Source organism: Mangifera indica, chromosome 3 (assembly GCF_011075055.1).
Source record: "Mangifera indica cultivar Alphonso chromosome 3, CATAS_Mindica_2.1, whole genome shotgun sequence".
NCBI lineage: Eukaryota > Viridiplantae > Streptophyta > Magnoliopsida > Sapindales > Anacardiaceae > Mangifera > Mangifera indica.
Genome location: NC_058139.1, coordinates 14,909,984 through 14,970,931, shown reverse-complemented (window position 1 = coordinate 14,970,931; position 60,948 = coordinate 14,909,984). Strand labels below are relative to the sequence as shown.

Sequence of the window (60,948 nt, the reverse complement as noted above, 5' to 3'; positions counted from 1 at the left end):
TAATAACTAGGGTTTTCTAAATTTATATGTGTATTATGCGTTAAAATTGAATTCTAACATGAATAAAACACATATAAATATGAGTGCACATGAATCCTAATTTAATTAGGTTTCTAACTTTACATATGCTAAAGTGACATGCATAGGTGGCACACAAGTGTGCCTCTTATGCATTTTCTCCAAGCATTCATGACTTAGACATTAAGTGTCTAGTCGTGCCATGCTTCTAGGAGGCATGGTGCAGCCATGCCATGTCATGCATGGCTAGCATTAACGCCACCAAGTAATGTTTATCATGTACCTCAATTAAAGCATGGTTAAACCAAATCTTTCAACCTATTTGCATCTTTCTCTCTTTCTCTAAACATTAGGATTGTTATTAAACAATCCTCACGTTTGGGTTCATATCAACCCCTATATGCATGTGACCTATAAACTCTCTATCAAACCGACAATGTATGAATTTAAGTTGAATTTAGACATAGACCAATATTGGCCTCTAGCAAAACGTCATGCCTACCTAGACAACAGAGTGTTAGTGGACATCTTTTAAGCTTTTTATAACATCATATTTACGTGCAATTCAATCTTTTCTTCAACCAATATCTTTTGAGGTTAAAACATAGAAATATGCCTATCTCAGTAGCTCCTCAGTATGAACTGATCTACATTAATGACTTACATAGATTATACTACAACTTTATCCCAATGTGGTCACAGATTCAAGTAGTCATTAATGTCATTCAGTATTCTCATGTAGAATTCTTCTCTTGTGTTTAAGAGTGAGAATTTTTTATTGATAAACCATAACCTCCATGTATCTTATGATATGACCATACACTAACTTTATGATACCTCAACTATGATGATACGTTAGAAAGTGTCAAATTATATCGATGCTTATATGAGACAGTTTAATGACTTCAAGTCATAGGATCACATACACTCATAATGTTTAAAAGATTTAATTAATAGACACTGGAGCGACTATCCATATAGATATCCTCTAGTAGGATAAGTTCGATGAATACACTTACAACATGCACTTATATGTCATACTAAGCTATCTACAAATAGCTTTGACACATGAGAATAATCATATAAAAGGACATATATATGAATTAAATAATAATTAATCCTTTATTAATTAATGAATATAAAATTACAATTACAAATGCTAACTTAATTGGCTCTAGGACAATTACCCTAACAATCTCCCACTTGCATTATAATCAATCAGTCAATATATCAATGCAAATCCCATATCAATTATTGTTGTTGGGTAACATCTCAGTGAAACTAAGTGTAAAAAATTTCAAATTGATAGTGAAACTTCAAAGCGGTTTGCTTAGAAAAGTGGACGTAAAAGGCTTGCAAGAAAAAGTTCCAAACCATTCTAAATTAAGACTCTTTAAACTTTACTCTTTTATTTGAACATTTAGTTGTTAATTGATTGTTTGTGTTGTTTGTGTGCATTAACTTTTAAAAACTCATTCACCCATCTCTTGGTTCATTTATCCATTTTACAGTGGTTTTTTAGATTCTCTCGTTACGGTTCTACCATTCTAAAGACATAAATCTACATAAAAGATTATAGATAAAGAAATAATGACATTTTATTAATTCAAAATATTATTCCAATCAGTTACACAATTGTGACAATTGACTTTAGAACAACTACTCTAATGATCTCTTATTTGCACTACATTACATTAGTAATAGGTCTAATGTCATATGAGGCTATACATCTATCATGTTTCTATTGTGGAAAGGTTTAGTCTATAGGTCTGCCAAGTTGTCATATGTGTCTACCCTACTAGTGCACATCTTCACGTTGCATGATCTCTCTAATTAGGTAGAATTGTCTAAATATATGCTTTGATCTTTAGTGAGAGTACAATACTTGAGCTATTGCTCCATTATTATTGCAATAGAGCTCTATAGGGGCAACTATACTAGAAGTCACGAAGTTTAGTGATGAACTTCTTAATCCAAACTGCTTCTTTGATTGCATTGGATAAAATAATATACTTTAACTCTATTGTAGAATATACTACAATATTTTGCTTGTAGCGCTTCTAGCTTACTACACCACCCTTCAAACTAACAATATATCTTAGTTAGGATTTAAAATTTTCTCGATCTATTTGGAAACTAAACTCATTGTATCCTTTCATAGTGAGCTTTTGTTCTTCTCTATAAATTAAGAAAACTTCTTTACTCCTTATATATTTAATGATGTTTTTAACAATCGTTTAGTGTTACTCGCTTGGATCTGATTAATAACTGCTACACACACTTAGGACATATAAGATATCAATCCTAATACATAACATGACATACATGATTGATCCTATAGTTTACGTGTATGAGATCTAACCCATCTTATCTCTCTCTTTTTGTATTCGAGAGCATATCTTTTTAGAGAGATATATGTCATGAGACATAAGGTGAAATCCTTTATTGAATTCTTTTATATTGGAATTTCTTTAATACTTTATACATACTTTGACTTAGTTTAAGTAATCTACATGATTTATCTTAATAAATTTTGATCCTCAAGATATAAATTGCTTTTCATAAGTCTTTTATAGATAAACACTTGAATAAGCAAGTATTATCAATTGTGGATTTGATATATCATTTTTGACAATCAAGATTTTATTGACATACAATATGAAAAATGCAATCATGCTCTCCTTGACCTTCTTATATACACAAAACTCATATTCATATTTAATGAATTCGAATTCTCTTACAACTTAATAAAAACAAATGTTTCAGTTTTTCAAAACTTACTTGAGTCCATAAACAAATCTCTGTAACTTACATATATATATCATCTACAAGGTTCCCAATTGATTGTGCAAATATTACAAAGATTTTGGACGCAAAATCGTTTAAATTGATGAAGGCTTGAAAGAAGAGTAATCGGTTGAACGAAAAATTGAATAAAATGGGCGTGTTCTATCCCTTATATTCAAAAGGATAAATAAAAAATGTGCACACTTGTTAAATAAAAATGTATATTAATAATAATTAAAAAAAAGTGTTTAAAAAGGTGTAGGTGGGTAAAAATTAGATTCCCACTTTAAGTGAATTTTAAAAAGCATAATTTTTTCGTAAAATAAACAAAATATAGATGCTTCTGGTTCCCGCTCAAATTCAAATTCAGAATAAAATCTTTCTGGTCAGATTAGAACAACAAAATCTAACTGATGGATTCACAAGAGCCAGAAAACCCCGAACTCGATGCCCTCTCCGTTGCCGAATCATGTTCACAGGGTCACACATCAGTTCTCTCTCTTCCAACTCAACAAGGCGGCATCATCTGCCTTCTCTGCCTTTCCAACCTCATCACAACTCCACGCTCTCCTACCCTCCATGTCTCCTACGCGCTATCTCAGCTCTCACTCTCACTCCCCCTCTCTCCTTCTCACCGCACCCATGCGCACTTTCTTTGCTCTCCTCTCATACACGCGCTCTCTTCCTTCGATGACCAGCCTATTGCCTGCCAAATTATCAGTGTAATTACTACTCTGTGCGCCTCGAACGGTGCCGATATTTTTGCCGAATTTGTCTCAGGTATCGCCGACAAACTTTCTTCTGGCGCCTTGGCCTGGAGTCGGAGGCAGCTTTATATGGTAATGCCTCTTGTTCTTTTATAATATTCTTCCTCTTGTTTTTAGATTATGTAACTAATTTGTATAATTTGCACTGTCGTTATTATCATCCACTGTTGCTTAGATTGTGCGATTTGGTTTATTATAGTCTGAATTTGCGTTTGGTCACTGAGAAAATTCTATTTGAAAGTATAATGATTCTTATTTTGCCGAATTTTTCCAGCTAGCAAGCAAAGCAACAGTCAATCTTTATCTCAATTCTAGTCATTGCAATTAGACAGCAGAAGCTTTGGTTGCATATTTTGTTGTATAATCCTTAGGATATTAATTAAATCATAAAACTGCTCAACCTTCATCCCAATCAAAGTGGAGACCACCAAAACTAGTTTCTAAAGTACAGTTACTTGTAATTTCTGTTTGGCAGAATATGTATAGATAAGACAAACAGAAGACTTTAGCACTTATGATGAATGGCATTAGAAAAATGAACTTAAGAAGTTTAAAGACAAATGAGAACATTAGTCGGATGTTAATAGTCAAAGTTCAGGCATATCAAGGATGCAATGCTTAGAGTTTGTATGATAATTAAAAGAAAAAAAAAAGCGGCTGCTTATTTGTTTAAAGCAAGGTTTTCATCTTCTAGTAATGTTCTTGAAGACTTAACAAAAAGCGGCTGCTTATTTTGTTTTGTCATCTCTATAAGTGCAGCTTCACTGCTTTGGAGTTCTCTTAAATAGTCAAACAAGTAATTCCTATGTTCTCATTAAAGACAAAGACGCGCTCACCTCCAATCTTGTTGCAGGCCTACATTCCCCATGGTATGCAACCACTTTACCTGGAATAAGATTTACCCTGAATGCACCTACCATATTTTAACAGTAGACTTATTTGTTTCTCCAATTACAGTGAGGAAATCCGTGGGGAGATCCTTTTTGTTTTGTATAAAGTATCTATCCTCCAAGCTAAATCCATCAACAGTGACGGAGCTGATGTACTTTTTCCTCACTGTCCTAAGCTCTTGCATCTTTCATTGGAGGCTTTGATGAAAACCCAAAATGATGATGTTCGCCTCAACTGTTTAGGTCTGTCATATTTCCTAAGGCATATTTTTCTTGGTAGCAAATTCTACTTATGTGGTAATGTTATCTTTAGAACTTCCTAACCGAAGATGTAGTCCCAATATCCAACTATGGTTTTCACATGATTCTTGAGCTCCCATAGGCTCTACTCTATGAGAGGATAGCAATATTTAAGCAAGCTTTAGCAAAGGTCAACAATAACAATTATACTAAAAGTCATAGAAAATTTTAGAATCGTTTGACTGTGTTTAAGGTTACAACAAAAGTCTAGGTAGATGAGAGATAGTTGAACTTCTTCTTGAGATTTTTCTATCAGAAGAGAGGAAGATTAAAAGTTAGATGGTAAGAGTTATTTCTATTTAGTCTGTTCATTTCAATTCTTTACTAGAAGTATGATAACAAATGGTTGCATCAAAGGCAGAAACTATATTAATCACATTTAAACATGATTTAACATTTCAAACTTAAGAAAGACACAACTTTTTCCATATACAAGTTATTTAGGATAAATACTTCATGTGTTGCCTAGGAAATGTTCCTGGGCAATCAAAAAATGTCTAGAGCTCTCAAAAACTTATGCTGAATTCAAGAGACTTTATACTTTAATTTTGATTCAATTCATAAGATTGAGTACTTTCATGGTGACGTAGCATGGATATATACATTATCTAAACACCCATCTCCATAATATCATCACAATGAATAGTTTTCAATTATATTTGCCCAGCACTTTTGACGATCTTGGCTCAGAAAGGTTTTTTCGTACATCCTTATGCAAATGACCTATGCAGCATGAGTTTGGATGAGGCAAATAACTTTATGGAAATAACAGAAGATGGAGAAGATTGTCCTTCCTTAAATGTCTTATTTGCTGAGGCCATCAAAGGCCCATTGCTTTCGTCAGACAACGAGGTTCAAATTAGTTCATTAGATTTGATCTTCCATATTTTGTCCTCAGAAGGCACTCCGGGCAAACTGATCCAAGTTTTGGTGGAACAAAACATTGCAGACTATGTATTTGAAATACTACGATTGTCAGGTGAGGGTACTTTCATAATTGAAAATAGCAAGAGCTACCATAGTTTGACTGTTTGGGTATTTTATTAGTATCTTACTATTTGTGCTGCCTTAAAGTAAAAAAATCATCCCTATTACAATCTAGATTTTGACAAGTTCTATAAATTCCATAATTGTTTAGACAACTTAGTCACATTTGTATTTTATGTTTCAACTTTATGCCTATCTTTACTATTTCACAAAGCTAGAGTTCTTTTGCAGCAAGCTGCAGTTTGGAGCTGATTAAGTTTTACTATTGATGAACAGAATGCAAGGATCCAACAGTCAACTCTTGCCTTCAGGTGCTTAATCTTCTTTCAACTGCTGAGCAAGCTTTTAAACAGAGACTGGTTGTTGGATTCACAGCCCTGATTCCAGTACTGCATCATGTTGCTGAAGTTCCTTTCCACCCTTATCAAAATCAGACACTGAAGCTCATCTGGAGCTGCATTTCTGACTGCCCTGGAATATTATCAATTTCTCTGGCTGAGGAACTACTTCTTTGTTTGACAATAATGCTTAAAAGAAATAATGATGGGGAGATGAGCATGCCAACGGAGACATTTATTATGACCTGCTCAATCTTTGTAGCTATTCTGAAGTCACCATCTTCTAGTAGAATTTCAAACCTAGCAACATCTATTCAAGAAGTGCCAAAATATGCTGTTCTAGCTTGTATAAGTACGTTTGGGAAAGATCCTAGTCAACTATTGCATTCCTTGTACCTACTGAAAGAGTTGTATGCATACAGCTATGAGGAGTTCTCTACCTCGAATTCCAACAACTTAGAGCTAAGAAATTCAATAATCAGTCTGTGTACATCTCATTTATTACCCTGGTTTGTAAAGGCCATCCATGAGATAAATGAGGAAACTGTACTGGGGGTGCTGGAAACCTTTCACTTTATAATGATTAAGGATTGTGATATGCCAGCCACTGAATTTGCAAGGATGCTGGTATCATATTCTTGGTTCAGTTTGTCATATGGATGTCTGGGATTATTTCCTTCGGAAAAGTTAAAGTGGAGAGTACATCTGATGGTCAGTTCCATTGTTGATATACTTTTAGGAAGTGATACTGGGCAATACATTAGAGATGCTGTTTGTTACATTCCATCTGATCCTGCTGATATGTTGTTTCTTCTTGGTCAAAAGAGTGCTGACAATTTAGAGTTGTCTTCTTGTCAGTCAGCAGTTTTACTTATTTTACATGTTTGTTCTTTATACAATGACAGGTAATTGAGCTCCTGAGCTAATTGCATTCCTATTTCTCTTTTATGGTTTAGGTTTATCCTGTCATTTTCTCAATTCATTGAACTCCTTATTCAGGCTTGCAGATGAGACTTCAGTTTTAGCTTCTTTAGAGCAATATATTCTTGTCAATAGAAGAAACTTTGAGTGTGGGGCTGCTGATTTATCAACCATGATGTGGCTGGTGAATCTTTATGGTTTCTTTAGGAATTTTGCCAACAAAAGCTACCAGATCTCCTACAGTCCAGAAGCTGAGAGGATCCTGTTCTATTTAGTGACTGAAAATGAATGGGATTTGCCTGCTGCAGTGATCCACTCATCATCACTGAGGTGGTTGTTCCAGCAAGAGAAACTTAGCAAGCCATTGTCTTACCAAATCCTGAAGCTCTGCAGAAGCCATGGGACTGATGTTGTTGTCCATGGTAGTCAGACTATTAATGAAAAGATGATTGCAGAGTTGGTTGCAGCAGAAGATAACTATGCGGCTGCAATTTTAGTTAGCTTATTGATAGAGCTTGTAGAGCAAGAAGGCCATGAGCATGACATAGTAGTAATAGTAAATTTCATGGAAAAAGCTATCAACGCTTTTCCAGCTACTTCAGATCAATTATGTCTGCATGGCATGGGCAATGCAATCCGTGCACTTTATTACAAATCTAACCATTATTCATTGCAGACATTCATGGCGATTTCCTTTGTAACATTTAACATTTTATGCTCAGTGCACCCTGAAGTACTCTCTGACAATGAAGGTTGGGTTGCAGTGACTATAAAGGTAACTGTCTTAACTCTGTTTTATTTTAGTATGAGCATGATTAAAGGGAACTGATTTGACTTCTCTCACTTTGTAGTTAATTGACTACTTGGTCTGCACAGTGGCTGTGCATGGCTGGACTGATGACAGTTTAATAATTACAGGCATTCTATCTTTAATTCTGCACCATGCCACTAACAATGCACTTGTAGAAGCTTCAAAAACAATTGTTCTAAATACTTCCTTGGTCTCTACCATCAATGGCACCATTGATACCGCTTGTTCAAAGGGACCATCGGTGATTGATCATGATGAGGGAGCAAACACAGGAGAAAGTCTGATATTTGTGCTTTTACTATACTATTCTTATTTAAGAAGGTAAGAACCCTGCATTGATGCACTTTGTATGATTTCAAGCTATAAAAATCTAACTTATGTGTTGCCTTAGTTTACATGCTGCTTTACCAGACCACGTGGAATGGCAAAATTTTGTTGATCCATTGAACTCAAAGGAGTCACTTACTGCAGTCAGGATCAACTACCCTGATTTGTGCAGGCTGATGCATTTTGGGTCCTGTTCGGTCAAGCTTGTCTCTTCATATTGTCTATTAGAATTGTTCAATAGATTATCAGACCAGGAAAGTAGAGAACATGAGGAGCCGAATTGCTCCATAGGTTTCCTAACGTCCATGATGGCTGTGTTGGAAGGCCTTGTATTTTATAGTGACATGAGAGTGGCAATGAACTGTGGACTCTGCCTATCAATGGTGTTAGGGTGGAAAAAGCTGGATTTGCATCACAGCAGAATTATTGCCAAAAATTTTTGGCTCAGACTGATAGTAGAAGAGATGGCATTGTCTTTGGCTGTTCCATGTTTATCATCAAAATCTTTCTTTAATCATCACAAGCCTGCTGTGCATGTAGCTGTTGCATTGCTAAAACTTGATGAGATTCCTTTGTGGTTAAGAACTGTGTTTGATGATTACTGCATCTCTGGCATAATTGGAAACCTAGAGGCTAGTCATGTTAGCAGTGAAATTGTGCTTCTCTTTCGACAATTATTTAATTCCAATTTCTTGAAGGCAGAGCAAATTGCTAGCCTCAATTATGTGCTGCAGGTAACTGTTTATTGTTTCTTATCGTGTGCTTTTGTGACTTCCATTTTAACAATTGAATAAAATCATATTGCATATTTAAAACAGTTTGCTGTTTCTTTGTAATATGATTTTCTTTTTTTTAATCAGCATATAGGACATATTCTCAGTTTCAGTTTCCATTTGATATTGCAGGCTTGCAGAAAATACATTTACAGCAACAGCATTCAAGATAACAGCTGGGATGAGCATGCAGAGAAGAACTTCACCACTCTGGACAATTTGAGACAAGTACGTGAGTACCTCATACACTTAATGTCATCTCAGTTGTCTGTGAAATCACAAAATGGAGATTCCAGATTGTTAGAAGAACTCGAAACCTTCTTTAGGTCACAATGATAGCAAAAGAAAATTGTTTTTCTTTAATCAGAAATGGGTTCTCATAATTTTGCGGCATACTTACCATGAAAGGTTTTGGCTTCATCTATACAAAAATCTGATCTTGTACATGGAGTCTTGAGGTAAAACACGCGGAAAATATATGCATTTGTAAATACTAGTTTTCTATGCCAATGCCAGCATTTAATGTAGTGTGGGGATTATAACGATTTATTGTCTCTCACACAATTTTTTTTTTTTTTGTTAAGGTTTAGGTTATCATAATAAAAAATTTTTACATCAAAGCTAAGCCGGTAATTCACTGTAATACGATGGATTTGGATAAAAAGTTAGAGTTGGTTATGTGTAAGAGTAATGTTATGTACATATAAATTTAGGTATATCATTTATATATTTAATTGTATAATTAAAACAATATATATATACTTTTATTGTATATTGAATATTTAACTATACCTTCAATGACATTTTCATTCCTTGCCTTTGAGGCTCTGTTGTGTTTTATTCCAAAATATGGATCGTATTATTTCGGAATAGATATAATAGATACGTTAATTAAATTGGACCAAATGAAGGTTAGTCCAAAACATAAAACCAAAGCCTAACATGAAAAGATTCGATTTGGCATTGTAATTTGTTGGGTTAGGCCTATGATCCTATTGGGTTGGGCTTAAGTTTTAGTATTAAACCTATGGGTTGATTTGGTTTGGCTCGACATAGTAAACAAATAAAAATTAAAAAAATACATTGGGTTGCTTGTGTTAGAAGCAATTGATGCTTCTACCACAAGTTTCTACCAAAGGTCATCTTCAACGGTTATTGGTTTTAATTATTTGGGAAATTATAATAAAAGGCCAAAATTAAGGAGGTCTAAGCGAAATTACTCAAAACAATCAGGTTAAAGCAAAAATGTTTGACATTTGTGAAATAACTAAATTGCCTATATATATAAACAAGACAAATTTTCATATTTTCTACGGTAGAACTGTCATGGTCACTGTGCAAATTTAAAGAAAAAATCGTGCTCTCTCTATTGTCCCACTGTCATCCCACTATCAAGCAGATTTCTGATGATTTTTTTGCTTTTCGATGATTGAAAATAGGCAAAAAGGTTAGTATATCTTTCGTAATCTTGTTTGAATTAAGTTATTATTCATATTATTGAGATTTGAGTGAGATTTTACGGTTTGAAACTTTAGGTTTCGATTTTGAACAATGTTTAAAATGTTTTGATTCTTGGCTGTTTTCGTTGAATTTGTTGAAGGGTTTTATGTTATAGTCTATGTAGATTTGATTTGTGTTAAAATTGGATGTTGAAATGACGAATTTTTGGCCAAAAAATACGTTCGAAGTAATCGACAGTTCAATCATGGGAATAGTGGATCCCACGATCATGACAAACACTCCCACTGTCAAGAGACATTGACAGTGGGTTAGGAGGTTAAGTGGTTTTTTTAAAACATTGGGGAGCTAGTTGTCATAAATTAGTCCATTACGGGCGTTTCTGAAATTTGTCATGTGACAGTAGGTTGCTGCCGTGAATACCGTGGGTTGGGGGAAAATTTACTTTTTTGAAACTGCAGAGGCGTAATATGTTCGAAAATTATTGAGGGGGCAAGGGATAAATATTGGACCTATTTGTAATAGAAATTTTCTCAGGGGGTAAATTGATATTTTTCACATCTAGGGTTTTTCAACGTGTAATTTTCGAATTTTATATCTGTTTTTTCTGTTTTAAGGTTTTTCAATATGTAGTTTTTGAATTTGAGATTTAGTTTTTTGATTTTTGTGCCTTTTGGACACATTTTACGATGTAATGACCTAATTTCATTCAATATTTCGGTTTTTTCGTTTGTAAGATATATCGACTCGTATTTTTGAATTTTAGTTTTGTTTTTTTGAATTTCACTGTTTTATGATATATCGATTTGTATTTTCTAGATTTTTGAACGATTTTTTCAATTAGTGACATTCTTATATATTTTAATTGATAGAGTTTGAATTTCAATTTTGTTTTTTCAATTGTTCACATTCTAGGGTATATCAATGTATAAAATTTAAATTCATTTCTGTTTTTTTGAATTTCACCATTTTAGGATATATCGACTCGTATTTTCCAGATTTTGGAACGATTTTTTGATTGTTGCTATTTTAGGGTATTTCAACGTTTAGAATTCAAATTTCAGTTTTGTTTTTTTGAATTTTACCGTTTTAGGACATATCGACTTGTATTTTGACGATTTTCGAACGATTTTTCGATTATCAACATTTAAAGGTATTTCAAAGTATAGAATTCGAATTTTAGTTCGTTTTTTTCGATTTTCGTCATTTTAGGATATATCGATTCATATTTTCATATTTCGACTGATTTTTCGATTGTTAACATTCTATGGTATTTCAACGTGTATAATTCGAATTTCATTTTTATTTTTTCGAATTTCATCTTTTTCAAATATATTGACTTGTACTTTCTAGATTTTCGAATAATTTTTTGATTGTTGACATTCTAAGGTATTTTAACGTTTAGAATTTGAATTTCAGTTTCGTTTTTTCAATTTACGCTTTATCAGGATACATCGACTCATATTTTTCATATTTTCAAACAATTTTTTAATTATTGACCTTTTAAGGTATTTCAACATTTAGAATTCGAATTTTAGTTTCGTGTTTTTTGAATTTCACCATTTTAGGATATATCAACTCGTATTTTGAAGATTTTTGAACGATTTTTTGATTATTGACATTTTAAAGTATTTCAAAGTATAAAATTCGAATTTTAGTTATGTTTTTTCGATTCTCATCCTTTTAGGATATATCGATTAATGTTTTAAGATTTTCGATTGATTTTTCGATTATTAATATTTTATGGTATATCAACGTATAGAATTTGAACTTCATTTTTGTTTTTTCAAATTTTATCGTTTTAGGATATATCGACTCGTATTTTTCAGATTTTCGAACGATTTTTCATTTATTGACATTCTAAGGTGTTTTACAACATTGGACGATTGCCCACACATTCTTCAAAGGCCATATTGAGATGACCTGAAAGAGTTGACAGACCACACAATATGAGAAGTTTGAGTTTTTGACCTTTTTCACGAGGATGGTTGAGACAACGTACACCTCGGGTTGTTTTACAAACCATGGGGGATGGTCGATAAAATATAGTATATATGTATTTTCATAACATTTTACGTTGAATTAGTTTATAATCAATTGTATTTTGTCACTGTTTATAGGTTTACATCCCTATAAATTTCGACTGCGCACATTAGGTGGCTGGGGTTATAGATTTTTATGAGTGGTTGATTACGGTGAACAGTTCGGAGAAATCATATTCGGGGAATATGTGGTGTCTGGAGCAATGGATGCGACCATACATGGCATTCATACATATATTATTAGAGACGACGAGCTTTTGGACATCTTTTGGGTAGACTCCACGACGTGATCCTCTCGCGTTATATCGAGCGACGGATGTCCCTTAGCAGAGGGAGGGCTTCGGTGATTGTGGCATTTTTATGTTACGATTTTTTGAGTGTTTGGCGTTGTCATGTAGTGTCAATTTTCCCTGAGAGTCGTCAACCTCCATGCGTCGACGTTTAACATCTCAGTTGTATTTTCACTGTATCAAGTATCTCACGGGTGTATATTTAGTTAGCTCGTTGTTTGTTTATCGTTTTTCATATGTTCTTATGTATATATTTATTGTATGTGCGTATGTGTACGATGTACTTTATCTATCATTATTATGGATATGTATTTGATTTTATTTTATATGTGATTTGAGTGATGTTACTATCAAACATGAGTCGATATATCCTAAAACGGTGCAATTCAAAAAAACAAAAATAAAATTTGAATTCTATATGTTGAAATACCTTAGAATGTTAACAATGGAAAAATCAACTGAAAATCTGAAAATACGAATCAATGTATCATAAAATGGCAAAATTTGAAAAAACGAAAATGAAATTCAAATTTTATAGGTTGAAATGTCATAGAATGTGAATAATAAAAAAATCATTAGAAAATCTAAAAAAAAGACTTGATTTATCCTAAAACTGTGAAAATCGAAAAAACAGAATTGAAATTTGAACTCTATCGGTTGAAATACGTAAGAATGTCACTAATCGAAAAATCATTTGAAAATCTAAAAAATACAAATTGATATATCTTATAAATGAAAAAACTGAAATATTGAGCTGAAATTACGTCATTACATAGTAAAATATGTCAAAAAACATAAAAATAGAAAAAACAAACTTAATTTCGAAAACTACATATTGAAAAACCCTAGGTATGAAAAATATCAATTTACCCTCTAAAAAAATTTCTACTACAAACAAGTCCAATATTTATCCTTTGCCCCTTCAGTAATTTTCTAATCTATTAGCACCCCTGTAATTTCAAAAAAGTAACTTTTACCCCCAACTCAATATTTATTTTCCACGAATAGTTTTTTTCGAATCAAATTTAGTGAGTGAGGGGGTTTATATATATGAGGGGAAGGGTAATGTTGGCATTTTAGAAAAATCTATGGGCATTTTTGCTTAATGGAGGGGTATTTTGGCCATTTTTTATAATTTCCCTAATTTTTTTAATCTTTAATTTATTTATTTTTCTCACTATAAACCAATTTAACTTTTCTACATTTTCAATTTTATTTATAAATCTCTCAATCTCTAAATCTCAATTTTTTCGTTATATTCATAATCTCATTTTCTCTCATTAACTCTCTTTCGAAAACTATTTAATAAATAAATAATAATTTTTTGTGTTTATAATTTTATTTTTATTTCAATTTTATCATTATTATAAAATATTACAAATAAATTCAATGCTAAATGAATTTAATCCATTTGAATATTATTATGTTAGCGTTGATGATATTATTGATGATGCACAAAGTGGAATTGGTGGAGCACTAACAGATGAAAACGATATAGGTACAAGTTTGTATTATTTGATAGAGGAAAAAAAAAAAAAAAAAAAGTTAATAGTGTGGAAACACTTTGATCAAATAGAGAAAACGATAGAAGAAAAATTAATTCGTCGAACAGTATATAAATTTTATAGTTCTTGTTTAACATGTGCAAGTATAAATGGTGTAAGCGAAAATAATACAAATTCCAAGATCATAGAAAAACATACCTGGTTTACTAAAACTAGCAATTGATGATGATTGGTGATTTGAAACACTCTTGACGATATCCACAACACATTTTGCTGATTTGTTTCCACGTTTCTGCAAAAATTCTTCCAGAGAATTGAATAGAAAGAGTTCTGTGTTTCTTTTGTGTTTTAGCGTAAGAGTTCTTCACTCCAAATAGAAGTTACGCCAGTTTTAAATAAAGAGGGAGAGTGGCAGTTATCTTTAATAACTGTTAAGGGCAAAATTGGAATATTGCATATCATAGATTAATATTGTATTTATAACTCTAATGGATCGGATCAATCTATCATGGGTGGACCAGATCCAATATCTCCCATTCACACATGATGGAGTGATTCGAATCACAATACTTTTCCACAGAAATCTTACAGAACAGAGCAATTCATACTGACAAATGTGTTGTGCGACCTTGCAAGCAACCTGCATTTAGGAGCTAATTTACTATGCATCTATTAGGAATAACATAGTCGTTTCAACCCAAAATAAAAAATAAAACGTTAGTCTCACAGTATCCCAGACTTACTCGGTAACACTAACTTCCTTTAATCCCTCATTTATTATTATGTTATATTCCTTTGTATCCATAATCAAGTCCAATCTCCTATATGAGTGACATGACTGGTTGGCCAATGGACACACGTAATATATAAGTCTTCCTCTTCTATTTGAAATTCTCAATTTAAACTTAGTTGTTTTTCTAGTCATGTTCCATAGACTAAATCATTCATGGCCATAGGTTCTAAGCTAAGATAACAACACTAAAAATAAGCATCAAATAACAGCAAAGAGTCAAAGGGTACTATCATGAGGTAATCCTCATAAAGTCTCACATAGTGAAGGAGTAGAGATTCATCATTCCACTACTTTAAACAGTCGTCTTATTTATGCACACATGGTATAAATCATGTGTTACAATACATATCTTTTCAAAATGTCATTACCAATATTGTACAGATCTTAGTTCAGTCGCTGCACTCAGCGTCTAATCTAAGTTCTTAATCATCTCTCTAATCTTGTAAGTATCTTTATCAATTAGGAACTCACATCTGACATTCACAAGTTATTTAGATGTGAAAAATCCAAATCGGTCATTTTCAAATTTATCAAGTCATGACCTCATATTGATTAATCATCAAGGCGACATATCAAATAACTCATTTCTTGAGCAATTCTCATTTTCTAAGTATGCTTTTTTAGCAGCATCAATCTCGAGAAACATGTCAAAGGCGATTGCTCGTGTGAGAGAGTCAATCAAACTTGTTGAGTTTTCAAAAACAATATGTATATCCATAAACACCACAAATTCAAACACATAAAATAAATTCAAATACTTTGATATTCTAACGTTGTGTTACAAGTACAATAAATATTCAACAAGTCATTTATCATATTCTACGCAAGCCAAGAGACTTAACATGTACACAATATACATCTTTTGAGATCGATTTAGTTAGAGGCTCAACAATCAGGTTACGCGTAGAAATATATTGTAACATCATTTCCTTCTTCGAAATGATGTCTCTGACAAAGTTATATCTGGTGTCGATATATTTGGTTCTATTGTGGAATTTGGGATCCTTTGTGAAAGCTATCATAGCTTGATTATCACAATGCATAACTATAGGACCAACTGTTACGTCCAGTACACCCAAATTCTCAAAAAATCTTTTCAACCAAATGACTTCTTGCATAGCAGCAAAACATGCTACAAATTCTGCTTCCATTGTAGATAAGACTATGCACGTTTGTTTCTTACTGCCCCAAGATATGACATTATTTTGGAGTAAGAAAACATAACTTGAAGTTGATTTGCATTGGTCCAAATCACCACCCCAACAACATCTGAATAGCCAATGATACACAAATCCTTTCTTTGGTAGCATAAACAATAATCCACAATGCCTTTCAGATATCTCAATATCCTATTGACAGCCTTCCAGTGTTCCCTTCCTGGATTCGATTGATATCGACTAACCAATCCGACAGCAAAACATATATCAGGGCAAGTACACATCATCGCATAAATGAGACTTCCAACCGTATTTGAATAAGGTACTAGGGACATTTCATTTCTTTCGTTTTGAGTATTTGGATATAAATCTTGGCTCAACGAATCGCCTTTTGACACAGGATTATCTACCGGCTTGTAGTTTCCTATGTTGAATCGTTCTAGAGTCTTTTGGATATAACGCTGTTATGATAGAGCCAAAAGTCTCTTTGAACGATCTCTTTGAACGATCTTTTTGATTTTTATACTTAAAATATAATCTGCTTCACCCATATCTTCATGTCAAAATTTGCGGATAACCAATTTTTAATAATCATCATATATTCTAAATTACTTCAAACTATTAGCACATCATCCATATAAAGAGATAGAATTGTAAATTTGCCATCAGACATTTTCACATAGACGTAGCGATTTTGTTCTAGCATTTTAAAATTATAAGACAATATCGCCATATGAAATTTTAAGTACCATTGTCTTGATGACTGTTTTAGGCCATATATTGATTTTTAGAGCTTGCATACTTTATGCTCTTGGCTTTTTACCACAAAATCTACAGGTTGATCTATATAGATTTCTTCGTCAAACTTTCCATTAAGAAAAGCTGTTTTGACATCCATCTGATGCAATTCTAGATCTAAGTGTGCTATTATAGCTAGGATGACACGGATTGAAGTAAACCTTACAACAGGCGAAAAAATTTCTTTATAATCTATACCTTGTTTGGTATAGCCTTTTGCCACTAGGCGAGCTTTATATTTATCTATTGAACCATCCGCCTTTCGTTTAATTTTGAGAATCCATTTATTCCCAATGGGTTTTTGATCCGACGGTAAGTCCAGTAGACTTTAAACTCGATTAATTTCCATGGATTTTATTTCTTCCTCTAATGCTTCTTGTTACTTTTTCTTATTGAGGGATGATAGAGCTTCTTTGATATTTTTAGGCTTATCGTCTTTTGAAGGAGAAGTTATGAAAACTTCATTTTCAATTTCGAAATGTCTTTTAGGGATTCGAGAATGTTTGCTCTTACGTAATTGAAGATCTTCGCTCCCACTATCCAAAATAGGTTAGAGCATAGCCTCATTGCTCCCACTACTTGTAACATGTAAAGACATCATCTCTTGTGACACAATTAATGGTCGCTGAGACGAACCTTCTCCACATTCCTCTTTCATTTCATACAGATGAAGACTTTTATCATTATCACCATTTTTAGGAAATTCATCTTCTATGAATGTCATATCTCGGGATTCTATTTCAGTTATTCTTCTATTAGAGTCCTCTTTTATAAACACGTGCCCTTTGAAGTGTTCAGAGTATTTTATAAAAATACATTTCTTATCTTTAATTCAAGTTTCCTACTTGTCATGGGTATATGCAATAGATCCCCAAAGACACATCATATTTAATTCAGGTTTCCTACTTGTCCATAATTCATAAGGAGTAGAAGTTGCTGACTTAGTGGGCACATGATTAAGTACATAAGTCGTAGTCAATAAAACATCTCCCTAATACAAAATTAGAAGATTTGCTTGCGTCATCATAGACCTAACCATTTCCAACAGTGTTCGATTCCGTCTTTTCGCTACACCATTTTGTTGTGGAGTTCTAGGAATCGTTAGTTGTCTCATAATTCCTTTTTTACTACATAATTCCTTAAATTCAGTAGATAAATATTCATGACCTCGATCAGTTCTCAAGGCTTTTATTCTTTTGTCTAACTGATTCTCAACCTCATTCATATAATGTCTAAAGCAATCTATTGTTTCTGACTTATAGGAGATCAAATAGACATAACCAAAACGTGAATAATCATCTATGAAAGTGATAAAATAGAATGCTCATTTTCTAGCTCTAACATTCATAGGGTCACAAATATCTGAGTATACAAGTTGCAGAGGAACTTCAGCTCTAACAGCTTTGTCAAAAGGTTTTTTAGTAGTTTTTCCTGTTTGACAATGCTCACAAATAGGAAAATCTAATTTCGCGACAGGTCCTAATAAACCTTCACGGGCCAATCTGTTCATTCTCTCTTGGCCAATGTGCCCTAATCTAGCATGCCATTTATTTGCATCTATATCTAGACTATTAAGAGTTGTAAATAACGAAAAACTAACAATATTATCATTAACACAATATAAGGTGTCCAACGCCATAAAACCTTCAAATAGAAATTCACATTCATAAAACAAATAATTATAATAAAGTTTAACCAAGTTTACAGAGAAAATAAAACAATATCCTAGTTTTAACAGAACCATTACAGAGACCAAATTTCATCGAATTTCTAAAACATATAAAACATCATGTAGGTACAAGGTTTGACCACCGCGTAAAACCAATTTGCATGCACCCATTCCTTTTACTTCAACTTTGGTATTATTACTTATATATATCTACTGTGTTTCCTTCACTATTCTATGAAATTCTACAAAAGCGTCTCTGTCACGAGCTATATGGTTTGTGGCTCTTGAGTCTACAGTTCATATAGGATGAGATTCAGTTAAGAAAATGATACTGAAACATAAATCTCAGAATTTGAGACAAGATAAGGTAATACCTTTTTTGGTTCTGTGCATTCACGGGCAAAATGACCCTTGTTACCACAGTTATAACAGGTCAGTTTTGACTTATCTATTTTCCCAAAGTGTTTGCCTCTTTTGCGCTTGAACCATTTATTCTTGCTCATAGGTCCTTGGACGATCTCCTTCTCTATTTCGGATTTTTGCCATTTTCTTTTATAGCTAGAAGACTTCTTCGAACTAGACTCAATAACATATACATGAGCATTTGGTCCAGTAGCCTCTAGGAGCTCAACTTCCAGTCCAAGATGGCAAATAATGTCATCAAAAGTCTTAATATTGTCATTATGGGTCATATTTACTTTCATGTGCTCCCAACTATCAGGAAGAGATGTATAACAACCTGCACTTATTGTTCATTAGTTAGTTCATGCCCAACTTTCTTCAGCTCAGTTATCATGTTCGACATTTTCCTTAGATGTTGCTTCATCAGCTTATTGAGAACTTTCTTATATGTATCGAACTTAATGATCAATTGCCTTAGTTTAGAGACGATCGTTCCTCGAAACTTTTCTTTCAATGCCACCCACATAACATTTGTAGTTTCAAATTGCTCATACTGATAAACAATATCATCATTCATTGAGTTGATTAGTATAACTCTGGCAGTCAAATCTTTCTTTTTCCAAGCATTATAAACGTCCATATCACGCTTATGTTGGGCATTGTTAGAATTCTGCCCCTCAGCCAGCTGGGGCTCTTCCATGACCTGATTAACAGCTTCCAAGGCATCATGTTCATCTAGGATATAATGCATTCTCATTCTCCATATTTTATAATTGTCTCCATTTAGTCTTTCTCTCTTGTTCAAATCGACAATTATATTTGTCGAAGCCATTTCTATATATAACTACAGAGATACATAACACAACACCAACAATAAGATATATACACATTTTTTTGTTGCAATTGTGCTTTAAAAATTAAAAAATGTCACATAAGGCATAGAGTCGAAAGTTCATTATGTTTCTAATCATCGTCTATGACACAAATATTTTATATTTTAACAATTAATCCAATCGCGTCAATGTATATTCTAGACGAGAATAATTAAATTCTACTAGTTTCATAATTCTCACAAATAACCATAAAATATATTATATTATATCAACATGAAGTTCAACATATCCATAATTCAAAGATGTTCAATACCATAACATATTAATAAATAAACAAATATGCATGAAAATAAATATGGACATAAAATTCAATGACTATAACTAACTTTTGAACTATTCTTGGCTTAAGATTTGTACAATTTAAAACATGACATCTTGTTAATCAAACGCTCTCATATTTATAAGGATTTGATCTCCACCAATCAGATTGAGAAAAGACATTTTCTCTATCTTTAACAATATTAGGAGTAACTTTATCTAAGATAAAGTTATTATAATGCTTGCAATAGCCTACATGCCTCGCATTATGTTGATTTGGGAAAATAGAGAGAGATGTTGATTTTCTTATATTCATTACAATTCTGTGCTCTTCAGCGAGCTGTAATTCATCCACACATTGCCAATAATTCTTGAATTTCTTGTCTCGAAAAAGATTTAAAATTATTGAAGTCTAATAATCTGGTAATGACTTTAGTAATTCAGATATCCTCTCATTTTCAATTAATTTTATGCCTTTGTCTTTTAAATCATAATATCTCTCATGCATGACACCAAGGTGAGTGAAAAGGTTGTGCACTAAATTCATCTTATAGTTCAGATAATAGTCCTTAGTCAACATGTTCACCCTATATACGACCAACAAATGGACAATAATAAATTATACATGCATAATAATATAAACAACACATGTTCACATGTTTAACAATGTATAATTCAAAACCATGATCAAAATAACACCTATAAGTGTTCAATTCATGCATAAACAGATCACATAAAATAAAATTTGAGTTAATATAAGCTGTCGGACATAAATAGAAGCATGCACCTGCTCCCACTTGCCAAAACACTAGCTCACGTGCGTCCACGTGCCGAACAACTCAATTCAAGTGTTGTCATGCGTCGAAATTAGGTCATCACACGTCACCACGCACATTCAAGTGCGGTCAAATGTTGACCATTGATTGGTCAATATTTGATCGGGTTACCCCATGGGTCAGACCCAGGCTGGGTCTACCTAGTTGACTAAATAGGTTAACCTGTTGACCATTGGGTTTGACCAACTTGTTGACTAATCGGGTCGAGCAATCGGGTTTTCACAACCCGATTGCGACTCGCGATGCAGTATGAACCCTAATATTTTGACAATGAAATTGGCCATCTTTCGGCTACCCTACGATGACGATTTCATAGGGCTTTTGAAGCCCGTGACGCGAAGATACATATCCATGAAATTTTCGACGATGAAGTCACCGGATTTCAGCGAATTAAATGCAAGAAAGTCACGGTTTTGGGTGAAACATAGGCCACTGAATTTTGTCCAATTTTCATGCGATTTCGGTGCAATTTTTTTTAATTAAACATGCATCTCATATCCATAATTTGTCCTAACATGATTTTAAACATCAATTTCACAAAATTGCAACGAATCCATCAATAAGCAAAAATGTTCGTACGCATTATTTTAAAGCAAAATATTGTTCACGCAAATTTAATCTCTAAACATGCTTCCTAATCATGTTTATATCACCAACATCACAATTGCATATATATAATATGGCTCTGATACCAATGTAAGCGAAAATAATACCAATTCCAAGATCACATAAAAACATACCCGGTTTAGTAAAATTGGCAATTGATGATGATTGATGATTTGAAGCACTCCTGACGATATCCATAATACACTTTGTTGATTTGCTTCCACGTTTCTACAAGAATTCTTCTAGAGAATTGAATAGAAAGAGTTATGTGTTTCTTTTGTGTTTCAGCGTAAGAGTTCTTCACTCCCAATGAAAGTTACACCAGTTTTAAATAAAGAGGAAGAGTGACAGTTATCTTTAATAACTATCAAGGGCAAAATTTGTATTTGTAACCCTAATGGATCGGGTCAACCCATCATGTGTGGACCGGATCCAATCAGTGGGATAGTACATTTTTGTCGACACATTATTGATTACTGTAAAAAAATTTTACATGAGCTTAAAGGACAAAAAAAATTACATTCAAACTAATCGTGGTTATTGGTCCCAACGCCAATTCAGTAGGAGGTTCGAGCGATTTTAGATGCATGGGAAAAATGTCAACTTTCATGTACGATCAAATAAAGATGCGGGATTATATGGTCAAATACGTAGTTGTTTCTAATCAATCTTTTAGCTATGTAAAAAATGAAATATTAGAAAGGATGATGCAAAATAGTGTTCAATTGACATTTGGAAGAATTCTTAGGTCAACTCTTAGGGTAGACATCTTGAGAAATTATGAATTAATAAAATTAAAAATTATTGGAGAATTAAGTAATTTTAATAGTGTTATTTCAATAACGTCTGATTTATGGATAGTTACAAATCAACATATAGGGTATCTTTGTGCAACTGCACATTATATTAATTCTAATTGGCAGTTATACAAAAAAATTATTGTATTTAGGAATTTAAAATATCCGCATGATAGTCTTACAATTTATCGTACATCAGCAAATAATTTTGAAGAATATAAAATTAATAATTTTATTTTTTCAATTATTTTTGATAATATCAAAAATAATGATAAAGTTATTAAATATATATATAATCATTTATCTCCTTTATTTAATGAAAAATTATTTCATATTAGGTGTGCATGTCATGTTATTAATTTAATAGTTCAAGAAAGTTTGTGCTTGGCTAAAAAACATTTGCAAGTAATTGACATGTCGTTGCATGCATTTCATCATCCCTATCACAGGTAGAAACACATAATCAATTATGTAAATCAATAAGATTGAAAAGAAAAAAATTAAAACTAGATACTAAAACTAGGTCGAATTCAACATACTTCATATTGAAAGTGTGCGAAGAATATGAAGTTCTTATAACACGATATTTCAATACCTAACCAAAAGATTCAACATATTCTTTTTTTTGACAAATCGAGATTGGAAGATAACTATGACTCTAATAAACATGTTAGAGGTATTAAAGACAGTCACAGACATTGCTTAGGTGTATATTATCCAACAACTTGTTTAATAATATATAATATAGTAGAAATAAGTTATATTTTTAAAGAAAATATATCTCATCACTCTTACCATATTTTCCAGAATATATCTATGCAAATGGAACAAAAATTTAAAAAATATTATAGTGAAATTCCTTTACTTTATTCTGCAACTACTATTTCAGATTCTAGGGTAAAAACTAATGAATTACAAAGTTTATTTGATATTATTAATGAAAATTTGTCAATTAATAACAATATTAATTCTGTTGAATATGTTCAAGATTTTTTATTTGATATGTATAGTATTTATGAATAAAAATATGGAAGGATTGGACAAAGTTCTATACCAGAGGTAAGTTCTGGTAGTTCAGACAAAAAAAAGTTATACATATGGTCTCTTTTGCTCAATGGTAAACAACTAGCAAATTAAAGTACAAATTATGATCAATTTTATAATTATATCAATATTGACCATTATCCAGAAATTATTCAAAGATATAATGTTGAAAAACTAGATGTTTTGACATGATGGAAAGATAAGACAAAAACTTTTCTTGTACTTGTTGCCACGATCCAAGATTTACTAACACCTTTGGTGTTGACTGTAGTATCGACATCAGCTTTTAGTGCAGGTGGATGCATGCTAGATGATAGATGATCCAATTTATACCCAAACATGGTCAAGACGATAATGCGTATGAAAGATTGGGTCAAAACTGATTTCAAAATATAAAATCATGTAGCAAAAGTTATCTTTGAAGAATTCAGAGATTTAAATGTTGAAGATGAATAGATAAATAATATAGTATATATATTTTATTTATGTTTTGTAATTTATATAATATGTAAATTAATTTATTTGTACTAGATTATGAACTTATAATATTTTTCATCATATAATCGCGGTATTCCTTTGCCATGAGGGATTATAAATAAAATATTCAGGGTACTGTTCTCGGTTTTAATAATTGAAAAATAATTTATGTTTAAAAATTTTAATTACAATTTTTTTAAAAAATATTGTTTAAACGAGTCGGCTTGGCTTAGCCAGACATATATAGGATCGGGTCTTGGGTTTTCAAACATTAATAGGCTAGCCTAACGCGAAGGCTTATTACTGTATGGGCATAGAGTTCAGCCTAGCCCATTAGCCTGATGGGCCGAGCAGGAGCCAGCCCGACCTAACCCATTGATATATCTGAGATAGAGGTTTTTGTATTATTTTGGATAATAATAAGTTTAACAATAAAATTGACCATTTTTAATATGATCTGTTAATTTAATAATTTTATGATATCAAAAAAATTGGTTTAACGTCAATTTTTTTTTACATGAAATTCAATATGATTCCAAATTTAATCAAATTATATTCAGATTGGCAAAAAAACTAATTTGAATTAATTAGAATTGATACGAATATTTAGAAAAATGTTTGTGTAGTCATTAATAGTGAATTGAAGAAATATTAAATAACAAATATCATTATTATTTGAAATCTTTACATATTAAAAATAATTTTATCATTATATAGATGTAATTATTTCAATTGTTATTGATTTAATTTAAAAATTAGATTTTATTTTTGGGTAAAGAGAATGAGATTTGATTAGTAAAATTTTTGACATGCTTTTAAAGATTCTTGATATCTAATTATATGGGTAATGTCAATAGAATCCTATGAGTTTATTCACTGCATGTCATTCTATCATTGGTCAGTCATCTCATCACTGTCACTTTTATGTCTCACACCCATAAAACCAGAAGGAATAAAATGAGTGAAAAATACTCAATAAGTAGGAGTAATTTATCTTACGATTAATCAATCAATTTCCAAGGCTCTTTAGTTCTAGTTGTACTATTTCTTTGTCAATCAACAGTTTCGTAGTCTTGATGTCTCAATCTATAGACTCTAATCGATAAACTATCTATGTCTTGGTAAATCCTAGGTTAATTAACAAACACGTAGTTTTGACAATTTTCTCTTTATCTAAGGACACTAATCAACAAATTATACTTTAACTACGAGTGTTTCAAGACCTATAATCTCATAACTCTATGTCTCATAAGTATTGGCTCTTCTCAAATCTTTGAGGATTTTCAAATCCTTATCGATGCCTAATCACTTAAAACTATTTCGGTTTTTTATCTTATTTTTTTATCTCTACATGGGTTAATCTATCATCTTTATGTGTCAGATTGGTATCAATATCTCTAAGGCACTTCTCAACACTTTAATGGACCTTAATTCTTATTCCAAATCATTTAAAATCAATTGGCATATGGTTTTTACATAACCAAGTCATGGGTGTGCACAATCTCGTCCATTTACGGTTGTGTATTTGACTATGTACGAATAAACTCCATCAAAACACATTTACGCTCACGTTCAAGACTTCATTAGGGTACATGCTACATTCATCTATGTATGGGCATGATTCTTTCAAGTGTATGTTTGTGCATTGTAAGGTTACTATTCCTCTTCTTCTTCCTCAAAAAGCTTAAGGCACTATCTTAATTCCTTGTCATGTATGACCATACTTATCTGCATGTACAAATGTACATGATGTCAATGGTTTATTTTCAAGTCATGAACAATTGTATGTTTTCATCGTACACTCATTCATTGACGATTCGATTTCTTAAGAAGTGAAGTATGGGTGTACACTTATAGATGCATAGGCACATATCCCTCTAGATTTTTTTGTTCACATGTCAATGTACGACCATGACTTTCCTTATCATGGTCGTACATGATGCTTTGGAAAACAAATTTCTAGCCATTCATGGTTAGATTTCTTTGTGTTATTCAATTTCTAATTTAACACAATTACATCCAACATTCCAACAATCAAATTTTAGTCTTTAAACCTATGGTTACTTTGATTCCTGTGGGTTCTTTTATCTAAGCATCTTCTCTCACTTACTTGGACACTAAGCAAAGTTTGCCAACGATGTTTCTTTTTTTCCCAATCGTTGTAACCTTCACTCTCATTAGAACTCTTCATTCTAATGGTTGGATGACTCTTCTTTATCTAAGACTTGTTTCCTCTTTATTTTAGTCAATAGGAGGCAATTAAGTTTTTTAGGAAAAAGAGCCATATATATGATCCCATGTTTTCCTTTGTATTCTAGAATTCAAACTTAAACAAGACTCATATACAATCACAATGTATAGTCTTACATCTTAAGGATGTATGCATGTACATCTTAATATTTTTGTTAGCATGGTAGCTCGCGTGGTGATCAATATACAATCATGCATTCTTCATGCATGGTTGTACATCTGATCAAAATTTCAAATTAACTCTAATTTTAGCCCCACTTATTTTAGAGTAAAAATCTAATCTAGTAAAATGACCAAAATATCCCTTGAACATACATGAAATTATCCTACTTACATGGATTTGACGTTGATGATTTTGATGTCAATCCAATATTCTAATAACAATCACCCTAAAATCTGGTCTCTAGATGTTGGAATTTTTAAAAGAAATGTTATGAGTGACTTCGGCATGTTATGAGACTAATAAGATCATGCAAATTATGTCACTTTTTATGGAAATTTGAATCAAATGATTGTTAGAATGGGTAATTGTCTCAATAAAACAACCATTCACCTCTTAAATTGAATATGATGTGACACATTATTTGATTCACTCACTTGGCGCCTGCTTAATCAACGTTTATCCTCTAAAACAACCGTTTAACTTCCTATTTCTTAAATAGTCGAATGACTATTTCCTACCCACAATTTGATGAAGCAACAAATTCTTACCCTTTAAACTTCAAAAAGACAAATTCTCACTTGTTATCTAGTTCTATTTATCAATCTGTTTAGTTTTCTAAAAATGATTGTTTTGTTATTTTTATTAAAATTACAAAACTATTGTTAACATTTAAAATAAATGTCAAATTACTAATATATCTTTACCAACTTAAAAATTTATCACTTAAAACTTCTAAATGATATCAAAACTTTAACTAGTTCTAAAACATTGTCTTTTAGTAAATTTTTTGAGGATTTAACTATTATTTTTGAAATTACTGAAAGACACTTTGAATTTTTTCCAATTTTTAAAAACCCCTAAAATTTTCATTAACATTTCTAATATTTTTAAAAATTACAATTTTTTCCTTAAAACTTTTGAAAACAGAAAATAGAAAAAATAAGAAAGAAAAGGAAAAGAAAGCTGAAAAGAATAAAGGAAACAAAGAAAATAAAAAAAAATAGAAAAATCTATATAAAATAACTTTTTTATCTATTTATTTAATGAAATTTACTAACAAAAAAAATGTCGTATAAAAATTTAATTTTTTAAAACTTTAAAAGATGGAGAATAATCTTTTGGCTTCTTTAATCTTCTTACTTAGCTACATCTAAATATCATCCCACGTTGTTACAAAGTCAATATTAACATGAAAATGAGAGAAATATCCTTATGCATTTGTGGGTACACGAAAATGATGAAGTGTAAGGGAGTAAATTGGAGTCTACCTTAACCCAAATTCATTACTTTTAATCTCATAATTTCCTTCCACCTAGAAGGAAAGAAATTTGAAGCTCACCTCTGTTCCCTATCAGTTAAACTGATTCTCTCAAAATCCCTTGGGAACACTTGTAGATTGTGCAATTGAGATCAAATTCAAATTCTAACTAATTTGTCTTTTGACGTGATTTAAGGTAATTATTAGAATGATAATTTTCCAGGGTTTATATGAATTTAATTTTTATGAAATTTCCAATTATTTCTAAATCAAACTGATTACTTTAATAGTATATGATTTGATTAATTCAACCAGTTTAAACGATTACTCTTAATTTATACTATTATAATTGAATAAATGATTATGAAAATGTACACACTATTATAATATATCAGCATGACTTTAAATCTATTCATTTATATTGATAAAACAATGATTAATATAAGAATACAAATAATTTATATAAACTGTATTTGATTCATCATAAGCTTTTAATTCCAAATTTTAATAAGACAAACCCTTATGTATTTAAAGTAAAGTATATATAAAAAGTGTCATAAACTGAAATCTCTTTGGTTGATCATATGCATAAACACAACTATATCATATCCTATGATAAAGAAAGATTAAACAAAAACAAGAAAAATAAAAGCAAACCAAAGTACAAATTGATAAGGATATTGAAAAAAAAAAACATAAATTGGCTCCTCTATACAATTTTATCACACTTTTTATATACATAACAATTATACTATAAAAGCTTTATAGCATTTAAAATACCTCTATTATAATCAAAGTTTAAATTCGTATAATGATACTATTTATTACCTACTGTATTGTTTAGAGTATGTGATTTCAACTGTTTATCATCTATTATATTGTTCATTATAGACTTTTTGTATAAAATGTTATTGTTTATTACATATTGTTACTGTTTACAGTAGACAATTTTTACTGTTTATCGTATATATACTATTTACAATAGTGTTTGTATAAAATACTATTGTTTATTGCTAAATGCTACTATTTATGATAAGCGATTTCTACTATTTATTGTTTATTATATTGTTTACAATAATATTTGTATAAAATATTACTAGTTATCACTTACTGTTACTGTTTACAATAAAAAATTCTTCTGTTTATCATCTATTGTATTATTCACAACAAGATGAAGACCAGGATAATTTAAGTATTTAGCTAATAAAGTAAAATAAATATTTAATTAAAAAAAAAGGTATGACAAAATTGTATAGACAACTTAAAAAAGTGATATTTTTTTCAATATTCAAATTGAAAAACTATAATTCACTTTTGGTTTGGTTACGCCTACATATTGTTTACAGCCAAAATTGAATTTGGTGAGCCTTGATATTAGAGTATGATGGAGACGTGACAGGTTTATTTCACTTTTGGTTTTAAGTTTTGACTTGGAAGAGGTCTAATTTTAGCTTTGCAGTGTTAGGTTTAACCTTTTAACCATGTAAATAGAATTGTTGACTAAAGTTTATAGTTTTTTAAGTTATGGAGTAATGAGAACGGAATTGTTGATGGGTGATTGATAGAATAGCGAGATTGATATTGGTCAAATTTTATGCAAATTTATATTAGGATGTTAGGGAGAGGCTGCATCGATCTCTAGCTGTATTGGTTTGATCAAGGCTTGAAAATACTCATATTTATAGGTTTTCGAGTCAATATCGTGAGATGAACTTTCACTGCTGCGTTATCAAGTAAGTTTTAATGGATGCAGTTGCAATGAAGAACCCATTGAGCTCTTTCATGCACATGCTTAATAGTTGGGTAATGACTATCTAGCCCTCACATTTGTTGTGTACATGAAGAGGGAAACTAGAATAGAAAGGTTAGCTCATTGGCCACTGTTCTGAATCCATACGTACCTCAACTTAGTCTGATCAGTGGTTGGAAAAAGAGTTTTGAAGAAATTAAATTGTTTTCCTCATTGCAACAAAACATGAAGGTTTGAAATATGCTTAGATGGGGTATGCATGAGGGTCTGTCTCATCTTATTAAAAATGAACATGAGCCAAACACGGTCATTCAGTATATCATCATAAAAATACAGACAAAAAGACTTAAAATTATGAAATATAAATTTGGAGAAAAAATAAGCTGACTGTGAGATGCAAAACTCAAACTAAACAAATCTGACTCCTTTTAAACTAAGAGCACTGAGTGTGTGTGTATATATGTATATATAAAACTTAAAATTCAGATTACACAAAACACAACCTCTTACCTGGCCAGATACAAGGGTCATTAAAAAACCTCTATCATTATATCTTCAAGATTGGCTCACTTCTAAAGTTGACATGTCTCTAAGTTACATTTCCTTCCTTTCCTGACTCAAATTCTACTAAACTTTTATCTCTTATTTCTTTCCAAGGAAGCAAATTCCTCCAGATACCCCAAAGAATGATATGTGATCTCCTTATTTTTCAAGGAATGTGGGGCCTCTTCTCTAATTTTAAAAGTAATTGAAAGGGGAAAAAAAAAAAAAAGAACAATTTTATGGAACATCAAGAAAAAAAAGATGGGCTACAGATCAAGCACTAAGAAATTTCCACAAATCCAAAACCTGTAACTAATTGCTGCTCTCAAGATTGCACAGCTAGCCTTTGAAGATGCTCAATGAAGACTTGAAGGCTCACATCATCTGTGAATATCACATCTGACCCGGCAGCATTCTCATTTGCATGGTTATATGTAGCTGATGGGTTCAACTTTGCCAATAAGAACCTTGCCTATTTACCATGTCATTCAACAAGAAAACCAAACTAATTACCATATACAACAATGTAAGAAATTTAATGCATAGAGAGTTCACCAGGTCCCTAACATCACAAAATAATTATCTAAAAATTAAATTTGGTCAGACAAGAATAAGTTTCAAGTTAACACTTCTCTTAATCCATCTGAATTGGATGCATGTAATGCCAGCATGCATGTTTAACACAACTCTTGCCATGATTGATATGATCGAAAGCCTTTACCTAGATTGGCTATCACAATAGCTGAACTCCGGTCTGATTATTGTTATCTTTTTTCTAATATAAAATAGATTTTTTATGCTAACTTAAAAGGCAACATGTTGTACTACCGAGCAGCTATTCTGTTTTAGTTTTACAACTCATTCACTCTACATCCTTTCTGATGTCACTTATTTGTTTTCCTATTAAATGAGCAGATTTTGACAAAGAGAAATGTTTTTAGAAACTTAAATTTTCATAGATCACATAACTAGAGTTCAAGAAATATTTTGCTTGTGCTTGCACCAATTAAAATAACCATTCAATGACTTGTGTTATTCTATAGAGAGCATCAAAATTCAGGTTTGAAAACATATACAGACCTGGGATCCATGCTGATCGCAGACCACCAATCTAGGAACAGGGAAACGGTCCCGAATGATCAGTTGAGAATCGTCGTGAGGAGCTTGCAACAGTAGTGCAAATGCCTGAAAGTGGAACAATAAAATCACATAAATAATAAGTGCTACATGAACCTCAACCAGCCATAAAGACTACTTTAGCCCACTGAATGATTCATTACATTACAATAAAGATCGCTTTTGTATTAAAAGCTTAAGGACATTGATGTAAGTGTGTTCTTTCAATTTGGAAAACTAAGTAATGCATCATTTAAGTGTGGTCACTCTGACAATTTAATTCCAATATAAAATTATTCCAAGTCAATATAATATCTTTTTTGTGGACAGATTAGTTGAAAAACATTGAAATTAGTGAAAAAATGTTTCTTTATCTTGGTAATTAAAGCCAAGCTTTTTCCTTAACAAAATCACATGAAAAACTCAAAGGCTCAATAAAGCAATTATCAATGACATGGCTACATTCTATTCACCATGGCAAAAAAACTAAAAAGGTGTCAGCAGACAAAAGATATTCACTCGAAAATTCTAGATTTAATTGGTCAAAAACAATTATAAAGAAAGACCATCCCAATTAAAATACACAAAGAGGCCCTCAAACTCAAAAATGAATCAACAGGAAATTAATGTTCCATGGCATTATCTTTTTATAGCTCAGTGATAGAGAAAAAAGCATTAGAAACTAGGATGAATGAAAGGATCCAAATTACAAACTACAAAGGCATATAGATATGTGCATACAGTAACCTCATCTTCAATTATGCAAGTCATTCCAACCAATCTTACATGAACAAATAAAAAAGGGTTAATTGCACCGTTATCCAACAAAGATTAGCAAAATCTGCTGATGACCTTAGCTTAGACAAATCCTCATTGATGACATTATGTCGTTATAAAGATTTCACTGTCTTATAATTACAAGATTTGGCTGTTGCTTGGTATATTTCAAAATTAATTTTCTAAATTATAAACACTGAGCTGGAAGGCCAAGTAAATAGATGAAAGGATTATGACCAGAGAAAAGTTCGATTAAAAGTCAAAGGAACATAGTCTGGTCAAAATGATTTTTCATTCAGCCTCAACACTAACCCTGCTAGTGCTAGTGGCATCCAAAGATACCAGATCATAATATTTCATAAATCATGGTACCAATACTAATAAATACATTGCTCCTCTCAAGCTACACTCCAAACGCTGTACTATGAAAAGCACATACCTGATGTTCTGGCTGATTTTGGTAACCCATGTTACGCCACTGTGCTATTGTCATCCCATGGAATATGACAACACTAAAATAGGAATCCAGCAAGAGAATACGATCAGCAGCAATGGAAGCCACATCCAACAAAGCTGGTTGTGGCAGTGAATTGAATGAATATGATATTAATGATGGTTGGATCATGACAGCAGCATTTGTAATATTCTCCCGGTTTAATAACATGCGAAAATAGGCAGTTTCATCTGGACTGTTATTAAAAACCTGTCTCAAAAAAGCGGTAGACCATTAAGTTCAATAAACTATAAGAGAGAAAACGGAACAGATAAATAATTGCAAATCATATTACCTGTACAAACTGAGATCGTCGTAGATTAAACATGAACTGAGGGAACAAAGAAAAACTTGGGTTTAAGGTGAAGGATGATGGATCATCCTTACGATAGTCACCAAATTTTGTACAGAGACGAATGAGTGCCCGATCCAGCCACCGAGTGGCATCAAATCCCTCCTGGTTATATTAAAATACATGATTAGGAGACAGCTAATAAGAGGGACCAAAAGTTTTACAGTTAAAACACAACAATTGACAGCAAGATGCAAATGTGTTTTCTGACTTTTTATCTTCTTCTCAAAAACCAATTAACTTGGTACATTAAGCAGTTGTGCAGTATAGATCAAAGACTAACATTAAATTTTGTAACATGGAAGAATTTAATAAAGAAAAGACGATTGGATTAATATTAGTAGTTCACGTATAATAATTCATCAACAAGTGGAAACCCAATTCTTTATCCCTGAACTGGTACATCTTGTGCAAAACAGAGACTAAGAGTATTGACAATTTATTTTTTCACTGTCCCCCTGCCAGAGTTTTGTGGGACAAACTGCCTAAGGAGTTCAGTATTATTTGGGCAGTTCCTTGTTCTTTGGCTTTGTTAGAGAGTCATCTTGCTTGGAGGCAGAAGAAAAGTCATTTTGTTATGGAACTGCACAGTTATGGGCCTTATGGCAATGTTTTACACTATTTGGTTGGAAAGAGGACCCTTGAGGATACAAGTGGGGAAGAGATTTGGTCCATGTGGGATAAAGTAAATATTGGGCTCCTTTTTGGGCATCCATTACCTTAAAAATCCACAATGTATCTTTTTTGTTTATTAAATAGGACTCAGAAGCTTCAATTACCCAGCTAGGGAAGATTTTTGTGCAAATTTAATTAGGAAATTTTTGTTTTTAGCATTGAAGAATCGGAATAATCTGTTTTTTATTTGCATAATTTAAACCTTTGGGGTGCAGCTTGTCCTTTGTGTGAAGAACTTATCCATTCTCATGTACTTCTTATTTTAACAGAGAATGTTTGATAGAATTTCTCCATTGAATCTCCAATCATTTAATTCTTCTCTTTCACTGTCTTATCTAGTTCTCATCAAGATTGTCTATGCAAGTTTTAAACAACTGAACTTTCTAGAAATTAAACTATGCTGCAAAATTTGACTAAATTTATGTTTGAATAGAAAAGTAAATAGACAACTAGGCAAGGTTAAATACCTCCATCTCCATTTTCAAGGAAGTTAATCGTGCCATAACCACAGCAGCAGTCTCTTGATCAAAGCCTTGTACTAATTCCTGCAAAAGTAATTTCTCCCCATCAGCATCATGAATAAGTTTAAGACTTTCTAACATATACATAAACATTTAGCCACTGAGACAAAGCACAACTATCCACAGGTTCACAGTTAATTGGCTACCATATTTGGTTAAGCGCCCTCTTAATAGTCAGTTCCTGCGAGACATTACATGAATAAGGTGAGTTTTAAGGCAAATTAGCTCTTTAAACTACACAACTCCTATAGCCTTCCCATTATCTAGCAAATCAAAAACTCCACCCATCATAGGTGACAACTAAAAGGCTCCAAATACAATAACATGATTTTAGCTGCAAAGCATTAACACGGGGAAAAGTCAACCAACTCAGCACTGCAATTGTACTGACAACACCATAAAAATGTCACAACTTACACACAAATAATGCTTCCTACCAGAATAACCACTTACTCATGTGAATGGCTGCAACTGCAATTTGATGATCATCAAATTGAAAAAAAATTGGATTAATCATCTACAAAGCAACTCTCATACCAAACGAGTGTCAAAGTAGCATCATCAATCCATGGTATAAATTTCAACACCCACTCCAGACCCTCACATATTATGTTTTCCCTTTTCCTACAGCGAAAAATACCCAGACCCTCACATATTATGGTATAAATTTCAACACCCACTCCAGTTCCAAAGAATATTGTCTCTCATTTTTCTCAACTTGCCACAAGTCCAAAATAGAAAACCTATATTGGGAGTTTTGTATCCATATGTATGCCAAACACGGGGAAAACCTATATTTAAACAGTGAACCATTTACTAAAAAATATGCATAGCCCTGGAGAAGTTGAAATCATTTTGACAAACTTATTATCATTAGCCAATAAAAATTTCAATACCTTATTGGGAAATTAAAAAATAAACACTTTTCTCATTTCTAAGACATCAAAGATAAATCAACATCCCTAAATCTCTTTCTCCTGTTAAAGGCACTAATTTTCAAAAAAAAAAAAAAAGAAAAATAGGATTACATTAATGATGGATTTCCATTATTCCAAACAGCATGAAAAAAAATAAAAGAAATTCAAATGAAAAAGTAATGCCAAAAGAAAGGTCCTAGCTTCGTCAATCTGTTAAATTTAAAAAAACTAGTTATTTAATAGACAAACACTTCAATTCAGATAAGAGTAAATGAACTAACCTCTGAGCTAACTGCACTATCTACCCATTGTCTAGTTATGGTTGTGACTCGGAGCATTGATTTACCTTCAGGGTTTTGATAACTGCAATTTGACATTCATAATACAAAATCATACACAAATTTGACAAAGAAGCATGAGTTAAGACTAGATAAGAATAATATCAATAAAAACGTTTTTTCAACATACCTTGTAAGAAACTGTAAATACAGCTGTGGATTAATAGTTCCCGGAGTATTTGACCGCTCACTTGATGAAAGATCAAAAAAGGCAGTCAAACAAGTACTTTTGTCAAGGCCACACATTTTCCAAGCGGTAGTATTACCCTCTCCAACAACAGTATCAGCAACATTAGGTCCTTTCTGCAAAGTTTGCATAAATCAGAATAAATCTTGAGGAAAAAACTTCAATTCAGTCCTCATATAAGATCAAAACAGAAAATAAAATGTATCAACTAAATCTCCCCACTATAGAAAATAGGTTTGAATATGTGCCAACCTTCTCCAAAGATGTGCAAGGTCCGATAATCCCCTGAATCTTGACATCCTTAGAACAAATGATCTCAAGCGTACCACTGAAAGAGAACAAAAGATGAATTGGCATAGAGTTTATATTTAAAAAAAGAAAATGAAGGCTCTCTGGACATTGACAGATAAACCAAAAAAAGGAAAAATATATTTTTCATGTGTTTCCTACTGTGTATTTAACCATAAGGTAAGAATAATTGATATAAATATGGGAAGACTTACTTAAAACAGAGGCCAAGAGACTGTTCTCCATTTTCAAAAACTCTCTTGAATGAGTCTTTAAATACAGAATGACCAAAACTTTCAGATAGAACAACAAGCCCACCAGTCTTTTCAACCACGACTTTCATTTCTGCAATCCCAACCTAAACGATCACAATGTGCAAATGTCATAACATAATGATACACAGCTGTGTAAAAATGACAAAAAAGGACAGTATTAATCATAAAACAACTAATTCTCACACATAAATATAGGGATATATAGAAAATAACCACTGGAACAACTAACCAATTAGGCCAATTATGAATTAAGATTGAAAACAAATTTCATTATAAGAAAAATAAATAAATAAATAAATCAAATAACAGCAACAATGATCATACATTCTTCATGCACCTACTGCAAGATGACTGTCATCTAAAGAATCCCTCCTGTTTCTCATGTCGTCCCATTGTCAAGTATTATGTCAAAGACACATAAAACCATGCCCAGTGCATGTTTGGTTAAGTTTATTTACTGAACAAAAGAGATATTAAAATGTAAAAAATTCTTTTCAATTTTTCCTGTTTTTTCTAGTCATTTGCTTGAAACTCAGAAAAATCTTACAGATTTATAAATAAAGTGTTGTATCTCAACTGCAAAAACCAGGACATTTAGACTTTTCCAATTGTTTGAAATGTCCAAGATGTTGTTGTGATAATTTTATAAAAAATACTTTGTCCTTTATATTAGAATTCTAAACAGAGAACGGGTTATGACTGAGGAACAAATTAAAAAAATCTAAACTCAAATGTCACAAGTGAACCATTAAAAACAAGACCTATGAAACTAATCAGTATTGATGCCAAACATAACTTGAGAGCTGAAAAATGCATACCTGATCAAGAGCAGAAGCAAAAAGGTCTAAGACATGACCTTGACTAGCTAACTGCTTTGCAAAACTATCATAAAATTTGACCGCTTTCTTAAAATATGTAGCAGCATCCTTGTCAAGATCTTTATGTGAACGCACAGGTTCTGATAAATCTTTTGATACAATCTGCAGAATTAAGATTGAATTGATTCATTCAGCTTCCTCATATATTATTTTTCATTTTTGGACAAATAAGTATAACCAACAGCAATTTTAAATTTGATAAATTTATTGTGCATATATCCACATCTCACAACTGCTTCTAGTTATTGGTACACTATCAAAATAATTTTTATCATAAATTATAACACTGTACAGGATTGAAAAAGCAGTATAGAATGAGTTATGGCATTTGATCTCCATTATGCTAATAAATAACTTCAAAGCTTAGTATAGTGCATAAATTTTGTTACAAAGGATGGAGATAAATATGCAATTTAACATTTCAACATTTAACTGATCACAAAATTTTGCAAATTGTTGGCTCAGAGAGAACACTCTTGTATTTCTAAATCTTAGAATGTAAGTAACAAGTTTGATTTGTAATTCAAAACTAATTTTAAAATTAATATATAGTCCAAAATGAGATTGTATTCCAAAAAGTTAAAAAATCACAAACATGTTTAATATAGCAGGGAAAGAAATTCAAAGTTTATAACATCCTGGAACAGAAAAAGAAAGATTTATTTCTACAGTATTTTTAAGAATTGTATTGAAATCATTCAACCAATTGCATTTTCCTAACCCTTCTACTCTCCAGTGTTTTTAAAAACAAAGAAATGTATCAAAATTATAAATCAAAATGATCTAAACCTTTTTCTATTTTTACTAAGAAAAGAAAAAAGGGCCATTTCAAGATCAAAACTAAAACTCTTCGGTCCAATGACATGTAGTAGAAATCTAGATCAAAACGTAGTTTTCTTCTAAAGCATGCACATCAATCGAAAAAACAAAAAGATATACTAAACCACTCTTCTTTAAATGAGCATTACAACTTATTTATCCCCTATATGATTTTCTTCCAGTGACAATTTTTTTTTATAATTTAAACAACAGAAGAGTATTGAGTTTTTTAACATAGGGACATTTACACAATATCAGTGTTTCCATAACATAAAATGTGTTAAGAGATGCAAATAGTAACCAGCCTTCAGGACAATCAAGAAAGTATTCCATTATCCCTTTGTTTCATTTCTAAGAAAGCATGTTGCAGTAGCAATAAGCATCTCTTGCATCAAGAAATATAAACAAACTTATAGACAATTGCTACTTATATTGCTACTTATAATTATCAAATAGCAATAGGGATATATATAATATATAATAAGATTAAAAAACAGCTTAAGCCTTACCGTGCCAGGGCCTTCTGTACAAGGACCTCCCACTAAAGCAATAATTCTAGCTCCAGTACCAGGCAAACAAGCTCCAAGCAATCCCGCTGCAACACTAAGCGCCACACCAGTGCACCGGGATGGTCGGGTGTGAGGTTGCACTGGCCATTGATCAGGTTGCAATTCATCCAGTAACTAAATTTTACCAGAACTAATAATCAGCGGAATTCGTGTAATTCATTATTCAACACATGATCATAAAGGAAAAGAAAACAAACCGAATTGAGCGTGTATTCACACTCGGAGGCAGGCAACAAGAAGCGTGTTACCCCCAAATTGGGGAAGGTATTAGGCGCGCCTTTTTGATATCCTCCGGCGGCTCTTCTTCCAGAAGAAGAAAGCCCTAACTGTTCCAAGACCTGTTCTTTTGAAATATCTTTATTGCCCCTGAAAACATATACTTTCGACAATTCAGAAAACCCCAATTCATGCACATGCGCTTGCGTTCCAAAGGAGACGAAGCCAACCATGGCGTTATCAGGCAACAAACCCATTGCTTGTTTCAAGGCCGATTTGACAAACCCTAACTCCTCCTCGATCATACAAGTGTCAAGAACGAAGACGAAAACAGGAGACAATAGAGGATCAAGATTGGGAGAATTAGGATTGCGAGGAAGTGTGTACTGGACGGTGGTGTATTGCGGGTAGAGTTCACAGGGGAGATTAGTTTCAGAAATCGCGGCATAATGAGGAGGAAAATGGTTGCGTTGGTAACAGAAAGGGCAGATCCAGATCTTGGCGGTGAAATCGACGCGCGAGAAAGCGTTGAGAGCTGCAGCACAAGTTTTGCAACGTAAAGGAGCATAAGGGAGAGAAGGAATGTCAGGATGAGGACGGATCGGAGAGAAAGAAGCGGCGAGTGGGATGACGCATTTGGAGGCTTCAACTTTGGTGCGAGGCCAGACGTTCCAGGTCATACGAACTCCATCAATTCCTTCAGGATCTGTGTTGGCCATTTCAGACATGTTTGGAATTTTGATGATCTCAGAAGAATCAAGATGAAAGAAAGTAAATTGATAGGTGAATTTGTGGCGACCCCAGTAGAAAAGGAAGAGAAGGGGGTCACCAAGCGGAGAGAAGAAAAGGAATAAATATAGGACTAGTCTAAAATCAGATTGCCCGGTTAATAAATGGTACAGATACGATACTCTTTCTTATATTTTTCCTTTTTCTTTTTCCTTTCGGTATATTGAGTCATCAGATATTATAAACCAGATAATTACATTTTGGTGTTTAAGCCATTAACCCAAATTCTCTAATTTTAACTTACATAAGCCTAGTGGATGGTTCATTTATAGAGATGGCAAAGGTGGAAAGGGGTGGAATAATTTATGTCAAAAGACTTATTTTCACCCAAGATATAGTGTAAGTTTAAACTCATATTTACTAATTTTTAAAAATCTAAAATCTCACTTATGAGTCAATTTCTGTTAAATTTTTCATTTAGGATTAAGAGTATAATCATCATTTTAAAAATAATATTTTTCAAGTTTTAAAAATAACAACTTTATCTCTACCTAAAATTTTTAAGTTTTTAAAAGTCACATTTTCTTCTATCTACAATTTCCATCTTTTTTCCATTTCAGTCGTCCCCCAAAACTTTTAGAAATTCAGTTTGACCCCCTTTTGAACTTCACTTTCTGGCATCCCTTTCTACCATCTTTGACCTCCTCTTTAGCCTAAGTCAAACCAATGTTGATCTTGTCTTGCTCGAGTTTGAATTTAGACGAAAATCGGAGATCTTGGTCCACAAAGATCTTCACCTCTTGAAGATCTCGGTCTAGACAACTGCCATCAAACTCTTCACCTCTCAGAGATCTCGTTGTCTCTCTCTTGTCATCTGCTCACTTTCTTCCTCCATCTATCAACAATATCGAGAGAGAGATGAGGACGAGAGACTGTAGAGAAATCACCTTCAACGGAGAATAATCACATCGCCATCTTGTTGGAGAAGGATGTTAGGCTAATGACGGCTTGATCCCAGACAGAGAAGTGGTTGGAGACGGTGAGAGAAGATCACCAAAAAAAGGGCAAAAGACAAAAACTATATAGGGGTGAAATAAAGTTTCAAAACATTTTTGAGGTTAGCTAGAAAAAAACTTAAAAAAGTATAAAACCCTAGAGTTGGGGGGAGGAGTCATTTTTTAAAATTAAAATATATGAGATCAAGGGGGAAATTATTAGTTTCTAAAACTATGGTTTGAAAAGGAAATAAAATTTTAGTTTTTTTAATATTATTATTAAAATGACGATTTTACTTTTAATACTAACTAAAAATTTTAATAGATTTTAGTTTATAGATAGAATTTTAGATTTTTAAAAGTTAGATTGTGTGAGTTTGAAATTACACTATACCTTGGGTGGGAATGAGTCTTTTGGCCAATAATTTAATCCTAATAACATGGAGTCTTACTCCCCTTTCTATGGGAAATTTCTCTCTGTTTCCCTTCCATATCCCTACACACAAAATTTCTCATACTTTTCCTTCTTCATCTCTGTTAAAAAAATAATGTAATATTTATTATATATTAGAACATATTTATAATAATTCAAAATTTTTAGAAATAATTTAATATATAAAGATTTAACAAATATGTAGGGTAAGGGACAGTTCAAGGTGGGGATGAGTCAAGGGTATATTTATCCTCATCTCCAACTTGTTTATGACTATAAAAATTTTAGTCATCCTTATCTCCATTCTTATCCCCGAAGGGTATGGGTCGAATTGCCATCTCTATTCATTTATACTTAAGAATCAAAATAGTTATTTCATTCATAATTTATGACTATTCTACAAATATTATTATAATGGTAGACTTCTATTAACAATAAGTTTTGTTCTTTTTTAGTAGAATGATGTTAACTTATTCAAAGAATAATTGTATGCGCTCTTATGGTAAGCATCAATTTAGATTTTGAAAAACCTTTTGATGGCTAAAATGAAGCTAAAGAGGGATGAATAAGTTCTTTAACAAATTTTAATGCACAAGTATAAATTTTAAAACAATAATGAATATGAGCAAAAATTAAAAAAATGAGATATTAGAAATACTCAGTGTTTATAGTGATTCGAAGTTTTCTCTTATAAGCTTATTATGTCCACTTCCTCGGACATCCTGTTTGAAGTTCCACTGCACTAGAAACTTGTACAATAGTTAGTCCAAAATTGCGCCTCATATAATAGTTATCTAGAATTTCACTTGCAAGAGAATGAATATAAGATTTTTTGTGTTTAAATGTCTCTCAAAGATCGATTTACACAAGTGAGTACAAAGAGTTCTCTCAAGGATTTGAATTATGCTTATGGAGAGAATGAGAGTAGTTGAACTTTTGAAGAATTTGAGCTAAAGGATAAATCTGAAATACCCTATTCCAAAAGTACTACCTCCAAAGGAAGAGGTCACTAAATTGACTACTTTGATCATATATTTAATTTCCAAACATGTCATAAATTCACGAAATAACTGAATAAAACCTCATTTATTAAACTTTATAAAAATACCAAAAATACCATTATCACATAATAGTCTAAAGCATACAAAAGATGTCATAACTCAAACATAACTAAGAGATAATAAGATGCAGTCAAATACATAAATGAACTCATAATAATAAAATAAAATTGATAAAAGGTTAATATTCAAAAATGATGAAAATGCCATTGTTGCTCTATGCCCTCTTACCACTGCTTGTCTTACAGCTGTCATGATCACTTGTACTTGCACTCATAAAAGTAAGAGTAAATGACAAAACACTTAATAAGTATAAGACTCTACTAATAAAATTTACTTAAATCCCCAAAATGCCCTCAAACTTGACCCAACTAATTGTGTCATTAGGAGTTGGCATTAAACTCCATGGGGCTGATGGTGGGTCATATCTGTCATCTTTATGCTCATATTAAACTCTAGAGAATGTTTAAATTATATATTTTAACTCTTGGATTGAACTATGTCTCGTTTAGTCATAAAGGAACAATTCCTCGGATTCCTATCTAGCCTGGCCATATTTAACTTGGTGAAAACATTTGTACTTGGAAGCTATAACTAAAATTATATATTAGGTCGATTAGATTGAATCGAAATAGGGATTTGACACCTTGGTTATGTGAGCTATTTTTTTGTCTCACTACACCAAACTATATCTCAATTGGGCTCTACTATGAGTACATTGTCCTATTGCGGGCAGTGTAAGGAATATGTATTCATGATGTCTCCTCGTAATGATCCTATGATGTCTACTATGCATGCATCTCGAACCTTAATTAAACTTGGGATTGTCTTAGTTTTCGCCTAGGTATATATATTTCGTGCCCTACTAAACTAGTTTCTTTGGCACGTAAGGTACTACTGTATACCTAGGATCTTTGTACTGTTGCTGAGGACCATCCATATATCTTTAGCCTAATTCCATTTCTCTTTTTCTTTATTCTGCTCTACACACACAAAGGTGTGTCCCATTTTTCTTTTGTACATGACCTTTTCCTTGCGGCCTCTCCCTTTGTGGTACTTTTCTATATACATGAGGGTGTGCTTATGGACACATCGACATGTGACCCTCTAGTTATTTATTATACTTTCCTTTTTAAACTTATCTTAGTCACGCATCTTTACAGGTGTATTTTGGTCATTTTATCCTTACACACATTCGTGCTAAGATTATACACGAGAAGTCCATATGTCTTAATTGATTGTTCACTGATCATCGACATCCAACAGTTGTTAAAATATTGGAAAAATCTGATTTGAATACATACCACATAGTCTTATGGCAACTATAACAACAAATCGAGAGAGCCTAATTTCAATCTCTATTCTTATTATGATCATCCATATACTGCTTACTTAGTTCTTTAGCATAAGAATATGTCTATAGCATGTATTCACATCCCATCTACATGTTATATGATACTCAAAACCTATAAAATTATACAACTCATTCAATCCAACCCTAATAAACCAATATTCAAGAACAATGGTAACAGTTTGTAACATTTCCACTAATCCAAACATACATTTGTGGATTCACTTACGATCCCATAGACTCATATAACACTTATGATCGCATCAAGAATAATCCATCACAACAGCAGTTATTGATATACATGATTATAAACAACTCAACATCTCAATCCAATTGAATAATATAACATGCTAAAGACATACATCATTGTACACATAATAGAGCCTAGTTAATGATTCAGTGCCTTTCAAAACTCAAGAAAGGAGCAAACGAATCCTTACTTACCTCAAATTCGAGAAATCTAAGTGCATAGGTAGGTTGCTTTCTTACTAATTTTCTCCTATCCCCAACATCGAAATCTCCCTACCAAGGCTGCCACACAAATGTTGGATGATCAAATTCTCACTTTCTCTCTTTTTCTAGGAAGCTTCATGAGTTTAGGGATTAGAATAATAATCTCTAAAACACAATAACATGTCTTTTACAAAAATTGATACGTGCAACAACATACATGGACGTGTATCACCTGCACATAGTTGTGCATCGTGCAATTTGAATTTTACTTGAAATCTATTTTATCACGCTAATGTGGCATGACACATAGACATGGTCTTTTCATACACAATCGTGTGTCACTGAAAACTTATACTTTGACCTTCAATTTGCACTAACTCATGCAAACATTAAATAAACTCATGTATAAAGATTATCTTACCCTCGAGACATACTTGTAAGTGTTACAATATCAAAGTGATACGTAATCTTTTCTAACTTCAAATGAGCTTAATTTATAGGTAAGACTGGTTAGACAACATGATAGAGTTGTTAGATTTGAAAATGTAACCACTGACTTTCGAAAGTGACATTTTTTCTTGAAAAGTGTAGGTGAATAGACGTCACTCTTAATAAGAACTATTGGCATTGACATTTTTGGCTAGAGGTTAACCTTGGTCAGAGTTTCCAACAATCGAATTTAATTTCTTATGCCATAGCTGAATGTTTGATACTTCTCTTATGCACGGTCGCTTGTCTCTTTGTAGCTTTAAGTCTTTAAAATTCAAAAGCCATGAACGAAGATGTAAACGAGTTGACGAATGAGCCCTTTAATGATTGAATTTTACACTAGGAACAGTCGTCACACCCTTATACACAATCAGTATTGATTGCTTGACTTTAAGTTCCCTTGACTTTGATGTTGACCATGAACAAAAAGCATGAACACAAACCATCCTCGGTGCTTTTCACAAATCTAGACGAACGGATGGTACAAAACTTTATGAATGGTTGGTACAATAGGTTTGACTTGTTTTTTTGCATGCATTGCATTTGAACAATTCAACGTGCATCAGTACCGAGCAACCTTCTTCATGCGTGACTTATAGTTAATCATAAACGTTCGGTACTTGGAACGTTCATTCGTGACCTTATTTGTGTTTATCTAATTTTCTAGAAGCATGAACAAGGAGAGAATAAGTTACTGCATGACTTGATGAGCTTGTCAATTTTACTCTAGGAATGAACGTGCACTTCAAACTACTACTCATTCATAGGGTTTGTACCCACATTTTCCACACTTGATCTATTTAGTAATTTTTAACACATTCTTTACATATGTTAGTGTTTTTAACTTAAATTTTTATCATCATCAAAGTACCTTGGGGTCTAACAAATTTATTGGACTATCCTACAAATATTATTTGGAAGTTCTCCCAAGTAGAGCTTAGCTATATATATATATATATATATATATATATATATATATATATATATATATATATATTGAAGGTATTCTTCTATTAACAATAAGTACTTTTTCGTATAATGATGTTAACACATTCAAAGAATTATTGTATGCACTCTTATAGTAGGTATCAATTATATTATGTAGTTATTTGAATAATTTTGAATTAAATATAAAGTAATACCTAATAATATGGTCACACACCCATCTGTTTTGTAATCTGATACTCCACCTTCCCTATCTTTTACAGGTGTTTGGCCAAAAACATATGGATTTGAACTTATAAATCGACCCATCAAATTGAGTAGATAAAAAGAGTTGTATGCTCATTTAAATTTACTTTTGACTCTTGAAACTACTACAAAGATTTAAATTTTATTTTATTACTTTGAATACATAAATGAGTTAATATTGATTTGTGTTATTATATAATTACATGATTTTAAATTAATAATAAAATAACACACAATCATATGATTACACATATAAATGTGAAACCATTTGTACACTCAAAATTAGTACACATAATAATAATTTAAAAAAGGGAAATTAAAGTAATTAGCTAAAACAATAGGGGTTTAAGGAAATTTCCCAAAAAGTTAAAAATTAAGCAAAAATGCCCTCTTTGGCTACAATGACTAAAATGTCCTTATACATAAACAAAAAAATTTGACATAATTCTACCCAAATTTCCCCTAGGTCACTGTTGAAATACTAAAAAATCAGGGGTCTCCCATAGGCATTGCGTTCGTTCATTTTCTTTAGATTTTTATTAAAATTTTCATGTTTTTTGGTGACCAAAAATGACAAAGAAGGTTAATACATTATCTCTACTCTTGTTTAAATCAATTTATTGTTAGGATTATTGTGATTTCATGAAGATTTTGAGCATTGAATGTTTAGGGTTTTGATTTTGAACAATGCATAAAATGTCTTGATTCTTGGTTGAATTTTTTGAAGGCTATTGTGTTATAAGATATGTAGATTTGAATTGTGTTAAAATTAGAGGCTAAAATGATGATTTTTATCAAAAAATGCTTTAGATTTAGCTAGAGATCCAACCCGGGGAACCCTGGGATTCCCCAGGGTGAATAAATTTCCCATGGGTTGGAATGACATCACTTGTGATGGGGGGAAATTTAATTTTTGAAACAATTAGGACCCGAGGGAGAGAGGGGAAACCCTCGGGAGGCAAAAAAAAAACTATAAGACCTATGGAGAGTAGAAAATATATAAGGGGCAAATTGATATTTTTTCACTCTTAGGATTTTTCGACACGTAGTTTTCAAATTTCATATTTGTTTTTCTTGTTTTAGGGTTATTCGACATATATTCTTTGAATTTGAGATTCGTTTCTTTATTTTTGTGCTTTTTTAGGCTTGCTTTATAATGTAATTATCAAATTTCAGATCAATTTTTTAATTTTTGTCATATTAAGCTATTTTAACATATAGTTTTCAAATTCTAAATCTTTTTTCCCTATTTTAGGGTTCTTCAATATGCAGTTTTCAAATTTTAGGTCTGTTACTTTATTTTCGTTATTTCTAGGCTCGTTTTCTTATGTAATTTCTAAATTTCAGATTGATATTTTGTTTTTTTTAGTTCTAAGCTATTTCAACGTGTAGTTTTTGAAATTGAGGGTGTTTTTTAATTTTTGTCATTCTACGATATTTCGATTTGTACTTTTCAGATTTTCGAGCGATTTTTTAGTTTTTAACATTTTAGGGTATTTCAATATGTAGTTTTCGAATTTCAGTTCCATTTTTTAATATTTGTTATTTTAAGGGCTTTAGACGTGTAGTTTTCAAATTTTAGTTTAATTTTTTGATTGTTGACATTCTAGGGTATTTCCACATGTATCTATTCATAATATTTTATTTATTTAAATCCTTCATACATTGTATAATATCAAAATGCCCTGTATATTTTTTAATATTTCATTTAACCTCTAAATTATTATCAAATATTCAAATGCCCCCTTTACATAACATATGAACTAAATTTAACAAATAAAATTAAGTTTTAAGTTAAGATTCATATAAATATCTTTTTCTCATGAATTGATTTTTTTTACTTGAATTTAGAAATATAAATTTTTTCTTTCTAAACGAACCTGCAGTAATTGATATTGAGTGAAAATGAGAGTGAGAGTAAGTGTTTGAATGATATTAGAAATGTAAGTAAATGAGAAGTTTATATAGATATGGTGAAGGGTAGTTTTGATATTTTTAAAAATATTTAAGACATTTTTGCTTGATAGTTTGAAAAGTGGGTATTTTTGTTTAAAAATAGGAAAAATGAACATTTTTGCTTAATAATGGGTAAAATGGTCAATTATTTTAATTTCCTTTTAAAAAAACTTTAAAGGGTCTAAGATAAATGTTGTGGAGATTAAAGGCTAGAAGGCCAAATACTATTTTCCACCCAAGGTTTGATACAAACCCAACTTTCCATCTGCTAATTACTAAAAATCTAAATACTCACCAATTTATTAAATTTCATTATTACTATTAGAGACAAAATTGTTATTTAATGAAAATATTTTAAAAAATTAAAAATTTATCACATTTCTACCCCTTAGGTTTAAAGACTAACAAATCAAAACCCCCCCCCCCAAAGTTTGAAAAATTAAACTACTTTTTATTATTATCTTATAAAGACCGTAAACAAATTCATATCTTCATGATTACATATAATTATTATAATTTTATTTGTGAATTTCTATTGTTATTATAGAAAATGAAATGTTGTTTTTGCAATATGTATTTTTATTTTATGTTTATTGCCTTGTGATTATAGGTTTGAAAATGGATGTTAGTAATGAAAGTTTTTAGATGAAATTTTGGAACTGTTACGTCGCGTTTAGAACTATAAGTCAGAGTGTTACTTTCTAATAAGGTTTTAAAGCTCATTCATACATGGATAAAATTGTAAAAAAGAAAAAGCTAGTAAACTAAAAAAGGCTTTTTCAAAGTTAGGCCAATCATATTTACCTCTCTCTGAACATGTCTAAGGAATTTGGGCTAGCCTGCGACACGACCCAACTCATGGGCATGGTGGATCATGTCAGATTTGAGTTGGCACAACCCACTGTTGTCTATGTGCAACTCATTCAAACTTATTATATTTAAGATAGGATTATAAATATTTGTGATAACTAGGCGAGACAAATGAGTTTGGTAAGCTAATAAGAGTGCATTCAGTTAAGAATGAGCTAAAAATTAGTCCCTCACAAAAATTACTAAACAACACATTCAATCGAATCAAAGTAATAGTAGAAAAGTAAAGAAAGCCCGATAGATTTTTACATGGTTTAACTAAGTTCAACATATCCCATATGATAGTAGCTTATCTTAAGATCTGAAACACTTCGTGTATCCTCACTTGATTGTTGAAACTCTTCTTCAATTTACAAGCTAAATCCCTTGAGCCCCTAGCATTAACATCTCATGATCTGAGCAAATAAGTTAACCTGTACAACAAAGAACATAAACAAACATGAGGAAAAATTGTAGATTTAAGCTACACTGAAAAAAATGAACTTCACAAAAAATGATAATAAAAGATTAGTTGTGAAAATAGAGAAAACTTGGGTATTATATGTAGAGAAGAAAACAAGCTTATATATGCAACAAGAGTGTTGGAGACTAAAAAAAAAAAAAGAGTCTCACATTTAATAAAAGTGAGTAAAGTAAATTATATATTAGTGTAGTGGATTAACCTTAATATAAGTCAGTTGGTTTTATGTAATACGAGTTTTGATCTCAACACTTATAGACTTAATATATTTCAATATGGTATCATAACACAAGCCAAATAGTGGGCCAACAATTTAAAGTGTTCTTATATACAAGTGTATTAAACCTTAACACAAGTCAATTGGTTTTATGTAATATATATATATACATACATATACATATATTAGACTTACTAATGAGAATACTTTTTTTTTAAATGTATAGGCATTCATTTTCCAAGAAGTCTTATAGTCATGTAGATTATGAATCAATTGATAAAAATGAGTTTTGGATTGTGGAGGATAAGAAAGGAAAATTTAACTATGATGAGTTATAAATTATGTTTGAAAAAGAATATCCAAAAAATATTGAAGAGTCATTTTGTCTATAGGTAATAATTTCTTAAGTTTGCATGTATTTTAAATTTATATCAAATTATAACTTTATATATTTTGATAGGTTAAGTAAAATGATGACATTGATGATGATGAACATTAGTTGGAGCTTCTAACAAAATCTTAATTTAATTAATAATAAAATTTTTAAACGATTTTCTTATTGCTTTATCTATGCAATAGGGTATGAATTGTTTAATTCCCTTAGTGTGAGATTATTGTATTTGAATTTTTTTTTTTTTTGCTTTTTTCCAAGTATTTACAATCTATTGAAATTTATGTTTTATAGAAGAAAGTAGACTTAACCGTTACTAATAACTGTGTAAAGCTAAATTCAATGAATTTTGTATGATTTACATAAACTTGTTATTTGAGTGATACAAAAAAAAAAAATTATTCTATAGGAATTTTTATACATACTTGTTCTAAACATAGAAGGATTTGCAGATAAAATTTAGAATCAAGATGAATCATATGTACTTTATTAAAATTATTTGTGTACTTAACGTTATGCATTGTCTTTTGTGAAAAGAATTTTATATTATCAATATAAATAAATATATTTAAAACCCGGTTGATCTTTTATAATGTTAAATTTGAAAATATTTTAATAAATAACATCCACATTAATTAATAAAATTTATTTCAATAAAATTATTTATAAATATTTTTTAATATACAATTGAGTATATATATAATATATATTATATAATTAGATATTTTTAATTAAAGATAAAATACTGTTCATTTACAATTATCCTACTTGCAACTATCCTACCTGTATAAGGATGCTTCCTTCTGGAAAATTCAGAATTACTCCTGGTTTCTAACAGCTACAATGAGTCAGCCCAGAATTTTTTGCTTGCTTATGAACTTGAACAAGTGGAGATTCCAAGCTGTGGGGTGGTATATTTTTTGGATGTCGTGCCACAATCTTCCTTCTCCTAGCAGATGCATATACAAGGATTCTACTCTTCAAGACAGTTGCATCGTCCTGGACTTCCTGGTTGCTGCCAAGTTTCTTCCTGAACAGTGCTACTGTCCTTTTGATTTAATGTTGCTTCAGGAGTCTCCAGATCCTCTCCTTTGTTTGTGAAGTCAGATGCTATGGTTCTGATTATGCGAATGCACAGATTTTGGAACTTATTCTATGCCCAGAAAACAGACCAAGGATCCTCTACATCCAGTCTTCGCCAGACCTTTGTCAAGGCAGCCCTAAATCTGATCCAATCTCCATGCCAATTTGCAGACACAGGCCATCCTTTTTATGCAGACTCTTGCCCCCATAATCCGAATCTTTCTTTCACTTCTGACTCCTGCACGCCAACATTCTGGGTTGTGCTGGACTGTTCCAGAGTTAGGCTTCTCACTCGCTGGAAAATCTGGTTAATCACTCCCCTACTGCCCAGTATTTTCAACATTCTGCATCTGGTCTACATCAGCTCAAGCCAAGAAATTACTTCATCCCGGACTGTTGGTCTGCATGTTGCTGAAAATCCCAGACTGTTGTAACTATCGACTGCATATTGGTTGAGCTGAAATAGTTTTTGCTTTGCATATCGGTGTCATTACTGTTTTGTATATTTCTAGCTTGCTGGACTGGCTTAGATGTTTATATTGTTCCACCTGTGTTATTTGTGCTTTTAGCCTTGTAAGGTACTTTTCTTGCCTTGAGACAGGAAGAGTTTAGAATGTTTTTGGGTTCCTTGAGACCCGTTGTTTCTTGATGTATATATATTTTAATTATTTACGATAATACATTAGTTATATTGTTCACGTCATTTATTAAAGGTATATTATAAAGAGATAAATCATCCTTTCTTATTATTTGTGAGCAGGTGAAGCAACGGCCGATTTTAAAACATTGATTATTAATCTTAAGTGTTGCCTTAATTATTTTAGAAATTATTCATGAATATTACATAACCATGCCTACATGCATAAATTAACCGTCACGAACTACAACCCCCAGCATCGAATCAATCACTTAGAAGGGGCAAAGTTTAACAACTCCTTGGAGTGAAGCCACGGCTTTATGACCACAACCGAATCAAATACCTTTGTGTCCCCTTTACGCGTGGTGGCCTCAATCTTCAGATAATACTTGAAGCCAGAAACCACCTGCTTTTGAGCCTCGATCACCTCTGAGAACACCAGATCTCCAAAACCATTAATGCCTTGTCGATTAAATTCCTCCACAGAAAATCTCCCAAGATCTTGAACCTCTTTGTTCGACTTCACGTTCTTCACCTCTGTTTTTCCGCCCACAAAACCCTCATACGCCTTAACAGATGCAATGATGAACAGCAATACCACAACGAATATCAAAGTTCTTGGTTTCGCCATTTTGATATCTTGGAAGGGAGAGATGTTGGGGATTATATAGCTTTATAACAGGGGCTGTAGAGAGTGTTTGGACACGCAAATTAAGGTGGTATCGACGATCGACGTGCCGCGTAACTTTAACAGAAAGGAAATGGACAAAAGATTACAGAAAGAGTTTGATTTAGATTTCGTTGCTTTTACAAAGAAATCTGTAATGAGAAGATGGGTGTTGAGATAATTCTTATCGTCTCGGGTTGTGCTGCTTTGGTGATTGATGTTTCGTATGTGAGAATGTCAGAGGGCGACACGCACACATAGCAGTTGGACACTTGGACGTCTGCCTCTGGATCTTGCACGCTGCTAAACCTCAAATTAATTCCATTTAAGAAAAACAAAAAAATAACAAAGAGAAAAAAACAAAAACAAAATCTCTGCGTATTTTGGGAGCTCTTCACTTATTTTTATACTGCAAGAGCTTTTAAGAAACTTAAAAGGTTGCGTTTGGTTAAAAGTTTTTAAGGTTATCTTGATAATCTATTTTTTATTTTTTTATTTGATTTATTAATAATAAAAAATTATAGTAATTTTCTATTATCAATACTGATGTGATAGGTAATATAGGTGGTAATCTGATTATCACTTTCACCTTAAGTATTTAAAGATTACTGGGATAATCTTGAGTTTATTATTGAAAAATTATTATTTATTAATTTTTTGAGATAAAAATAAATTTATTTTTAATTAATATGATAAATAATATAAAAAATATTTAAAAATAATTATATTCAAGGACATTTAAGTAAAATATTTTACTAGTAATCTTTTATTACCTTTAACTAAACACAATAATTATTTATACCTATCAAATTTTATCAAATATAGTAATCATTTATACTCAGTAATCTTCTAAGTAATCTATCTTCAAGATAATCTTTTTATTTTAGTAATCAAACATTACTCAAATCAAATGTCCGCAAAAAATAAAAACCCACAGGAAAATCTTAACAGTATATCTATGTTGAGAACCATCCCTAATAATTTATATACTCATGATAAAAAATTATTCTTCATTTAAAACAATTTAATTAAATAATATTATGTTATTATTAGTATAAATTAATCATATGATTTTATTAATTTTTAAAAAATTATCATAAAATGCTCTCCTCAATAAAAGTGATAACGAATAGCTTCATCTTCACCAACAAAATTCTCCAACGTATGCATTGTTCATCTTCACGGTTGACTTCAATTTTCTGGTATTTGTCAGCCAGCGCGCTGGCAGTCCTCCAAAGCACTTCGTCTTCACAGTGGATCAATTTTTGTTAGTGCTTTAAAGCAAAGCAATTGGTTCTATTAAAAAAATTTTCCCGAAAATTAATTAAAATAGGCATAAATTAGTTGTATAAACTTTATTCCGTAAAATTTTAGTAGTTTTATCTTTTTAAGCAAATCACATTTTTTATATAAAAAATACCCATTATCCTATTTCTTCTCTTCGCACTTAAAGTAATTTTTATAGAAAAATTTATTTTGAGAGTATACAGATTAATTTTATATTAATTTTTCTGTAAATATTAAAATTTACATACCTAAAACAGATTAATTTCTAATGGAACGGTTGATATTTATGTATTTTTACAAAATGATGAATATAACTACACAAAGTACGTGTGGGTTGTGCACGGGTGCGAAAGGGTGCATATTTTTCCAAAAGGTGCCCGTTTTTTTGAAAGGATGCACATTTTTTTGAATGAGTGAATTTTTTTTGAAAGGATGCACATATTTCCAAAAGGGTGCACGTTTTTCTAAAAAGGTGCATATTTTTTTGAAGGGGTGTGTGTTTTTCTGAAAGGGTGCACGTTTTTTCGAAAGGATGCATGTTTTTTTGAAGGGGTGCATGTTTTTTGAAAGGGTGTGCATCTTTCTGAAAGGATGCACATTTTTTCTAAAGGGTGGGTGTTTTTCTAAAAGGGTGCGTGTTTTTTTGAAAGGGTGCATGTTTTTCTAAAAGAATGCTCTTTTTTTTTAAAGGGTGCGAAAAGGTGCACACTTTTCTGAAAGAGTGCATATTTTTTCGAAAGGGTGCATGTTTTTTTGAAAGGGTGTATGTTTTTTTGAAAGGGTGCAAAAATGAGTTGAAGGGTGAGAAAATGTATGAAAAAGTGTGTGTGTTTTGAAAGGGTGTGCGTTTTTCTGAAAGGGTGCGAAAATTAGCAAAAGGGTGTGATTTCTGAAAGGGTATGCGTTTTTCTGAAAGGGTGCAAAAATGTTGAAAGGATGCCAAAATCCACAAAAGGGTATGCGTGTTTTCAAAAGCGAGTGTGTTTCAAAAGCACGCGAAAACGTGGAAAGGGCTACCTGTTTTTGAAAAAGGGTGTGAAATTATGTGAGGTGTGCACATCCATGCATGGATTTATATTGAATTCACTATTTATCGAATAAAAACACTTTTAATTAAAAAATGGTAGGAGTGATGTTCATGCTTGGATTTGGTGGGCAATGGCACAATGAAGGTGGTAATAATTTAAAATATATTAGTGGAGTTCAGAAATTATTTTCAGCTAATAGAAGAATAAATTACGATGGATTTGTAGAAACAATATATTCTCGTTTGGGTATCAACCAAAGTTATAATGAGATACAAATTTATATGCCAAATCTAACGAAGTTTAGAGATTTGTCATATTTATTAAAAGATAATTATGATATTCAACTGATGATGCAACTATCTACGTCATGCAAAAGGTCTCTCTTATTTCTTAAAGTGATGCAACAAATTGAATTCCAAGGTAATTATGAACAATAACATCCAGAATCAGAACAAGAGATTCATCAAGGGGTTCATTAAAATCCATCAACTAAAGTTCACTTTATAGATAACATATATACATAATCAGAAAATGTACCGAAAAGTAACAAGGTTAATATAAACTATGATCATGATGGTATTAAGAATGATGTTAGTTGCAATCCTTCGTCTCAAGATTGGGCACATGGTGAAAGAGGCCCTGAACTGATATGGGGTACACCTAAAGGATGTTATCAAATAGATGATTTACCAATAAATGATTTTCATTTTCATGAAGAAGATGAATATCATGGTTATGATGATAATGGTGGTAGTGATACCGGTGGTGCTGAAATGGGTGATGATGTTATTGATGATGGTGGTGCTGAAGTAGGTGATGATGTTATTGATGATGTAGGGATTGGTCCATCAGGGACAATGCATGAAAGTTTAGTTGACATTGCTCCAATGCATCGCGGTTCCAATCCATTTTTCAATGGTCTAGAACTTTATAGAGATGTTGAAAAAAGAGGGAATTGAAATTCACACAGCTGCACTACCAAATGACAGATTCAAAGTGAAAGATCAATTTACATCTAAACAAGTTTTAATAGATACATTATATAAAGATGCATTGGAAAATGGTTATCAATTCAAGGTTTCAAGTTCAAATAAAAAGAGATGAGATATAAAGTGTGTGCATGAACAATGCAAATGGAAAGTAGAAGGGGTGAAGTTAAGTAACAACAATATTTTTATGTTGCAAAATTTAGGAACACATACTTGTCCTCGCGATGTCATAAGACCTCACCATAGGCAAACAAGTAAAATGACACTTGGAAAAATATTACAGACATTATTTACTATCGGTGACCGTGTGTATAGGCCAAAAGATATCATAACAGATATGACAGATAGATATTGAATTGATATCTCTTATGCACAAGTTTGGCGTGCAAAAAATTGGGTATTGAATGAGATAAGAGGTTCATCGGAAGAGTCATTTAGACTATTATCAACATTTTGTTATAACCTTGAACAATGAAATCTTGACACTATTATACAAATCAACATTGATATGGATAATCAGTTTTAAATTGTCTTTATGGCTTTAGGATGCTTTGTTAGAGCATTTTATAATCATTGTTGTCCTGTTATTTGTATTGATAAGGTATTCTTGAAAAGTTGATATTAGGGTACACTTTTTATTGCAATGAACAAGGATGAAACGATAACTTGGACCTTATTCCTCCGAGCTTTACATAGATGTATTGGGAACCTTCTAGATTTAGTAATCATTTCAGATAGATACTATGCTATCACTCGTTGTGTTAGAAAAGTGTTTTTAAATACACAGCACAGTTGGTGTAACCATCATATAAAGAGGAATATTCGTAGTTGGTACAAGCAAACATAACAGATAAAAGGATTATTCTAGAGAGCAGCAAAGGCTTATTGAATAGAAAATTTTCAAAAGGCTTTGCTGATGATTAAAACTGAAAATCCTACTGCAGTAGCTTATTTGGAAGGTATTGACTATCGACGGTGGGCTTGTGTTCATTTCCCTGACATCCAATATAATATCAGGACAATAACTATTGTTGAGTTATTTAATGCTTTGGCACGACATGCACACAAGTTGCGAATGGTGATACTCATTGAATTTCTACGTTCGACTTTATAGAAATAGTTTTATACTCATTGCAATATGACATATACGATCATTTTTTAGTGTAGATAATTTGATGCTTGTATGAATTCATAAATGATTAATATTTCACTGTTTGTGCGACTATGTAGATACATGCACTCATCTTCTGACTCCGTGGGTTGAAGAAAAATTGGCTAGTCATATCTGCAAATCAGCAAGTATGATTATCAAACCAATAACTATTGATAGATATGAAGGGCATGGTTTTAGTAAACCAGTTGCTAAAGTTAATCTTGCAACAAAAAAGTGCAGCTGTAAGAAATTTCAACTATAACAAATAGCATGTACACATGTTGCAACAATTACTAGATTTCAAAACCTTTCAAATTGTTATCCATAGGTGAATAAGTATTACTCAACTGAATATTCGAAAGGAGTTTATAGGGAGAATGTAGAACCATTGGGCTATCCATTTGAATGGGTGCAACATGAAGAAATATGTATAGTTCATCCACCACAGATGGAACGTCGAGGTTCTGACCATCCTTTCGAACATAATAGGAGACCATCTTAAGGGAAAGAAGTACATCAAGTTGAATGTAGTAGATGTTATCAGAAAGGGCACACATGTATGTTTATACAAATCCATTAACTCAGGTTCCTACATCTTCATTAGGTATTGATTCCTCAAGAAGAACATAGTTTTAAATAATGTTAATAAGATATTAAATTAATCAAGATTATTTAATTATGCCCAATCAATCCTAACCTTCATTCAGGTAGATTACAATTTTGTCCCTAAGGAGGAAAATAGTATGAAGTGGTTTAGAATGGCCTTTCGTAGTGATGTTTTTCTTATGGAGTAAAATGGTATGAAGTAATCGTCAAGTATGACTCATGCTAAAGGCAAAACTATTAAGTCAAATCATCTTCTATTGACTCACATTAAAGGCAAAACTATTTAATCAAATATCTTTATTTAAAAAATTTCGACAGCATTTCTCCTGTATTTTCAGCAATTTCCTCTCTGTATCAACCAATTAACATATAATACTCTAATATATACATCCAATCAAGCCAAACTTTAACCACATCCATATATTAACTAAATTGCAAATAAAAAAACATGCCAAATATATAAATAGTCAATCAATCAACTAAATTGCAAATAAAAAAACATGCCAAATATATAAAAAAAACATGACAAAACCAATTCAATCCTGGGGAAATATCTTCTTAAGTGTTAGGTCTTGCGTCAAATCATCAAGGTTTGCATCATCATGTTTTCATGGTCATGGAGGCTATGAAACAAGAGGCCTTTGGCCTGGTCCTTTTTGAAATCCATCTATCTTCTATCTGTGGAGCTTTTTTAAACCACAATCAAATTGCCTAGATAATTTTGGTTATTGAATTAGAATGAAACAAGTAGGCTTCTAAAATCCTAGCCATATATTATCCTATTTGGAAAACAAAAAGCAAATAGAAATGGGTTAGAAAGTAAAATCTAGATGTAGGAAGAAGAGAACTCAACCATTTGATAGACATGGAAAAAACACTTTGAAATTAAACTTTCAAGAATTGTTAGGAAGATAAAATGTTTCCAATTGACCTATTAGAAAAAAATAGTTAGGCTGTACCTAAATCAAAAGATATAAAATGTCTTTTTTAATCTTTTTGTGAGATAATTTTACCTTAATTGATAATATTTAGGATCTACGAACTATCTTAGATTGAAAATTAATTATTTTAACATTATTTTAATCTAGCTAAGCCTTTTTTTTACCTTTTTTTTATTTTACAATTTTAGCTAATAAAATGCATTTGATTTAAATTGCACTTCAACTAAAAAGAGGGGGAGAGAAAAATGATGGGGGTGGGTGTTCGTACCTCATCTTCCTCATTTCACTTGCCTACTCATCTTACCCTCTCATAATGTTGTTAAATTTTTTAAAGATTTCGGCATCTAGATCTTCATTTTTCATTAAAATCTCAGTCATATTCATTTGAAAAATGGCTTCACATGTTAGTAAGAATTCCTTTTGTATTCGTTCTTGGGTATTTTTCAATTTAGATAGATTTTGCATTTCAACTTGATTTTGTTGGTTTTGAGTTTGGAAGTGGTTATTAGTTGATGTTGAAATGCTTATTTGATAGTATAGAAACTTATTTAATTATTGAAAATAAACATGTTGATGGAAAAAATGATTTTCCATTGGCCTAGGGTTTAAATTTTTAATATGGATTAGCCAATCAATGGTTTTGTTTGTGTTAAATTGGCTCTTAGATGTTGGAATAACATTTCTGGTTAAGATTTTGATTGATTTGTGGCTCAAAATAATGGATTTGGTTGGAAACTAGATGATTATCATTATCTTCGCTGTCGAAAATGGGTACCTATCCCGCATCTATCCTTGTTTAAGGGAAAAATGGCAAGTTGGATGCCTATTAGGTGCATAAATGATATTTTACAAGTTCTACCCATAATTGTTTAGGGGAAAATTAGTAGGTCTGACGTCCATAGGAGTAACCTGATATTTTGCACACCCTACCCAATGTGCTTTAATTGAAAATTTTAACGGAAGTATTGTTCACAAAACTACATATGGTACTATTTATGTCCTTGGTCAAGATGATACTAATGTTACAAACGTTTCCAAAATAGTTATCATACATACTCATAGAATTCTCATGATCAAGCTACACGTTGATCCTATAATCACAAATCTAATAATATAAGGACATTCATCAACTATACAAATAAAAATAATACATGTAAACATAGATGATGAAATGCCTATTTTATTAAAATACCATACAAGGTTAGAATGGAATTATAAAATTAGCCTTGATGATTGGTTTTAGAGAAACTACTTTAATAAAGGGAAAAATGTATCTTTTTTGAATAGAAGGAAATTTAAGTTTTTAGATCATGGTCACCCATCCACCATCGGATAAGACTCAAATTTTTGAAGTAAGCAACTTGGTATGATCATAACCTTGTTAACTAGACAAATTATGTTGCATTCATTGCAAGATAGTTGTATCATTTTGGTGGCATAATAAATACAAAGTGACTAATTTAATCGCACAACATGTATCACATTACATGTAAAGAGGTGGTGCAAGATCTCTTTAATTAAAAAGGCATGCAAATTGAAGAAAGCCTCCAAGCACCACATGCCTTTAGATGATGCCCTCTCCACTTGAGTATAAAAATCAAGAGAGAGGCTAAACATAAGGATATTCTTGTTTTGATCATTCTGGAAATCTTCTTTTTTCATCATCTACGATCATTATCCAAGCAAAAAAACATTCTCTTAAATCTCTCTAGGTTTCCTTTAATACTCTATTATGAAAGTATAGACTTGACAGTTCATGTCATCGGGTTGTGTTTGTGTTTGTGTTGTATTAATTAATGTTTCACGTTAGAGATCTTCAACCCTAACTTGATCCGAATTAGAAGTATGTCAAAAGTTTTTAACCCTAACCCAAACACTTTAATATTCGAATTGACCAAATCTGACCCAAATTAATATGAAATTATCTATTGTTTTCACTCTCTAAAAGTGTTTTTTTATTTTAGTTTCTTTACCAAGTTACTATAACCTACTATTAATAAAATAGATAATATAACATTTTGTTTTGTTGATAAATGGTCTATAAATTTATATACTAAGACTTTTAAAACACGTCTATAATTTGATTAAACAAATCAAATTTTTACTACTTACTAATAAAATAAAATATTATAATTATACAAAGATATAACTATATGCAGCTTGTAAAAATTTCAAATTCTTACTATAAAAATATAACATATAATTATAATATGAATAAAACCTTTAAAACACGTCCACAATATGACTAATTATATCATATTCTTACTATTTAATTATAAAATAAAATAAACAATAATATGAGTAATTGTAATTATATAAAGATACAATTATATGCAATCTATAAAAATTTTAACTACTATTAATATTGTCTTTCAATATTTTTACAATTTATCTTTAACAAATTTTATTAAAGTAATATTCCTCCAATAAATTTGAGTCGATTCGGATCGTATCAAATTACTTTTATGTAAACTTTAACACTATTCGATTCAATTTTAAATCATGTCAGATTAACCCGAAATAAATTTGGTGTATTCTAAGTCCAATATTAGTTAAATGGAGGTGAATTAAGATTTTACAATGCCAAGTAATGCAAGTTTTGGCCAAAGTAGGAAATGAATAATCAAACAACACAAACACTAAACTAGCAAGATACTTGACCATAAAAGGATTCAGGCTTAAAAGACAAACCACCGACCAAGGGTTGCACCACCAATCTCTAACCAAGGTAGAGAATGGATAAAAGATTCAACTTGTTTAAGCAACAAGACACAATTTTCATTAATCAAGTCTAAATTGATTACATGAGAGAGATGAGTCTTTATATAGGCTTCAAAATACATTAAAATAAGTCATATTTAAATTCAAAATAAACTAAAATAATGCCTCTCTTGAGATCTCAACCTAATTATCAAAGATCATGTGACATGCCAAAAAAGGAAAGGAATAAGAAGCCACCCTTGTGTCATCTCTTGCCCTTGCCGAATTATGTAAGATCTTGAGCTTAGCAATTGTCAACCTTATCTCCTTGTTTTAGGCTTCCTTTGACTTGTGTGTTCTCCCCATTCTAGCTAACACACTTATCATAGAGTTCAATTACATCAAAACAAGAATTAAACTAATACATACTTAATTAAGCAACACTTAAATAAAGAAGTAGCTTCATTGGACTTTGGTGCTAGTCTTGGATCCATGAGAGCACATTGCATCTAATTGAGTGGTTTAAGTCCATTGAAGCTAGGATGGCTGAATGGTGGAGAGGATGGGTTTGGGCTTGAACTTGCTTGTTGTCTTTGGAAGTGTTGGGGCTTGATTACAAAATATGACCCAAATCGACATCAAAATTTCATGCCAAAAAACTTTCCCTTGACCCAATATTTTTTTGTGTTGTATCGTATTGGATTAACAAGTTATGTTAAAAATTGTTAATTCTAAAAAAATGCTCTTTGCAATTATTCCTAGTGAACACATTGTAAACAAATGAATAATAGAAGGACAATGGACAAAGGTCTTCACAGGCAACCAAACCACTGAAAATTTGTTTTTTCCGATTTTACTGTTTTGTGTTTCTCACTCACATAGATACTATTTGTGACAATTTCATCACATTCACACATAACATCTTTGTATACTTA

General features: G+C 31.7%; 3 protein-coding genes across 4 annotated transcripts; 1 reads left to right on the top strand and 2 right to left on the bottom strand.

Annotated features, from left to right (window-relative positions):
* The first annotated feature begins 3,218 nt into the window (after window positions 1-3,218).
* Window positions 3,219-9,468, top strand: LOC123211579 (protein PUTATIVE RECOMBINATION INITIATION DEFECT 1). The gene is made up of 9 exons (XM_044630382.1): window positions 3,219-3,644; window positions 4,332-4,441; window positions 4,530-4,705; window positions 5,430-5,741; window positions 6,026-6,992; window positions 7,087-7,783; window positions 7,860-8,140; window positions 8,211-8,880; window positions 9,052-9,468. Exons 1-9 carry the CDS (start codon window positions 3,219-3,221, stop codon window positions 9,253-9,255), a joined length of 3,843 nt encoding a protein of 1,280 aa, XP_044486317.1. The 3' UTR covers window positions 9,256-9,468.
* Window positions 9,469-29,791: 20,323 nt separating this feature from the next.
* Window positions 29,792-39,228, bottom strand: LOC123211355 (protein transport protein SEC23-like). Of its 2 annotated transcripts, XM_044630035.1 has the most exons (13): window positions 38,311-39,228; window positions 38,054-38,227; window positions 36,666-36,827; window positions 35,788-35,930; window positions 35,537-35,612; window positions 35,228-35,400; window positions 35,041-35,122; window positions 33,789-33,866; window positions 32,590-32,751; window positions 32,241-32,504; window positions 30,989-31,093; window positions 30,215-30,380; window positions 29,792-30,097 (listed from the first exon to the last, which is right to left on the bottom strand). In XM_044630035.1, the coding sequence occupies exons 1-12, from the start codon at window positions 39,055-39,057 to the stop codon at window positions 30,234-30,236; spliced, it is 2,313 nt and encodes a 770-aa protein (XP_044485970.1). In that variant the 5' UTR covers window positions 39,058-39,228; the 3' UTR covers window positions 29,792-30,097; window positions 30,215-30,233. The 2 variants fall into 2 exon arrangements, with proteins under 2 accessions (XP_044485970.1, XP_044485969.1); XM_044630034.1 differs by having other exon boundaries at window positions 29,792-30,380.
* Window positions 39,229-50,798: 11,570 nt separating this feature from the next.
* LOC123210909 (cysteine proteinase inhibitor B) lies at window positions 50,799-51,454 on the bottom strand. Its single transcript, XM_044629403.1, has one exon. It carries the CDS (start codon window positions 51,271-51,273, stop codon window positions 50,911-50,913), a length of 363 nt encoding a protein of 120 aa, XP_044485338.1. The 5' UTR covers window positions 51,274-51,454; the 3' UTR covers window positions 50,799-50,910.
* Between the last annotated feature and the right edge of the window lie 9,494 nt (window positions 51,455-60,948).

Bases quoted from the DNA above. Each gene is read 5' to 3' on its own strand.
- LOC123211579 (XM_044630382.1), top strand. From the start codon at position 3,219: ATGGATTCACAAGAGCCAGAAAACCCCGAACTCGATGCCCTCTCCGTT. The intron at 4,442-4,529 runs GTATGCAACCAC...CTCCAATTACAG, and splicing joins GCAGGCCTACATTCCCCATG to TGAGGAAATCCGTGGGGAGA. The intron at 8,881-9,051 runs GTAACTGTTTAT...TTGATATTGCAG, and splicing joins GCCTCAATTATGTGCTGCAG to GCTTGCAGAAAATACATTTA.
- LOC123211355 (XM_044630034.1), bottom strand. From the start codon at position 39,057: ATGTCTGAAATGGCCAACACAGATCCTGAAGGAATTGATGGAGTTCGT. The intron at 35,613-35,787 runs GTAAGTCTTCCC...GTTCTCTTTCAG, and splicing joins TCTCTTGGCCTCTGTTTTAA to TGGTACGCTTGAGATCATTT. The intron at 31,094-32,240 runs GTATGTGCTTTT...TTCCACTTTCAG, and splicing joins AAAATCAGCCAGAACATCAG to GCATTTGCACTACTGTTGCA.
- LOC123210909 (XM_044629403.1), bottom strand. From the start codon at position 51,273: ATGGCGAAACCAAGAACTTTGATATTCGTTGTGGTATTGCTGTTCATC.